At 44.1% G+C, this 64,566-nt stretch overlaps 1 protein-coding gene across 1 annotated transcript; it reads right to left on the bottom strand.

The window, feature by feature from the left end:
* Nucleotides 1–16,917: 16,917 nt before the first annotated feature.
* tars1 (threonyl-tRNA synthetase 1) lies at nt 16,918–60,666 on the bottom strand. Its single transcript, XM_029718116.1, has 18 exons — nt 60,480–60,666; nt 59,116–59,190; nt 58,257–58,447; nt 54,361–54,484; nt 53,819–53,940; nt 49,628–49,745; nt 45,627–45,691; nt 45,460–45,538; nt 44,291–44,437; nt 41,754–41,852; nt 37,179–37,345; nt 36,697–36,859; nt 32,357–32,494; nt 27,078–27,155; nt 26,845–26,945; nt 26,329–26,433; nt 24,089–24,276; nt 16,918–17,627 (listed from the first exon to the last, which is right to left on the bottom strand). Exons 1-18 carry the CDS (start codon nt 60,537–60,539, stop codon nt 17,479–17,481), a joined length of 2,169 nt encoding a protein of 722 aa, XP_029573976.1. The 5' UTR covers nt 60,540–60,666; the 3' UTR covers nt 16,918–17,478.
* Nucleotides 60,667–64,566: the final 3,900 nt, after the last annotated feature.

Genomic DNA, 64,566 nt, shown 5'->3' with positions numbered 1-64,566 from the left:
CACACACCCAGTTCTGTTATAACACACACCCAGTTCTGTTATAACACAAACCCAGTTCTGTTATAACACCCACCCAGTTCTGTTATAACACCCACCCAGTTCTGTTATAACACCCACCCAGTTCTGTTATAACACCCACAGCTTACACCCAGTTCTGTTATAACACACACCCAGTTCTGTTATAACACACGCCCAGTTCCGTTATAACACACGCCCAGTTCCGTTATAACACACACCCAGTTCTGTTATAACACACACCCAGTTCTGTTGTTATAACACACACCCAGTTCTGTTGTTATAACACACACCCAGTTCTGTTGTTATAACACACACCCAGTTCTGTTGTTATAACACACACCCAGTTCTGTTGTTATAACACCCACCCTGTTCTGTTATAACACACCCACCCAGTTCTGTTATAACACACCCACCCAGTTCTGTTATAACACCCACCCAGTTCTGTTATAACACACACCCAGTTCTGTTATAACACACACCCAGTTCTGTTATAACACACACCCAGTTCTGTTATAACACCCACCCAGTTCTGTTATAACACCCACCCAGTTCTGTTATAACACCCACCCAGTTCTGTTATAACACCCACCCAGTTCTGTTATAACACCCACCCAGTTCTGTTATAACACACACCCAGTTCTGTTATAACACACACCCAGTTCTGTTATAACACCCACCCAGTTCTGTTATAACACACACACCCAGTTCTGTTATAACACACACCCAGTTCTGTTATAACACACACCCAGTTCTGTTATAACACACACCCAGTTCTGTTATAACACACACCCAGTTCCGTTATAACACACAACCAGTTCTGTTATAATACACACCCAGTTCTGTTGTTATAACACACACCCAGTTCTGTTATAACACACCCAGTTCTGTTATAATACACACCCAGTTCTGTTATAACACACACCCAGTTCTGTTATAACACACACCCAGTTCTGTTATAACACACACCCAGTTCTGTTATAATACACACCCAGTTCTGTTATAACACACACCCAGTTCTGTTATAACACACACCCAGTTCTGTTATAATACACACCCAGTTCTGTTATAACACCCACCCAGTTCTGTTATAACACACACCCAGTTCTGTTATAACACACACCCAGTTCTGTTATAACACACACCCAGTTCTGTTATAACACACACCCAGTTCTGTTATAACACACACCCAGCTCTGTTATAACACCCACCCAGTTCTGTTATGACACCCACCCAGTTCTGTTGTTATAACACACACCCAGTTCTGTTGTTATAACACACACCCAGTTCTGTTGTTATAACACCAACCCAGTTCTGTTGTTATAACACCCACCCAGTTCTGTTATAACACACCCACCCAGTTCTGTTATAACACACCCACCCAGTTCTGTTATAACACACACCCAGTTCTGTTATAACACACACCCAGTTCTGTTATAACACACACCCAGATCTGTTATAATACACACCCAGTTCTGTTATAACACACACCCAATTCTGTTATAACACACACCCAGTTCTGTTATAACACACACCCAGTTCTGTTATAACACCCACCCAGTTCTGTTATAACACACACCCCAGTTCTGTTATAACACACACCCAGTTCTGTTATAACACACCCAGCTCTGTTATAACACACCCAGCTCTGTTATAACACCCACCCAGTTCTGTTATAACACACACCCAGCTCTGTTATAACACACACCCAGTTCTGTTATAACACACACCCAGTTCTGTTATAACACCCACCCAGTTCTGTTATAACACACCCAGTTCTGTTATAACACACACCCAGTTCTGTTATAACACACACCCAGCTCTGTTATAACACCCACCCAGTTCTGTTATGACACCCACCCAGTTCTGTTATAAGACACACCCAGTTCTGTTATAACACACACCCAGTTCTGTTATAACACACACCCAGTTCTGTTATAACACAAACCCAGTTCTGTTATAACACCCACCCAGTTCTGTTATAACACCCACCCAGTTCTGTTATAACACCCACCCAGTTCTGTTATAACACCCACCCAGTTCTGTTATAACACACACCCAGTTCTGTTATAACACACACCCAGTTCTGTTATAACACACGCCCAGTTCCGTTATAACACACGCCCAGTTCCGTTATAACACACACCCAGTTCTGTTATAACACACACCCAGTTCTGTTGTTATAACACACACCCAGTTCTGTTGTTATAACACACACCCAGTTCTGTTGTTATAACACACACCCAGTTCTGTTGTTATAACACACACCCAGTTCTGTTGTTATAACACCCACCCTGTTCTGTTATAACACACCCACCCAGTTCTGTTATAACACACCCACCCAGTTCTGTTATAACACCCACCCAGTTCTGTTATAACACACACCCAGTTCTGTTATAACACACACCCAGTTCTGTTATAACACACACCCAGTTCTGTTATAACACCCACCCAGTTCTGTTATAACACCCACCCAGTTCTGTTATAACACCCACCCAGTTCTGTTATAACACCCACCCAGTTCTGTTATAACACCCACCCAGTTCTGTTATAACACACACCCAGTTCTGTTATAACACACACCCAGTTCTGTTATAACACCCACCCAGTTCTGTTATAACACACACACCCAGTTCTGTTATAACACCCACCCAGTTCTGTTATAACACCCACCCAGTTCTGTTATAACACCCACCCAGTTCTGTTATAACACCCACCCAGTTCTGTTATAACACCCACCCAGTTCTGTTATAACACACACCCAGTTCTGTTATAACACACACCCAGTTCTGTTATAACACCCACCCAGTTCTGTTATAACACACACACCCAGTTCTGTTATAACACACACCCAGTTCTGTTATAACACACACCCAGTTCTGTTATGACACCCACCCAGTTCTGTTATAACACACACCCAGTTCTGTTATAACACACACCCAGTTCTGTTATAACACACACCCAGTTCTGTTATAACACAAACCCAGTTCTGTTATAACACCCACCCAGTTCTGTTATAACACCCACCCAGTTCTGTTATAACACCCACCCAGTTCTGTTATAACACACACCCAGTTCTGTTATAACACACACCCAGTTCTGTTATAACACACGCCCAGTTCCGTTATAACACACGCCCAGTTCCGTTATAACACACACCCAGTTCTGTTATAACACACACCCAGTTCTGTTGTTATAACACACACCCAGTTCTGTTGTTATAACACACACCCAGTTCTGTTGTTATAACACACACCCAGTTCTGTTGTTATAACACACACCCAGTTCTGTTGTTATAACACCCACCCTGTTCTGTTATAACACACCCACCCAGTTCTGTTATAACACACCCACCCAGTTCTGTTATAACACCCACCCAGTTCTGTTATAACACACACCCAGTTCTGTTATAACACACACCCAGTTCTGTTATAACACACACCCAGTTCTGTTATAACACCCACCCAGTTCTGTTATAACACCCACCCAGTTCTGTTATAACACCCACCCAGTTCTGTTATAACACCCACCCAGTTCTGTTATAACACCCACCCAGTTCTGTTATAACACACACCCAGTTCTGTTATAACACACACCCAGTTCTGTTATAACACCCACCCAGTTCTGTTATAACACACACACCCAGTTCTGTTATAACACACACCCAGTTCTGTTATAACACACACCCAGTTCTGTTATAACACACACCCAGTTCTGTTATAACACACACCCAGTTCCGTTATAACACACAACCAGTTCTGTTATAATACACACCCAGTTCTGTTGTTATAACACACACCCAGTTCTGTTATAACACACCCAGTTCTGTTATAATACACACCCAGTTCTGTTATAACACACACCCAGTTCTGTTATAACACACACCCAGTTCTGTTATAACACACACCCAGTTCTGTTATAATACACACCCAGTTCTGTTATAACACACACCCAGTTCTGTTATAACACACACCCAGTTCTGTTATAATACACACCCAGTTCTGTTATAACACCCACCCAGTTCTGTTATAACACACACCCAGTTCTGTTATAACACACACCCAGTTCTGTTATAACACACACCCAGTTCTGTTATAACACACACCCAGTTCTGTTATAACACACACCCAGCTCTGTTATAACACCCACCCAGTTCTGTTATGACACCCACCCAGTTCTGTTATGACACACACCCAGTTCTGTTATAACACCCACCCAGTTCTGTTATGACACCCACCCAGTTCTGTTATAACACACACCCAGTTCTGTTATAACACACACCCAGTTCTGTTATAACACACACCCAGTTCTGTTATAACACAAACCCAGTTCTGTTATAACACCCACCCAGTTCTGTTATAACACCCACCCAGTTCTGTTATAACACCCACCCAGTTCTGTTATAACACCCACCCAGTTCTGTTATAACACACACCCAGTTCTGTTATAACACACACCCAGTTCTGTTATAACACACGCCCAGTTCCGTTATAACACACGCCCAGTTCCGTTATAACACACACCCAGTTCTGTTATAACACACACCCAGTTCTGTTGTTATAACACACACCCAGTTCTGTTGTTATAACACACACCCAGTTCTGTTGTTATAACACACACCCAGTTCTGTTGTTATAACACACACCCAGTTCTGTTGTTATAACACCCACCCTGTTCTGTTATAACACACCCACCCAGTTCTGTTATAACACACCCACCCAGTTCTGTTATAACACCCACCCAGTTCTGTTATAACACACACCCAGTTCTGTTATAACACACACCCAGTTCTGTTATAACACACACCCAGTTCTGTTATAACACCCACCCAGTTCTGTTATAACACCCACCCAGTTCTGTTATAACACCCACCCAGTTCTGTTATAACACCCACCCAGTTCTGTTATAACACCCACCCAGTTCTGTTATAACACACACCCAGTTCTGTTATAACACACACCCAGTTCTGTTATAACACCCACCCAGTTCTGTTATAACACACACACCCAGTTCTGTTATAACACACACCCAGTTCTGTTATAACACACACCCAGTTCTGTTATAACACACACCCAGTTCTGTTATAACACACACCCAGTTCCGTTATAACACACAACCAGTTCTGTTATAATACACACCCAGTTCTGTTGTTATAACACACACCCAGTTCTGTTATAACACACCCAGTTCTGTTATAATACACACCCAGTTCTGTTATAACACACACCCAGTTCTGTTATAACACACACCCAGTTCTGTTATAACACACACCCAGTTCTGTTATAATACACACCCAGTTCTGTTATAACACACACCCAGTTCTGTTATAACACACACCCAGTTCTGTTATAATACACACCCAGTTCTGTTATAACACCCACCCAGTTCTGTTATAACACACACCCAGTTCTGTTATAACACACACCCAGTTCTGTTATAACACACACCCAGTTCTGTTATAACACACACCCAGTTCTGTTATAACACACACCCAGCTCTGTTATAACACCCACCCAGTTCTGTTATGACACCCACCCAGTTCTGTTATGACACACACCCAGTTCTGTTATAACACACACCCAGTTCTGTTATAACACACACCCAGTTCTGTTATAACACACACCCAGTTCTGTTATAACACCCACCCAGTTCTGTTATAACACCCACCCAGTTCTGTTATAACACCCACCCAGTTCTGTTATAACACCCACCCAGTTCTGTTATAACACACACCCAGTTCTGTTATAACACACACCCAGTTCTGTTATAACACACGCCCAGTTCCGTTATAACACACGCCCAGTTCTGTTATAACACACACCCAGTTCTGTTGTTATAACACACACCCAGTTCTGTTGTTATAACACACACCCAGTTCTGTTGTTATAACACACACCCAGTTCTGTTGTTATAACACACACCCAGTTCTGTTGTTATAACACACACCCAGTTCTGTTGTTATAACACCCACCCTGTTCTGTTATAACACACCCACCCAGTTCTGTTATAACACACACCCAGTTCTGTTATAACACACACCCAGTTCTGTTATAACACACACCCAGTTCTGTTATAACACACACCCAGTTCTGTTATAACACCCACCCAGTTCTGTTATAACACCCACCCAGTTCTGTTATAACACCCACCCAGTTCTGTTATAACACCCACCCAGTTCTGTTATAACACACACCCAGTTCTGTTATAACACCCACCCAGTTCTGTTATAACACACACCCAGTTCTGTTATAACACACACCCAGTTCTGTTATAACACACACCCAGTTCTGTTATAACACACACCCAGTTCCGTTATAACACACAACCAGTTCTGTTATAATACACACCCAGTTCTGTGTTATAACACACACCCAGTTCTGTTATAACACACACCCAGTTCTGTTATAATACACACCCAGTTCTGTTATAACACACACCCAGTTCTGTTATAACACACACCCAGTTCTGTTATAACACACACCCAGTTCTGTTATAATACACACCCAGTTCTGTTATAACACACACCCAGTTCTGTTATAACACACACCCAGTTCTGTTATAACACACACCCAGTTCTGTTTATAATACACCACCCAGTTCTGTTATAACACCCACCCAGTTCTGTTATAACACACACCCAGTTCTGTTATAACACACACCCAGTTCTGTTATAACACACACCCAGTTCTGTTATAACACACACCCAGTTCTGTTATAACACACACCCAGTTCTGTTATAACACACACCCAGTTCTGTTATAACACACACCCAGTTCTGTTATAACACACACCCAGTTCTGTTATAACACACACCCAGTTCTGTTATAACACACACCCAGTTCTGTTATAATACACACCCAGTTCTGTTATAATACACACCCAGTTCTGTCATAACACACACCCAGTTCTGTCATAACACACACCCAGTTCTGTTATAACACACACCCAGTTCTGTTATAACACACCCAGCTCTGTTATAACACACACCCAGTTCTGTTATAACACACACCCAGTTCTGTTATAACACACACCCAGTTCTGTTGTTATAACACACACCCAGTTCTGTTATAACACACACCCAGTTCTGTTATAATACACACCCAGTTCTGTTATAACACACACCCAGTTCTGTTATAACACACACCCAGTTCTGTTATAACACACACCCAGTTCTGTTATAATACACACCCAGTTCTGTTATAACACCCACCCAGTTCTGTTATAATACTTGTTTCCCAGATTAAGGCAAAGGGAGCACATGTAAGATCTAGGTTCTCCATGCTAAAGGAGGATGGATGCTCCCAGCTCCTCTTTCTTTGGTTTGGAAAGACAGAGCGGTAAAGCCAAGGGTATGCATTGTATGTGGCTATCGGATGGGCGGGTGGCCTCTGTGGTGGGGGAGATGCAGGAGCGGACTGTGGAGTTTTATTTTGAGTTGTATAGGGCAGAACTGTGTGATCCTATGTGCGCTCAGGTCTTGTTCGCAGGACTCCCTAAGCTCTCTCTGGCACAGAGGGACGAAATGGACATTCCTCTGTTGTCCCATGAACTGGCAGAGGCCGTAACCCAGATGTCCCCTGGCCGTCCACTGGGGGTCGATGGACTCCCAGTGGAGTTTTATCTGAACTTCTGGGGAATAATTGGACTGGACTAATTTTACGTGTTGCGTGAGCGCGTCGGGGTAGGAGAGTTGCTGATGAGCTGTCGTCGGCAGCTCTGACTCTCCTGCACAATAAAGGGGACTTGTGTTTACTTAAAAACCTCTTGCATCTAGACGTTCCGCTAGCGGAACGCCTCAAAGAGCGTGGCGCGAAATACAAATACCTCAAAAATGCTATAACTTCAATTTCTCAAACATATGACTATTTTACACCATTTTAAAGACAAGACTCTCGTTAATCTAACCACATTGTCCGGTTTCAAAAAGGCTTTACAGTGAAAGCAAAACATTAGATTATGTCAGGAGAGTACCCAGCCAAAAATAATCACACAGCCATTTTCAAAGCAAGCATATATGTCACAAAAACCCAAACCACAGCTAAATGCAGCACTAAACTTTGATGATCTTCATCAGATGACACTCCTAGGACATTATGTTATACAATACATGTATGTTTTGTTCAATCAAGTTCATATTTATATCAAAAACCAGCTTTTTACATTAGCATGTGATGTTCAGAACAAGCATACCCACCGAAAACTTCCGGTGAATTTACTAAATTACTCATGATAAACGTTGACAAAATACATAACAATTATTTTAAGAATTATAGATACAGAACTCCTTTATGCAATCGCTATGTCAGATTTTAAAATAGCTTTACGGCAAAAGCACATTTTGCAATATTCTGAGTACATAGCTCGGCCATCAAGGCTAGCTATTCAGACACCCGCCAACATCGGGGCTCAGTAAACTCAGAATTACTATTAGAAAAATTGGATTACCTTTGCTGTTCTTCATCAGAATGCACTCCCAGGACTTCTACTTCAACAACAAATGTTGTTTTGGTTCCAAATAATGCATAGTTTTATCCAAATACCTCCGTTTTGTTCGTGCGTTCAGGTCACTATCCAAGGGGTAACGCGCGAGTGCATTTCGTGACCAAAAATGTCTAAATATTCCATTACCGTACTTCGAAGCATGTCAAACACTGTTTAAAATCAATTTTTATGCTATTTTTCTCATAAAAAAGCGATAATATTCCAACCGGGCAACGTTGTATTCATTCAAAGAGAGAAAGAAAAACATGGCGAGTTCTCGTGACCGCGCATCTCCAGTGTCACTGTCCCCAGGCTGACCACTTACAAACTCTGCTCCTATACTTTGCCCAGAGACAGCAGACCCCCCATTCCACTTTCTGGCGGCTTTAGAGAGCCAATGGAAGCCTTAGAAAGTGTCACGTTACAGCACAGATGCTGTATTTTCGATAGAGATGCAACAGAAGGACAACAAATTGTCAGACAGGGCACTTCCGGCATGGAATCTTCTCAGGTTTTGGCCTGCCATATGAGTTCTGTTATACTCACAGACACCATTCAAACAGTTTTAGAAACTTTAGAGTGTGTTCTATCCAAATCTACTAATTATATGCATATTCTAGTTTATCGGCAGGAGTAGTAACCAGATTAAATCGGGTACGTTTTTTATCCGGCCGTGAAAATACTGCCCCCTATCCCAAACAGGTTAAGAACTGGAGGCCTGTAGCATCGCTCTGCTGCGGACTACAGGATATTTGCCTCATTAACAGACTGATGTCCCATCTGGACTCTATAGTACACAAGGACCAGACATATTGTTTACCTGGACGATCAATCAAGGACAACTTGTTCTTACTCAGGGACATGTTGGACTTGTCGAGAGGTTCTAATGTGAACTTTGGACTGGTCTCTTTAGACCAAGAGAAGGCATTTGATAGAGTGGACCATGAGTATCTGTTTAATGTGATGTCTGTGTTTGGGTTTGGGGAAAGGGTTGTGGCCTGTCTGAAGATGCTGTATACTGGGATGTCATGTTCGGTCATGGTGAGAGGGGGGCTCAGTAGGCCAGTCTGGGTGAGACGGGCATTAGACAAGGATGCCCTCTATCGGGGCAGTTATATACAGTAGCCATTGAGACTTTTCTGGGCCTTTTACGCAGAAGACTGCAGGGAGTGTGCGGACAGGTATGGGGTGTGTTGACATAGCAGTGTCGGCGTATGCAGATGACGTTTCTGTGATGGTCAGGGATTGGCAGGATATGCAGGCACTAGAGACTAGTCTGAAGGTGTACGAGGGAGCTTCGTCAGCTAAGGTGAACTGGGGCAAGAGCAAAACTCTGTTATGTGGGGCATGGAGGGATAGGGCCCACCCCTCTTCTTCTAGGAGGTTTGCAATGGGGTTGTGAAGGGCTTAACATTTTGGAGGTGTACCTGGGCTCGAAGAGGTGGGTCAGGAAGAACTGGGAGGGGCTTTCTCAGGCAGTGGTGTCAAGACTGGACAGGTGGAGGTGGCTCCTGTCCCAAGTGTCATAATCAACAAACTGGCGGCATCCTCCCTGTGGCATAAACTGGCTGACCTCAACCCCCCGCCGGGCGGCTCGCAGACCTGGGACATCACTGGCTGAGGGCGGCAGAGTTGTATATGTCTGTCCACGAAAGAGGACAGGGCCTGGTGGAATTAGAGAGCAGGGTGGCTGCATTCCGACTAAAGGTGGCAGAAAGACTGCTGTGCCATACTGATGTCGGCAGGAAGGGGCTCAGCAGGAGGGAGCCCAGCAGGAGGGAGCCCAGCAGGAGGGAGCCAGCAGGAGGGAGCCAGCAGGAGGGAACCAGCATGATCGCTGCTGAGGAGAGCTGGTGGATTAGGGTTGGACCGGTGGCTGTTCCTCATGAGGATGGAGAGGCTGAATACAGCAGGTCTCTCAAATCATTACTCTGCGGTGCTGAGGGCATGGCAGCTGCTAAGGCGAGAAGGGGGTGTGGGAGGAGCCTATCTTCCACAATCCAGCCATCCTTTTGAGATCGGTTCAGTCGGCCAGCCTGCAGAGGCGACTGATGACAGTGGGTTTACTAAGGATGGGTGACCTGTGCCTGCTGGGGGAGGAGAGGTGGAAAACCCTGGATGTCCTGGCAAAACAAACAGGACCAGAGAGATTTCTGGGGGAGGTCCAGGAGGCACTGTCTGAGCTGGTAAAGGGGGTGTTTGAGCTGCCAAAGAGGGAGGTGGCACCAATGTTTCTACTACTGCAGGTGATGGCGTGGCTATAATACGGTCAGCGCAACAACCCTAGGTGTGACTGGATTATCTGGTGTGACTGGATTATCTGGTGTGACTGGGTTATCTGGTGTGACTGGATTATCTGGTGTGACTGGATTATCTGGTGTGACTGGGTTGTCTAGTGTGACTGGGTTGTCTGGTGTGACTGGGTTATCTAGTTTGACTGGATTATCTGGTGTGACTGGATTATCTGGTGTGACTGGGTTGTCTGGTGTGACTGGGTTGTCTGGTGTGACTGGGTTGTCTGGTGTGACTGGGTTATCTGGTGTGACTGGATTATCTGGTGTGACTGGGTTGTCTAGTGTGACTGGGTTATCTGGTGTGACTGGATTATCTGGTGTGACTGACCTGTCTGTCTGAGTTCACTATAAACTATCAGTCTGTTTCATAGGCTCAGTAATATACTGGAGCTACTCTCTGTTGTAGAGAAACAGTCAGTAATATACTGGAGCTGTAGAGAAACAGTCAGTAATATACTGGAGCTGTAGAGAAACAGTCAGTAATATACTGGAGCTGCTCTCTGTTGTAGAGAAACAGTCAGTAATATACTGGAGCTACTCTCTGTTGTAGAGAAACAGTCAGTAATATACTGGAGCTGTAGAGAAACAGTCAGTAATATACTGAAGCTGTAGAGAAACAGTCAGTAATATACTGGAGCTGCTCTCTGTTGTAGAGAAACAGTCAGTAACATACTGGAGCTACTCTCTGTTGTAGAGAAACAGTCAGTAATATACTGAAGCTGTAGAGAAACAGTCAGTAATATACTGGAGCTGTAGAGAAACAGTCAGTAATATACTGGAGCTGTAGAGAAACAGTCAGTAATATACTGGAGCTACTCTCTGTTGTAGAGAAACAGTCAGTCATTTCACACCTTGATCTGTTTCACCTGTCTTTGTGATTGTCTCCACCCCCCTCCAGGTGTCGCCCATCTTCCCCATCATCCCCTGTGTATTTATACCCGTGTTCTCTGTTTGTCTGTTGCCAGTTCGTCTTCTTTGTTCAAGTAAACCAACATTTTGTGTCTCAGCTCCTGCTTTTTCCAGTCTCTTTTTTCTCCCCCTCCTGGTTTTGACCCTTGCCTGTCCTGTCTCCGAGCCCGCCTGCCTGACCACTCTGCCTGCCCATGAGCCTGCCTGCCGACCGGTACCGTTGCCCCACCTCTGGTTTATTGACCCCTGCCTGACCTCTCTATTGCCTGCTCCTGTTGGATTATAAAACCATTGTTTTTTCAACATTGTTTGCATTTGGGTCTTACCTTCATAGCTGATAAGTAATTTGAACATCTTGAAGAAACAGTTTCTTCCTAGAAAGTTTTTCCTAGCCACCGTGCTTCTACATCTGCATTGCTTGATGTTTGGGGTTTTAGGTTGGGTTTCTGTATAAGCACTTTGTAACATCTGTAGATCTAAACAGGGCTCAATAAATACATTTGATTGATTGGTTGATTGACTGGAGTAGAGTACTGGAGCTACTCTACTGTAGATAAACAGTAACATACTTTATGGAGAAGATGGCGCCGACAGACATGGAAGCTCTGCTTCTAGCGCATAACCAACTTTACAGCAGTTTTTTGTTTTTGTGTTATTAAATTATTAGCCCAAAACGTTTTTAGGTGTTATTATATGCAAACGGAAGTTTTGGATATCAGAGCAGCGGTAACTCACCAGCGTTCCGACCAGAAATATGACTTTCCCGAATTGGATCCTTTGTTCGTAACCCCCCCAGGACAATTTAACTCATCCTAGAGGCTGCTCCAAGACACCGCCGCTGGAGAAGAGGTACTCGGAGTGGACTTCTAGTCCGACTCAGGAGGCATGCACACCATCCACCGCTTCCCAGTATATTACTCGCTAATGTTCAGTCCCTGGACAATAAAGTAGACAAGCTCAGGGCGAGGATCTCCTTCCAGATAGACATCAGGGATTGTAACATACTCTGTTTCATGGAATCATGGCTCTCTCCGGATATACTGTCCCTGTCCATACAACCAGCTGGGTTCTCAGTACATCATGCAGACAGGAATGAAAGAACTCTCCGGGAAGAAGAAAGGCAGAGATGTGTGTTTCATGATTAACTACTCATGGTGTGATTGTAATAACGTACAGGAACTAAAGTCCTTTTGTTCACCCGACCTAGAACATCTCACAATCAAATGCCGACCGTATTACCTATATTACCTACACTGGACTTTCTGCAAACTGGAAACCACATATCCTGAGGCCGCTTTAAAAGTATATAATGTTACCTTTATTTAACTAGGCAAGTCAGTTAAGAACAAATTCTTATTTACAATGATGGCCTACCCCGGCCAAACCAGTACGATGCTGGGCTAATTATGTGCCGCCCTATGGGACTCCCAATCACGGCCGGATGTGATTCAGCCTGAATTCGAACCAGGGACTGTATTTACGGTAGGTGGGGACTTGAACAAAGGAAATATGAGGAAAATGCTAACGAAGTTCTATCAACACATTACCTGTAGTACTCACGCTTCAAAAACTCACCCGTTGGTACTCCCTTCCGGGATGGCTATGAGGCCCTCTCTCTCCCTCCCTCCCTAACTCTAACCCCCCTCCCTCCCTAACCTCCCTCCCTCCCTCCCTAACTCAAACCCCCCTCCCTCCCCAACCTCCCTCCATCCCTCCCTAACCCCCTAACCTCCCTCCCTCCCTCCCTAACTCTAACTCCACACATGCAGTGATCAGTCGTGGGCCGCAGCTGCTGTTGTCTCTCAACGCAGGCCTCTCCCACTGGCCTCTCCCACTGGCCTCATTGGTAAAGCCAGGACCTCACAGCGGACATTCCTCTAGCTGGCTCACTCAGGACAGATGCATCTTAATAATCTCAACATGTGCTGCATGGACACAGACAGGCTGTGAATGGCAGATAGAGAGGGGGGAAGACAGCAGAGAGGGGGGGAAAGACAGCAGATAGAGAGGGGGGGGGAAAGACAGCCGATAGAGAGGGGGGGGGGAAAGACAGCCGATAGAGAGGGGGGGAAAGACAGCAGATAGAGAGGGGGGAAAAGACAGCCGATAGAGAGGGGGGGAAAGACAGCCATTAGAGAGGGGGGGAAAGACAGCCAATAGAGAGGGGGAAAAGACAGCAGATAGAGAGGGGGAGAAAGACAGCCGATAGAGAGGGGGGGAAAGACAGCAGATAGAGAGGGGGGGAAAAGACGGCCGATAGAGAGGAGGGGAAAAGACAGCCGATAGAGAGGGGGGGAAAGACGGCAGATAGAATAGAAAGGGGGGGAAAAGACAGCAGATAGAGAGAGGGGGGAAGACAGCAGAGAGGGGGGAAAAGACAGCAGATAGAGGGGGGGAAAGACAGCCGATAGAGAGGGGGGAAAGACAGCCGATAGAGAGGGGGGGAAAGACAGCTGATAGAGAGGGGGGAAAGACAGCCGACAGAGAGGGGGGAAAGACAGCCAATAGAGAGGGGGGGAAAGACAGCTGATAGAGAGGGGGGAAAGACAGCCGATAGAGAGGGGGGGAAAGACAGCCGATAGAGAGGGGGGAAAGACAGCCGATAGAGAGGGGGGGGAAGACAGCAGATAGAGAGGGGGGGAAAGACAGCCGATAGAGAGGGGGGGAAGACAGCAGATAGAGAGGGGGGGGAAAGACAGCTGATAGAGAGGGGGGAAAGACAGCCGATAGAGAGGGGGGAAAGACAGCAGATAGAGAGGGGGGGAAAGACAGCCGATAGAGAGGGGGGGAAAGACAGCCGATAGAGAGGGGGGAAAGACAGCAGATAGAGAGGGGGGGAAAAGACGGCCGATAGAGAGGAGGGGAAAAGACAGCCGATAGAGAGGGGGGGAAAGACGGCAGATAGAATAGAAAGGGGGGGAAAAGACAGCAGATAGAGAGGGGGGAAAAGACAATGTTGTTGTTTAGGTTTGTTTAGCACAGACACGTATGACCAGAGGAGTGCTGTTCTGAGAAAACTGCACACTAGGTTCCCACTTCCTTTGTGTGTGTGTGTCGACTTTAGTTTATTCTTTATGGTGGTAACATGTCTTGGTATGCCTCTGTGGTTTACCCATCATACTCTCTGCCTCATGTTGTAACAGGAGAGGGCAGGTGAGTCCCTGAGGGGTATGACCGAACAGACACAGAGCCCCTAGCCCCTGGCAGGCATGCCGAGGTGCATCACATAGTTGGCCTCTGGTTGCGAGGTATCCAGCAGGAATGTGGAAGAGGAAGAACCTCTAGCCCCTAGCTGATATTTCTTAGCGGGAACATTGCTCATGAAGGAAGTTGTGTTGCCCGTTACACACCAGTTTCAAGCCCTGTGACCCGCACATTTAATTTACGTTTTAGGAAGGCCTATTGTTTCTTCTATAGGCTCCTTGTCTGAGAAGATAGCAACATGTCGCTACCTTACCTGACAAGCACATGGAAGTCTATTGGGTTGAGGGAGATGTTGACTCTCCACCAGGAAGGGTGACGCTTCGATCACACCGACGGCGTCATAGCATTTCTGTACACCAGAATTACATTCATTTCCAATGAAACGCTGCGTTTGACCTTGCAGCAGTGCGTTCGGTGTGGTGCAGATGTTGGATTTATCAAATGTATGAGTCAAACTGTATGAGCAGACGGCTTGACAGAACTGGTAGCAGAAGGTGAATGTTGAACTGTTGTTGCAGACATTTCCAGATGACGCTGTCGGTGTGTTGTAAGCATTAGAAGCTCTCACCTTTCTGAATCAGCGTTCCTCTGAGGCTCTGCCAAGCACTGCATGCATCAAATAACTACATTTAAGAAACATTTAATACCAAATTATACTACAGACCTGCTAAATTACTCACAGCATAAAAAACGAACAGGAAAAAAATGGTTTAGAAGATGGTCCAGTTGTTCATGAAGCAAACATTGGATGACTTGGTGAAGGTAGAGACAAGCTGTCTGTTTCCTTCCTCCATCCATGGTGCTTGTTCAACACAGCATTAGGAGAGTCCTGTGGACATCAAGTCATGAACATGGCATTCTGAACACCACCATCTTCCTAATTGAGAACGTTGACATATTGGCACAATATAAAACCTGATGGGTGACAGTCACCCCCGTAACCTCAATAAAGTCTAAAGATGTTTTCATTCAAGCATGTTGCCATGATGTGTAGAAGCTGTTATTGACAAAAGGAATATTAATCATGAATATTTAAAAAACGGTGTTCCATGTACAATAGATTAAGGAATATTCATTAGAAAAGGGGTAGTGGATGGTAGTCATGGATAATGATGGACGGTAGTCATGGATAATGGTGGATGGTAGTCATGGATAATGATGGACGGTAGTCATGGATAATGATGACGGTAGTCATGGATAATGATAGACGGTAGTCATGGATAATGATGGACGGTAGTCATGGATAATGATGGACGGTAGTCATGGATAATGATGGACGGTAGTCATGGATAATGATGGACGGTAGTCATGGATAATGATGGATGGTAGTCATGGATAATGATGGATGGTAGTCATCCTAGTGAATAATTTATATTCAAATATAGTCCACTCCAGACCAGCTAAATGTTCACATTAGCAACATAAGGATATACAACCCCAACACAACACTCACTGTTGTTGTTCCAAATGCATTACTATACTCACGTTAATCAGAACAGTCCTGATCAACAGCAGGGGTCTGTGTACTAGCTAGTTAGATGATGTTCTAGCTAGCTAGATGATGTTCTAGCTAGCTAGTTGATGTTCTAGCTAGCTAGTTGATGTTCTAGCTAGCTAGATGATGCTCTAGCTAGCTAGTTGATGTTCTAGCTAGCTAGTTGATGTTCTAGCTAGCTAGTTGATGCTCTAGCTAGCTAGTTGATGCTCTAGCTAGCTAGATGATGTTCTAGCTAGCTCACCCAAAGCAGGCATTTCTCCTCCTCGCTGCTCTGCAGGACTACATGATCATGATGTTGTTTAATGGACACTAGAACTAGCTAGCTATATCAGATAGACATTTTCAGGAAAAGCAGCTCATTGGCTCGACATTGACATCTAGCCATCAACACAGGGCTTCTATTAATAGGGTTCTGTACAGCTTCCATTTCCTTTATCAATAAACCAACCAAACTTTACAAGAGTGGTGCTATTTTGGACAGGGCCGGTGATAGGACATTGGATAACAAAACCAAACTAATGTAAGAAATATTTAATTTTTTACGTTTTCAAAATTGCATTACATATTTACAATTCTTTGATGTCATGAAAACGGTTGTTCCTACAGTTGACAGCAGTGAACTTCAGTTGTTACAGTAATGTAAAACTTGCTGTCCTTTTCTTGTTTCCCTTTATAATGTAAACCAATGAGGAGAAAGAGGCAAAGTGGTATAAATCAATTGAAAGTAGAGGTCATCCCTTGTAACAGTTCTACAAGCAGATCATCAACAGTATCATGAGATTCACATATTACAAGAGAGGACATTGGAGGTTCCATTGAAAGAATCGTGATTGCTTTATAATGTTTTATCAAAACGTTCAACGAATTAGAATGTGATTTCAAAAAGCAAAAAAACCCCTGTTTATTAAGAAATGCGGACAGATGCGTAGTCAAGTTAAGTAAAAGACAGGCCGAGCGAGTGAGTTGCCTCTAAGGACTCGGGAGTTCTGCACTTCGTGTTTGACTCAAAGTTGAACCAGTGAAAAGTTTAAATCCTCGATGAGATGCGGTTCACTGAAAAGGACCGTCCGAGTGGTATCAGAATTCCTCCTCTGCGTTGCGGCTGCGTGAGGCCTTCAGCTGTTGGAGACGCTTCATACACTCATGGACGCAGCGCTCGCCGTGCACCTTGTTGTCACGCGTGCGCACGTTCACCGTCTCACTGGTCTTCTCCTTCTCTCCCACAACTGGACAGGAAAGAAAGAGAATTTCATTATCATTTAATGTCTTGACTGTTTAGTGATAAACAAAACTGTAAATTGCTTCTCTGTTACGCTTTCAAGTAAGGATCTCTGAGATGAGTAATACAATCAATGATGGCCAGTCGTTTCCAGCTGTCTATTTAACACATCTGTAGTTTTCTGATCATATTGAAACTCCCTGCTGCATGTTGCTCTGGTTGTCGTCGTCTAATAACATGTGAAAATATATTAAATAGACGCTCAAAAACCTATAGAATGAGATTTAATGGTCAGCTTAACATTTTTTCTGTTGTTCAAGGCTCAAACTCCCATGATTCCATTTGGAAAAACCACTCCCACTATCACCGACCGAAGTTGCAGCTCCGGCAGCCATTGTGCACTTTCTAAACAGCCTAAAGTAAACTAAAATCTAAACATGTTCATGTCGAATTACTTGTAAACTTCATACATTTTATTAGTTCCAATAGGCCTCCAGTGTTGTTGGATGGCTGCTTGGACAGTTGAGGCTGTATTTGCCAGTTATCGTTGAACACACTATTTCAGATGCAGCAGGTTTAGCTAGCTAGCATTGCTAACGTCACGTTAGCACCAAAGACAGGCTGAGAGACTACGATTCTGTAATGATTTGCCCTGTAAATTTCATAATAAATGTGTTCTTCTAACAGGCCTACGTGTAGTTAGACGGTTGTTTAAGACAGTCGCTAAGATGTAACTCCGCTGTTATTGTTGCAAACACATTTCAGATCTAGCAGTCGGGCTAGCTAGCTTGTTAACTAGTTAGTTAGCAGCTACATACAAATCATTTGAGTGTATTGCAGTTGATTGGTGACAATGACATGAACATAACTTATGACTTGTTTGGAATGTGGTTTAAAACCTCAAGGAGCCGCCCCTCTTTTTCCTAATTTTGCCTAAAATGTCATACCCAAATCTAACTGCCTGTAACTCAGGCCCTGAAGCAAGGATATGCATAATCTTGATACCATTTGAAAGGAAACATATTTTACCACTGTGGAAATGTGAAAGAAATGTAGGAGAACACAATATATCTGGTAAAAGATAATACAAAGAACCAACCGTTTGGTATTGTTTTTGTACCATCATCTTTCAAATGCAAGAGAAAGGCTATAACGTATTATTCAAGCACAGCTGAAATTTAGATGTTGGCCACTAGATGGCAGCAGTGTACATGCAACGTTTTAGGCTGATCCAATGAACCACTGCATTTCTGTTCAAAATGTATCAAGACTGCCCAAATGTGCCTAATTTGTTTATTAATAACTTTTCAAGTTCATAACTGTGCACTCTCCTCAAAAAATAGCATGGTATTATTTCACAGTAATAGCTACTGTAAATTGTACAGTGCAGTTAGATTAACAAGAATTTAAGCTTTCTGCCCATATCAGATATGTCTATGTCCTGGGAAATGTTCTTGTTACGTACAACCTCATGCTAATCACATTAGCCTACGTTAGCTCACCCGGGACACCGATCCCAAATAAGTTAAGACATTAGCTAAGATGAAACGGTTAGTTGCAAACAGGTAATTTTAGAAACCCGGACTGTCTGCATTGACCCCCGTTTTCACTAAGAGTTTGCAACTAACCGTTTCATCTTAGCGACTGTCTTAACAATTTTCAATGACGGCCTAGGAACAGTGGGTTAACTGCCTTGTTCAGGGGCAGAACGACAGATTTTTTCCTTGTCAGCTCGGGGATTCGATCATGCAACCTTTCAGTTACTAGGCTACCCGCGCCTCCAACCACCCGCGCCTCCAACCACCTAAACCACCCGCGCCTCCAACCACCAGGCTACCCGCGCCTCCAACCACCCGCGCCTCCAACCACCAGGCTACCCGCGCCTCCAACCACCCGCGCCTCCAACCACCAGGCTACCCGCGCCTCCAACCACCCGCGCCTCCAACCACCAGGCTACCCGCGCCTCCAACCACCCGCGCCTCCAACCACCAGGCTACCCGCGCCTCCAACCACCAGGCTACCCGCGCCTCCAACCACCCGCGCCTCCAACCACCAGGCTACCCGCGCCTCCAACCACCAGGCTACCCGCGCCTCCAACCACCCGCGCCTCCAACCACCCGCGCCTCCAACCACCCGCGCCTCCAACCACCCGCGCCTCCAACCACCCGCGCCTCCAACCACCCGCGCCTCCAACCACCAGGCTACCCGCGCCTCCAACCACCAGGCTACCCGCGCCTCCAACCACCAGGCTACCCGCGCCTCCAACCACCAGGCTACCCGCGCCTCCAACCACCAGGCTACCCGCGCCTCCAACCACCAGGCTACCCGCGCCTCCAACCACCAGGCTACCCGCGCCTCCAACCACCAGGCTACCCGCGCCTAAAACCACCAGGCTACCCGCGCCTCCAACCACCAGGCTACCCGCGCCTCCAACCACCAGGCTACCCGCGCCTCCAACCACCAGACTACCTGCCGCCCCAGAAGTAGGTGTCCAAACTTTTGAGCGTTACTGGGTACTGTGTGTGTGTACACACACACACACACACACACACACACACACACACACGTTCAAAAGTTTGGGGTTACCTAGAAATGTCCTAGTTTTTGAAAGAAAAGCACATTTTTTTGTCCATTAAAATAACATAAAATTGATCAGAAATACAGTGTAGACATTGTTAATGTTGTAAATGACTATTGTAGCTGGAAACGGCTGATTTTTAATGGAATATCTACATAGGCGTACAGAGGCTCATTATCAGCAACCATCGCTCCTGTGTTCCAATGGCACGTTGTGTTAGCTAATCCAAGTTTATCATTTTAAAAGTCTAATTGATCATTAGCAAACCCTTTTGCAATTAGGTTAGCACAGCTGAAAACTGTTGTCCTGATTAAAGAAGCAATAAAACTGGCCTTCTATAGACAGGTGTGTGCCTTTCCAAATCATGTCCAATCAATTGAATTTACAACAGGTGGACTCCAATCAAGTTGTAGAAACATCTCAAGGATGATCAGTGTAAACAGGATGCACCTGAGCTCAATTTCGAGTCTCATAGCAAAGGGTCTGAATATTGATGTAAATAAAAAATACCAGTTTTTTAAATGTATTTTTAATACATTTTCAAAAATGTCTAAAAACCTGTTTTCGCTTTGTCATTATGGGGTATTGTGTGTAGATTGATGAGGAAAATGTTTTATTTAATCCATTTTAGAATAAGGCCGTAACAAAATGTGGAGAAAGTCAAGGGCTCTGAATACATTACATTCAGGACAATATATTATTTCTAATGATGTACATTTGGGTTGCATCGTATGCTGTGATCAATTGCTGGTAGTTAAAACCAGGAACTGAGGTCGTCCCATTGTTTCCTATAGGAAAAATGGGGGCATGACTGTCTATTTCACCAAATATCTCACAATGTGTATATTTACATTTTTTTCAAGTTGGTCACCATTTTACAAAATCAGGAGAATCTCCTTTTGTAATTATGTAACTCTGGCCAGCGAGCTCTGCTGTCATCCATCACTAGACCAGAAACTCAGAAGTTAATATTTATTCCTTGCTTCCTCATTACAGTTGCCACCGTCGAGTTGCAGCTGTTCACTTTCTACACAGTTTCAGTTTTGTCCTAAGAACAGATTGTAGTGGTAAAATAAAAGGGATACATTTGTTGGTGCCATTTAGGGGAAATGGAATTGCAAGCATCACTCTGGTCAGAAGAGGCTCAGCGAAGTTTCAATTCATTTGGGTTCACGCTAATGTTCCAGCTTAGCCAACGTTCTTCGGCCGTTTTTCAGCCTTGGGTGAATTTTGAGTCGTTCTATTGTCCAGCCTACTTGTGTTGTGTTATCTTTTTGTTTTTCTAGGGCCCGTAAGTAAGCATTTCTTGTTAGTCTAAAGAGGTTGTTTACGACGCATGTGACAAATACAATTTTATTAATAAATTCAAAATTATTGAGTGTTTTGCAGTTAGTGACAACGACATTAACATACACTGAGTGAACAAAACATTAGGAACACTGTCCTAATATTGAGTTGCACACCTTTTTGCCCTCAGAACAGCCTCAATTCATCAGGGTAACGGACTCTACAAGGTATCTAAAGCATAACACAGGGATGCTGGCCCACATTGACAAACTCTTCCCACAGTTGTATAAAGTTGGCTGGATGTCCTTTGGGAGGTGGACCATTGTTGATACACACGGGAAACTGTTTAACGTGAAAATCCGAGCACAGTCAAACCGGTGGGCCTGGCACCTACTACCATACTCCGTTCAAAGGCACCTAAATATTTTGTCTTGCCCATTCACCCTCCGATTGGCACACACACACACACACACACACACACACACACACACACACACACACACACACACACACGTCTCAATTGCCTCAAGGATTAAAAATCCTTCTATAACCCGTCTCCTCCCCTTCATCAACACTGATTGAAGTGGATTTAACAAGTCACATCAATAAGGGATCATAGCTTTTACCTGGATTCACCTGGTCAGTCTGTCATATTCTGTACACTGTATATTCAGCATCACATTCATGCAAGCATTATAATAGATTTGCAACCCAAAAGTAAAGGGAAATGACCTCAACTTATGACATAGGCAATATATTTAGACTCATCTGGGCTTGAGAGCCAGCTAGCTAATATAAGCGCATACTAACTAGGTGGATCATTGCTTCCTGCGAGATGAAATGCACCCTGGGAATCGTAGTATGCTGTAGATGAGGGCAATACAGAAGCTTCAAAATGACAAAAACGAGGAATCGTCCAGTATGCCTAACAAAAACAAAATATGTATTAAATATTTCAGTAGTGCATATACTGTATACTAACAGCATAATAATTGGTTATAAAAAGGTTTAAACTAAAAGGTTTAAGCTAATTAATAGCCAGAGTCCTTGAGCTACCTAGCTAGCTAGCCATCTGACTATTTACCACTTGTACACTCCTTCCCGAGAGTCAGGGGGGTTTGTCTGGGGATGTCTGTTGACACGGCAGGAGTCGAGGGATGTTAAAATAATTTTCACTGTCAGTGGCGTCTCTGCTACTTGCCACTGCTAACTGGTGTTTTAGTGTGTTTATCCTCCGCTACATCCCTGGTTGGGTCTGGAAAAACACATTCATAAAACATCAATATCCTGCCAGGCAGGATTGAATCTACATTTTTCCGACATTTCAAGTACCAACTTGAGAAAATGTCTGATTTTCAAGGTATTCCAATACTTGAATTTCAGAGTGTCATAGCGTTTTGCCAGTAACCGAAAGGTTGCTGGATTAAATCCTCGAGCTGACAAGGTAAAAACATGTAATTCTGCCCCAGAGCAAGGCAGTTCCCCGGGCACCGAATACGTGGATGTCGAGTAAGGCAGCCCCCCACATCTCTGGTTCAGAGGGGTTGGGTTAAATGTGGAAGACACATTTCGGTTGAAGGCATTTAGTTGTACAACTGACTACCCTAGACCCCACCACCACCACCACTCAGCCCAAAGCCCATACCCTAGACCCCACCACCACTCAGCCCAAAGCCCATACCCTAGACCCCACCACCACTCAGCCCAAAGCCCATACCCTAGACCCCACCACCACTCAGCCCAAAGCCCATACCCTAGACCCCACCACCACCACCACCACTCAGCCCAAAGCCCATACCCTAGACCCCACCACCACCACTCAGCCCAAAGCCCATACCCTAGACCCCACCACCACCACTCAGCCCAAAGCCCATACCCTAGACCCCACCACCACCACCACTCAGCCCAAAGCCCATACCCTAGACCCCACCACCACCACCACTCAGCCCATACCCTAGACCCCACCACCACCACCACTCAGCCCAAAGCCCATACCCTAGACCCCACCACCACTCAGCCCAAAGCCCATACCCTAGACCCCACCACCACTCAGCCCAAAGCCCATACCCTAGACCCCACCACCACTCAGCCCAAAGCCCATACCCTAGACCCCACCACCACTCAGCCCAAAGCCCATACCCTAGACCCCACCACCACTCAGCCCAAAGCCCATACCCTAGACCCCACCACCACCACCACTCAGCCCAAAGCCCATACCCCACCACTCAGCCCAAAGCCCATACCCCACCACTCAGCCCAAAGCCCATACCCCACCACTCAGCCCAAAGCCCATACCCCACCACTCAGCCCAAAGCCCATACCCCACCACTCAGCCCAAAGCCCATACCCCACCACTCAGCCCAAAGCCCATACCCCACCACTCAGCCCAAAGCCCATACCCCACCACTCAGCCCAAAGCCCATACCCCACCACTCAGCCCAAAGCCCATACCCCACCACTCAGCCCAAAGCCCATACCCCACCACTCAGCCCAAAGTCCATACCCCACCACTCAGCCCAAAGCCCATACCCCACCACTCAGCCCAAAGCCCATACCCCACCACTCAGCCCAAAGCCCATACCCTAGACCCCGCCACCACTCACCCAGGATGAAGTTGTACTGTGCTAGCTGTGCGTTGCGTATCTTCTTGTTCAGGGTGCAGCTGGCATCACAGTCTACGTCAGTCATCAGACCTCCACGGTGGAAGTCATCACGGATCTTCTGAGCATAGTCATCCAGGGTGGGTCCTACAGGTACCACCATCACCTGACGAGGAGACAGCCACAGCGGCCTGGGGAGAGGAGGGTATTCACGCCTTATTACCATGTTTTTAAGCTGTTAAAACTCTTAGCAGCTGCTTTGGACCCGGTACCAGGTCCTGCGATTTGTTTGGGGTGAACCCATGCATTTTCTTTTCAAGTGACAATTAAATTTGAAAGCTATAGCCGTCGTCGTTTTGGAAATCAAACTCAGATCTTACTGATGGAAATGTCATAAGAATGTCAGCTTTCTCCTGTAAAGTTCTGCATACAGCAGAACTCGGCTAAACAAACAGATGTACTCGCATACTCCCGAAAGGTCTTCTCTTGAAAAACAATACTACGGCTGTTTGTCCCTCTCAGAACCAGTATTACCAGCTACAGTAGTCAGTATTACCAGCTACAGTAGTCAGTATTACCAGCTACAGTAGCCAGTATTACCTGCTACAGTAGTCAGTATTACCAGCTACAGTAGATTATATATTAGTAGAGTCAGTATTCCCAGCTACAGTAGAGTCAGTATTCCCAGCTACAGTAGTCAGTATTACCAGCTACAGTAGATTATATATTAGTAGAGTCAGTATTACCAGCTACAGTAGATTATATATTAGTAGAGTCAGTATTACCAGCTACAGTAGAGTCAGTATTACCAGCTACAGTAGAGTCAGTATTACCAGCTACAGTAGAGTCAGTATTACCAGCTACAGTAGAGTCAGTATTACCAGCTACAGTAGAGTCAGTATTACCAGCTACAGTAGAGTCAGTATTACCAGCTACAGTAGATTATATATTAGTAGAGTCAGTATTACCAGCTACAGTAGAGTCAGTATTACCAGCTACAGTAGAGTCAGTATTACCAGCGACAGTAGAGTCAGTATTACCAGCGACAGTAGATATTAGTAGTCAGTATTACCAGCTACATTAGATATTAGTAGTCAGTATTACCAGCTACATTAGATATTAGTAGTGTCAGTATTAATATGGCCCCTCACCATTTCCCTCCATAGTTCTCAGTGAGGATAGTAGTGTCAGTATTAATACAGCCCCTCACCATTTCCCTCCATAGTTCTCAGTGAGGATAGTAGTATCAGTATTAATATGGCCCCTTCACCATTTCCCTCCATAGTTCTCAGTGAGGATAGTAGTGTCAGTATTAATATGGCCCCTCACCATTTCCCTCCATAGTTCTCAGTGAGGATAGTAGTATCAGTATTAATATGGCCCCTCACCATTTCCCTCCATATTTCTCAGTGAGGATAGTAGTATTAATACAGCCCCTCACCATTTCCCTCCATAGTTCTCAGTGAGGATAGTAGTATCAGTATTAATATGGCCCCTCACCATTTCCCTCCATAGTTCTCAGTGAGGATAGTAGTATCAGTATTAATATGGCCCCTCACCATTTCCCTCCATAGTTCTCAGTGAGGATAGTAGTATCAGTATTAATATGGCCCCTCACCATTTCCCTCCATAGTTCTCAGTGAGGATAGTAGTATCAGTATTAATATGGCCCCTCACCATTTCCCTCCATAGTTCTCAGTGAGGATAGTAGTATCAGTATTAATATGGCCCCTCACCATTTCCCTCCATATTTCTCAGTGAGGATAGTAGTATTAATACAGCCCCTCACCATTTCCCTCCATAGTTCTCAGTGAGGATAGTAGTGTCAGTATTAATATGGCCCCTCACCATTTCCCTCCATAGTTCTCAGTGAGGATAGTAGTATTAATATGGCCCCTCACCATTTCCCTCCATAGTTCTCAGTGAGGATAGTAGTGTCAGTATTAATATGGCCCCTCACCATTTCCCTCCATAGTTCTCAGTGAGGATAGTAGTATTAATATGGCCCCTCACCATTTCCCTCCATAGTTCTCAGTGAGGATAGTAGTGTCAGTATTAATATGGCCCCTCACCATTTCCCTCCATAGTTCTCAGTGAGGATAGTAGTATTAATATGGCCCCTCACCATTTCCCTCCATAGTTCTCAGTGAGGATAGTAGTATCAGTATTAATATCGCCCCTCACCATTTCCCTCCATAGTTCTCAGTGAGGATAGTAGTGTCAGTATTAATATGGCCCCTCACCATTTCCCTCCATAGTTCTCAGTGAGGATAGCGATCATCCTCTCTACTGATCCCAGGATGGCTCTGTGGATGATGACTGGCCTCTGCTTATCGTCTCCGTCATGGCTACACACACACACACACACAAAAAATAATTTACATTTTAGTCATTTAGCAGACGCTCTTATCCAGAGCAACTTACAGTAGTGAATGCATACATTTCATGCATATTTGTAAAAAAAATTGTACTGGGCCCCCGTGGGAATCGAACCCACAACCCTGGCGTTGCAAACACCATGCTGTACCAACTGAGCCACAGGGAAGCTGCACCTAGCACACATCTAGCATAAAAAGAAAGTCCTCAAAATGATATTCAGTTCCACACAGTGACCCTGTTCTCCCTATTTCTAGCCAGTTGACCAACCAACCACAGAAGACCTTTAGAAATAATGTGACCAATCACGATGCTGCTCTGTCAAACTCCTGTCGAGCAACCAATCGCAAACTGTGTTACAGAGATGTCAGAGGAAGTGTTACCTGACAAAGGTGAGGTTGAAGCGGATTGGTAGCTGGAAGTCCAGCTGGATGGTGGCACACTGGTGGTATCGACCAATAGCATCCTTGATCTGGATGTCAATCTACAACCGGGAAATAACACACAGCACGGGGTCACGACAGCCCGGGGTATAAGTAATGTTAGTTTGACAGAGTTGAGACACCATATTCCCCTTTGTTCCTTTATCCAACATGATAACATTGGTAGGTCTTACCTTCGGCCCGTAGAAGGCCCCGTCCCCAGGGTTGAGGACCCACTTCTCGCCAAACTCATTCAGACTGTTCTCCAGTTGCTGCAATCACACAGGAGAGAACAGAGTTATGGTTGGAGCAGGTCTGCTAAATGACGAAACGTACATTTTGGTAATTTAGCAGACACTCGTATCCATAACAACGAATGTAAAACAACCACATATCTCCAGTGCATGCATGCATGCATATATATATATATATATGCATGCATATATATATATATATATGCATGCATATATATATATATATATATGCATGCATATATATATATATATATGCATGCATAAAGTTATATATATATATATATGCTTAACTTTACAAACACTTCATCTTTGCATTAACCCTTCATAAACAACACAGGATATCACTGGGGCTGAGCTCTCTGCCACCCAGCCCTCTTTATCAGATGGGTAGTGAGGACAACCCAGGATATCACTGGGGGCTATCTGCCACCCAGCCCTCTTTATCAGATGGGTAGTGAGGACAACCCAGGATATCACTGGGGGCTATCTGCCATCCAGCCCTCTTTATCAGATGGGTAGTGAGGACAACCCAGGATATCACTAGTGTCCTAAGTTTTCATAACTGTGACCTTAATTGCCTTCCGTCTATAAGCTGTTAGTGTCTTAACGACCGTTCCACAGGTGCATGTTTATTAATTGTTTATTGTTCATTGAACAAGCATGGAAATAGTGTAAATAGAGTTTAATATGGTATTACCTGACCCTGTATATAGTATGGTATTAACTGTATATAGTATGGTATTAACTGACCCTGTATATAGTATGGTATTAACTGACCCTGTATATAGTATGGTATTAACTGACCCTGTATATAGTATGGTATTACCTGACCCTGTATATAGTATGGTATTAACTGACCCTGTATATAGTATGGTATTAACTGTATATAGTATGGTATTAACTGACCCTGTATATAGTATGGTATTACCTGTATATAGTATGGTATTACCTGACCCTGTATATAGTATGGTATTAACTGACCCTGTATATAGTATGGTATTAACTGTATATAGTATGGTATTACCTGACCCTGTATATAGTATGGTATTAACTGACCCTGTATATAGTATGGTATTAACTGTATATAGTATGGTATTACCTGACCCTGTATATAGTATGGGATTAACTGTATATAGTATGGTATTAACTGTATATAGTATGGTATTAACTGACCCTGTATATAGTATGGTATTAACTGTATATAGTATGGTATTAACTGACCCTGTATATAGTATGATATTACCTGACCCTGTATATAGTATGGTATTAACTGACCCTGTATATAGTATGGTATTAACTGTATATAGTATGGTATTACCTGACCCTGTATATAGTATGGGATTAACTGTATATAGTATGGTATTAACTGTATATAGTATGGTATTAACTGTATATAGTATGGTATTAACTGTATATAGTATGGTATTACCTGACCCTGTATATAGTATGGGATTAACTGTATATAGTATGGTATTACCTGTATATAGTATGGTATTACCTGTATATAGTATGGTATTACCTGACCCTGTATATAGTATGGTATTAACTGTATATAGTATGGTATTAACTGTATATAGTATGGTTTTACCTGTATATAGTATGGTATTACCTGACCCTGTATATAGTATGGTATTAACTGTATATAGTATGGTATTAACTGACCCTGTATATAGTATGGTATTACCTGTATATAGTATGGTATTACCTGTATATAGTATGGTATTACCTGACCTTGTATATAGTATGGTATTAACTGTATATAGTATGGTATTAACTGTATATAGTATGGTATTACCTGACCCTGTATATAGTATGGTATTAACTGTATATAGTAAGGTATTACCTGACCCTGTATATAGTATGGTATTACCTGTATATAGTATGGTATTACCTGTATATAGTATGGTATTACCTGTATATAGTATGGTATTACCTGTATATAGTATGGTATTACCTGTATATAGTATGGTATTACCTTTATATAGTATGGTATTACCTGTATATAGTATGGTATTACCTGACCCTGTATATAGTATGGTATTACCTGACCCTGTATATAGTATGGTATTAACTGTATATAGTAAGGTATTACCTGACCCTGTATATATTATGGTATTACCTGTATATAGTATGGTATTACCTGTATATAGTATGGTATTACCTGTATATAGTATGGTATTAACTGTATATAGTATGGTATTACCTGTATATAGTATGGTATTACCTGACCCTGTATATAGTATGGTATTACCTGTATATAGTATGGTATTAACTGACCCTGTATATAGTATGGTATTAACTGTATATAGTATGGTATTAACTGTATATAGTATGGTATTACCTGTATATAGTATGGTATTACCTGTATATAGTATGGTATTAACTGTATATAGTATGGTATTACCTGTATATAGTATGGTATTACCTTTATATAGTATGGTATTAACTGTATATAGTATGGTATTACCTGACCCTGTATATAGTATGGTATTAACTGACCCTGTATATAGTATGGTATTAACTGACCCTGTATATAGTATGGTATTAACTGTATATAGTATGGTATTAACTGACCCTGTATATAGTATGGTATTAACTGACCCTGTATATAGTATGGTATTAACTGTATATAGTATGGTATTAACTGACCCTGTATATAGTATGGTATTAACTGATCCTGTATATAATATGGTATTAACTGACCCTGTATATAGTATGGTATTAACTGTATATAGTATGGTATTAACTGACCCTGTATATAGTATGGTATTAACTGACCCTGTATATAGTATGGTATTACCTGTATATAGTATGGTATTAACTGACCCTGTATATAGTATGGTATTAACTGTATATAGTATGGTATTAACTGACCCTGTATATAGTATGGTATTAACTGACCCTGTATATAGTATGGTATTAACTGTATATAGTATGGTATTACCTGACCCTGTATATAGTATGGTATTAACTGATCCTGTATATAGTATGGTATTAACTGTATATAGTATGGTATTAACTGTATATAGTATGGTATTAACTGATCCTGTATATAGTATGGTATTAACTGATCCTGTATATAGTATGGTATTAACTGTATATAGTATGGTATTAACTGACCCTGTATATAGTATGGTATTAACTGTATATAGTATGGTATTAACTGACCCTGTATATAGTATGGTATTAACTGACCCTGTATATAGTATGGTATTAACTGACCCTGTATATAGTATGGTATTAACTGACCCTGTATATAGTATGGTATTACCTGTATATAGTATGGTATTACCTGTATATAGTATGGTATTACCTGACCTTGTATATAGTATGGTATTAACTGTATATAGTATGGTATTAACTGTATATAGTATGGTATTAACTGTATATAGTATGGTATTACCTGACCCTGTATATAGTATGGTATTAACTGTATATAGTAAGGTATTACCTGACCCTGTATATAGTATGGTATTACCTGTATATAGTATGGTATTACCTGTATATAGTATGGTATTACCTGTATATAGTATGGTATTACCTGTATATAGTATGGTATTACCTTTATATAGTATGGTATTACCTGTATATAGTATGGTATTACCTGACCCTGTATATAGTATGGTATTACCTGACCCTGTATATAGTATGGTATTAACTGTATATAGTAAGGTATTACCTGACCCTGTATATATTATGGTATTACCTGTATATAGTATGGTATTACCTGTATATAGTATGGTATTACCTGTATATAGTATGGTATTACCTGTATATAGTATGGTATTACCTGACCCTGTATATAGTATGGTATTACCTGTATATAGTATGGTATTAACTGACCCTGTATATAGTATGGTATTAACTGTATATAGTATGGTATTACCTGTATATAGTATGGTATTAACTGTATATAGTATGGTATTAACTGTATATAGTATGGTATTAACTGTATATAGTATGGTATTACCTGTATATAGTATGGTATTACCTGTATATAGTATGGTATTAACTGTATATAGTATGGTATTACCTGTATATAGTATGGTATTACCTTTATATAGTATGGTATTAACTGTATATAGTATGGTATTACCTGACCCTGTATATAGTATGGTATTAACTGACCCTGTATATAGTATGGTATTAACTGACCCTGTATATAGTATGGTATTAACTGTATATAGTATGGTATTAACTGACCCTGTATATAGTATGGTATTAACTGACCCTGTATATAGTATGGTATTAACTGTATATAGTATGGTATTAACTGACCCTGTATATAGTATGGTATTAACTGATCCTGTATATAATATGGTATTAACTGACCCTGTATATAGTATGGTATTAACTGTATATAGTATGGTATTAACTGACCCTGTATATAGTATGGTATTAACTGACCCTGTATATAGTATGGTATTACCTGTATATAGTATGGTATTAACTGACCCTGTATATAGTATGGTATTAACTGTATATAGTATGGTATTAACTGACCCTGTATATAGTATGGTATTAACTGACCCTGTATATAGTATGGTATTAACTGTATATAGTATGGTATTAACTGTATATAGTATGGTATTACCTGACCCTGTATATAGTATGGTATTAACTGATCCTGTATATAGTATGGTATTAACTGTATATAGTATGGTATTAACTGTATATAGTATGGTATTAACTGATCCTGTATATAGTATGGTATTAACTGATCCTGTATATAGTATGGTATTAACTGTATATAGTATGGTATTAACTGACCCTGTATATAGTATGGTATTAACTGTATATAGTATGGTATTAACTGACCCTGTATATAGTATGGTATTAACTGACCCTGTATATAGTATGGTATTAACTGACCCTGTATATAGTATGGTATTAACTGTATATAGTATGGTATTAACTGACCCTGTATATAGTATGGTATTAACTGATCCTGTATATAATATGGTATTAACTGACCCTGTATATAGTATGGTATTAACTGTATATAGTATGGTATTAGCTGTATATAGTATGGTATTAACTTCTATCCTTGTTTACTTTGTGTTTTTATATCTTGTGTGTTTTTGTTCTCCCTTGTTAATTATAGTATTAGATTGTTATTGATTACGGCCTTGTTTGGTTAGAGCTGCAAGAGAGGCATTTCACTGTACTTGGGCCTGTGACAGTGAAACTTAATAAAGCCTTTATAAAGTCTAAGTTACCTTCTCAGCCTGATCCCAGACCGCAGGCTCTCCCAGGAACTTCTCAGGCCGGGTGGACAGGTTGAGTTTGAAGGAGAAACCAAAACAGTCATAGACTGTACGCAGGAAGTCCAGACAACCCTTAATCTCCTCCTCAATCTGGAGGTTGAGGAAAAGACAAAAACACCAAATGTTCCTACAGCTTTAGTCAAGGCTTCATGGTGTCTTATATAGTGTGACAGCTGAAACGGTTCACTGGAAGAGTCTTGGCGATTATCCCAGGAGGTCAACTCGCTAACTGACCCCTGCCGTGTGGCGCTACATGGAGAAGAGGAGTGACCCGCAGGAGGGTTAAGGTCTGACCCGCAGGAGGGTTAAGGGTTAAGGTCTGACCCGCAGGAGGGTTAAGGGTTAAGGTCTGACCCGCAGGAGGGTTAAGGTCTGACCCGCAGGAGGGTTAAGGTCTGACCCGCAGGAGGGTTAAGGTCTGACCCGCAGGAGGGTTAAGGTCTGACCCGCAGGAGGGTTAAGGTCTGACCCGCAGGAGGGTTAAGGTCTGACCTGCAGGGTTAAGGTCTGACCTGCAGGAGGGTTAAGGGTTAAGGTCTGACCTGCAGGAGGGTTAAGGGTTAAGGTCTGACCTGCAGGAGGGTTAAGGGTTAAGGTCTGACTGCTCCACTAGTGATTGGGGGGGATGTTTTACGATGTATCAAACTGTATTCGTTTTGACAACATCGCAAAATTATTTTCGCGCTAGTTGGCTCTACCTGCACAACAACTTCTTCCCTTCACGACTAATTCGGCATCTTTTTAAATAGGGAGCCAAATTGGTTTTCAGCACATTTCCCCGACTGATCAACAAAAACTAGTTATCATTGTCCTCCTGTCCCTCTGCAGCAGACTTATGGTGAGCAATATGTTTGAAACATTGAACTGCAATATTGAATCGTAATACACAAAATCATGAGAAATCGTATTGGCAACTAAGTATTGTCATGACTGTCCTGATCAGGTCAGGGTACAGGAGACCACCACCCTACAGATTATCTCCCAAACCCCCAACAGAGGAGGAGAGATCTAGGGGTCTGAAGATGTGGGGGTTTTATGACACCTCATGCCCATAATACAGAGAAATTCCTTTGTCCTAACAATGGAGAACTGGCCTCAGAACATTAAACATGCAATAAAGGGACTTTGGAACAATGGTTTCCGTCAGCCACAATGGTGGTTATGACGAAAAGTGGAATATTAAAATGTATGTAACTTTTGTATTTGTTTTTAAAGGTTAAGAGATGACGTTATTATGAAAACATTGTACCTTTAAGAGTTTTCCCAGTATATGCCTGATGTTTATACATTGTACGCTGTTTGGAAAATATCCAAATCAAACAGAATGTTTTGATAAAGATGAAATGTGAAGTTAGTGTCTAAAATCGGATTTTTAGCCAAATCTAAGCCTTGCCCCCTTTACTTGGTCCGCCCAGAGAATTGCCCTAAAGGCTGTTACACCCACTTCTGACCCGAGGGTATAAGACAGGAGAGTGAAGAATTAACATAGAAGACTATTGACCCCAAGCTGCAGCTAAGGTCTAACAAAGTCGACGAACCCCAAAACGAAACACAAGGTTGAAGACAAAGAAATATTTTTCTACACGAGCTACGGACGAGTAGCTGTGTCTAAGCGGGTGAATTCAAGCCGAACCACCCAGCCTCCACTCTCCATTGAATCGTGGTATCGACACCATTCGAGCCGAAGCTGTGAGCTCTGAGCTACAGAGCTGTCTGTCCTCAGAAGACCCCTTTCCGATCAAGGGTGAGGATCAGACCACTTAGCCAAGAAGGACACTGACATCGTGAGGACAACCAGAGAGTTGCGCCGGAGAACTGCGTCATTTAGAAGCCTAAACGACCCACGCGGAGCTTCCCACCTGAGAACTCCAACACGTAATTACATCATTATATTCTGACCCATAAGAGCGGCAGTTCGGGGCAAGGCTAGTTAAATAAGCATGGCTGACAAATGAACCCAAATGTATATTTATCTCGTGTACTTCCTTTCTCTCTCTCTCTTTAAAATCCCCATTTTGGGTAACAAGGGCCATAGTGTGTTGGCCCGTTATACTAAGTCCTAATCAATAGCTAGACTGTGTTTTGTGTATGTGTAATTTTATCATCATTTTAGCTTGCTAGTAAATAAATAATCAACTAAGATTGGTGTGGTAAATTCAGTGGTAAAGCCCGGGTCCGTGCAGATTCCCGGATTATACGACTTTCAGATTATGAGACTGTAGAGGAAATTGATTAATTTAGCGACTGTTGTAATCGATATTCTGATATCCTTTGAGTTAATTTGGGAAATAGAAACTCAATCAAAACAATGTTCCCATGGTGCCCCAGGTTAATGAGTTAATAATTGCTTGATTCATTGCTGAATTCATTTAATCACGTAATTATAAACCGTTAATCATTCGATGAGCAACAGTCGTCACATTAACTAATACAACGTCACGACAGTATTATATCAGAGAGTCCCTGGTAATTCACAGCCACACACACACACACACACACACACACACACACACACACACACACACACATTCTTAAAATATTCAGACCCCTTGACTTTTTCCACATTTTGTTACATTACAGTCTTATTCTAAAATTGATTAAATAATTGTATTCCCTCAATCTACACACAATACCCCATAATGACAAAGTGAAAACCGAAATACCTTTACATAAGTATTCAGACCCTTTGCTATGAGACTCAAAATTGAGCTCAAGTGCATCCTGTTTCCATTGATCATCCTTGAGATGTTTCCTTGGTCAGGGAGGTGACCAAAAACCTGATGGTCACTGACAGAGATCCAGAGTTCCTCTGTGGAGATGGGAGAACCTTCCAGAAGGACAACCATCTCTGCAACACTCCACCAATCAGGCCTTTATGGTAGAGTGGCCAGACAGAAGCCACTCCTCAGTAAAAGGCACATGACAGCTGTCTTGGAGTTAACCAAAAGGCACCTAATGGATTCTCAGACCATGAGAAACAAGATTCTCTGGTCTGATGAAACCAAGATTGAACTCTTAGCCTGACTGCCAAACGTCACGTCTGGAGGAAACCCAGGAACATCCCTATGGTGAAGCATGGTGGTGGCAGCATCATGCTGTGGGGATGTTTTTCAGTGGCAGGGACTGGGAGACTAGTCAGGATCGAGGCAAAGATGAACGGAGCAACGTATAGAGATCCTTGATGTAAACCTTCTCCAGAGCGCTCAGGACCTCAGACTGGAGTAAAGGTTCACCTTCCAACAGGACAACGACCCTAAGCACACAGCCAAGACAACGAAGGACTGGCTTCGCGAGAAGTCTGAATGTCCTTAAGTGGCCTAGCCAGAGCCCGGACTTGAAACCGATCGAACATCTCTGTGCAGCGACGCTCCCCATCCAACCTGACAGAGCTTGAAAGGATCTGCAGAAAGTGGGAGAAACTCCCCAAATACAGATGTGTCAAGCTTGTAGCGTCATACCCAAGAAGACTCCAGGCTGTAATCGCTACCAAAGGGGGCTTCAACAAAGTACTGAGTAAAGGGTCTAAATACTTACAATGTGATATTTCAGTTATTTATTTTTAATACATTTGCCAACATTTCTCAAACTGTTTATGCTTTGTCAATATGGGGTATTGTGTCTACATTAATTAAATGTTTTTTTCTCCATCCACTTTAGAATAAGACTGTAACGTAACAAAATATGGATAAAGGGGTCTGAAAATTTCCGAATGCTACCCTGGTCCGGTCCCCATAATGCTAGCCTGGTCCGGTCCCCATAATGCTACCCTGGTCCGGTCCCCATAATGCTACCCTGGTCCGGTCCCCATAATGCTACCCTGGTCCAGTCCCCATAATGCTAGCCTGGTCCGGTCCCCATAATGCTAGCCTGGTCCGGTCCCCATAATGCTACCCTGGTCCGGTCCCCATAATGCTACCCTGGTCCAGTCCCCATAATGCTACCCTGGTCCAGTCCCCATAATGCTACCCTGGTCCAGTCCCCATAATGCTACCCTGGTCCAGTCCCCATAATGCTACCCTGGTCCAGTCCCCATAATGCTACCCTGGTCCAGTCCCCATAATGCTACCCTGGTCCAGTCCCCATAATGCTACCCTGGTCCAGTCCCCATAATGCTACCCTGGTCCAGTCCCCATAATGCTACCCTGGTCCAGTCCCCATAATGCTACCCTGGTCCAGTCCCCATAATGCTACCCTGGTCCAGTCCCCATAATGCTACCCTGGTCCAGTCCCCATAATGCTAACCTGGTCCAGTCCTCATAATGCTAACCTGGTCCAGTCCTCATAATGCTAACCTGGTCCATGGTGCAGAAGATGTGGGCGTCGTCCTGCTGGAAGCGTCGTACACGGGTCAGACCAGTCAGAGCACCAGACAGCTCGTTACGATGCAGCACGCCGAAGTCAGCCATTCGCAGAGGCAGCTCCCTCCAGGACCGCGGCCGGTGGTCAAACATCAGACTAGAGATGGGGGAGGGGGGGAAAGAGAGTCACCGTGAGAGAAAGAGGCAGACAGGGCGAGCGGCAGACAGGGCGAGATTGGTTCAGGTGACGCAAAAAACTGTGCTGGCGCTGACATCTTCTTCTAGGTAGATTGGTAACCAGGGTAATTATGGGTAACCTGGCCAGCTCAGTACAGCATAGCTCACCAGTAGCATGAAAAGCCCCAAGCTGTACTCACCAGTAGCATGAAAAGCCCCCAAGCTGTACTCACCAGTAGCATGAAAAGCCCCCAAGCTGTACTCACCAGTAGCATGAAAAGCCCCCAAGCTGTACTCACCAGTGTCCCGGGCAGTTCATAGGTTTGAGGGCGAACACCTCCTTCTCCACTTCGAAGGAGAACATGTTGTCGCTGTAGTGCTGCCAGTGGCCTGACGTCTGCCACAGCTTGCTGTTATAGATGTTAGGAGTTACCACCTCCTGGAAGCCTCGCTTACGGTACTCACTCTGGAGAGACAGAGACATATAGATTACACAATGTATATACACACTACATACACTACATGACTAAAAGTATGTGGACACCTGCTAGTCGAACATCTCATTCCAAAATCCTGGTCATTAATATGGAGTTGGTCCCCCCTTTGCTGCTATAAGAGCCTCCACTCTTCTGGGAAGTCATTAATATGGAGTTGGTCCCCCCTTTGCTGCTATAACAGCCTCCACTCCTCTGGGAAGGCTTTCCACTAGATGTTGGAACATTGCTGTGGGGACTTGCTTCCACAAGAGCATTAGTGAGGACGGGCACTGATGTTGGGCGATTAGGCCTGGCTCACAGTCGGTGATCCAATTCATCCCAAAGGGTCAGGGCTCTGTGCAGGCCAGTCAAGATCTGCCACCCCGCTCAACCAACCACTTCTGTATGGACTTCGCTTTGTCCACGAGGGCATTGTCATTCTGAAACAGGAAAGGGTCTTCGCCAAACTTTTGCTACATAGTTGGAAGCACAGAATCATCTAGAATGTCATAGTATGCTGTAGTGTTAATATTTCCCTTTACTGGAACTAAGGGGCCCGAAAAACAGCCCCAGACCATTATTCCTCCTCCACCAAACTTTACAGTTGGCACTATGAATTCGGGAAGGTAGTGTTCTCCTGGAATTTGCCAAATCCAGATTCGTCCGTCTGATTGCCAGTGTGTGAAGCGTGATTCATCACGCCAGAGAACGCGTTTCCACTGCTCCTGACTAACGGTAGCGAGCTTTACACCACTCCAGCCTACGCTTGGCATTGAGCATGGTGATCTTAAGGCTTGTGTACGGCTGCTCGGCCATGGAAACCCATTTCATGAAGCTCCCAACGAACAGTTCTTGTGCTGACGTTGCTACTTCACAATAACACTTACAGTTGACCGGGGCAGTTCTGGCAGGGCAGAACTATGACAAAGTGATTTGTTGGAAAGGTGGCATCCTATGACGGTGCCACGTTTAAAGTCACTGAGCTCCTCAGTAAGGCCATTCTACTGCCAATGTTCGTCTGTGGAGATTGCATGGCTGTGTGCTCGATTTTATACAACTATCAGCAATGGGTGTGGCTGAGACAGCCGAATCCACGAATTTGAATGAGGTGTCCACAAATAGTGTATACAGTGCCTTCAGAAAGTATTCAGACCCCTTGACTTGTACCACATTGTTACAATACAGCCGTATCCTAAAATGTACTCAATTACGCCCCCCCCCCCCCAATCTACACACAATACCCCATAACGACAAAGTGAAAACAGGCTCAGAAATGTTTGCAAATACATAAAAAAAACACAGAAATACCTTATTTACATAAGTATTCAGACCCTTTGCTATGAGACTCGAAATTGAGCTCAGGTGCATCCTGTTTCCATTGATCATCCTTGAGATGTTTCTACAAATTGATTGGAGTTCACCTGTGGTAAATTAAATTGATTGGACATGATTTGGAAAGGCACACACCTGTTTATATAAGGTCCCACAGTTGACAGTGCATGTCAGAGCAAAAACCAAGCCATGAGGTCGAAGGAATTATCCGTAGAGCTCTGAGACACAATTGTATTGAGGCACAAATCTGGGGAAGGGTACCAACAAATGTCTGCAGCATTGAAGGTCCCCAAGAACACAGTAGCCTCCATTCTTAAATGGAAGAAGTTTAGAACCACCAAGACTCTTCCTAGAGCTGGCCGCCTGGCCAAACTGAGCAATCGGGGGGGGGGGCCTTGGTCAGGGAGGTGACCAAGAAATCGATGCTCATTCTGACAAAAGCGCCAGAGTTACTCTGTGGAGATGGGAGAACCTACCAGAAGGACAACCATTTCTGTAGCTCTCCACCAATCAGGCCTTTATGAGTGGCCAGAAGGAAGCCACTCCTCAGTAAAAGGCACATGACAGCCCGCTTGGAGTTTGCCAAAAGGCACCTAAAGGACTCCCAGACCATGAGAAACAAGATTCTCTGGTCTGATGAAACCAAGATTTAACTCTTTGACCTGAATGCCAAGCGTCACGTCTGGAGGAAACCCGGGAACATCCCTATGGTGAAGCATGGTGGTGGTAGCATTATGCTGTGGGGATGTTTTTCAGCGTCAGGGACTGGGAGAATATTCAGGATCGAGGGAAAGATGAACGGAGCAAAGTACTGAGATCCTTGATGTAAACCTGCTCCAGAGTGTTCAGGACCTCAGACTGGGGTGAAGGTTCACCTTCCAGCTGGACAACGACCCTAAGCACACAGCCACAACAATGCGGGAGTGGCTTCGGGACATGTCTCTGAAGGTCCTTAAGTGGCCCAGCCAGAGCCCGGACTTGAAACCGACCAAACATCTCTGGAGACCTGAAAATATCTGTGCAGCAACGCTCCCCATCCAACCTGACAGAACTTCAGAGGATCTGCTGAGAAGAAACTCCCCAAATACAGGTGAGCCAAGCGCCATACCCAATGAGACTTGAGGCTGTAATCGCTGCCAAAGGTTCTTTAACAAAGTACTGAGTAAATGGTCTGAATATTTATGTAAATGTGATATTTCTAAAAACTCGTTTTTGCTTAGTCATTGGGGGTATTGAAGGGTCAACACTGCAAATATTGACTCTTTGCATCAACTTCATGTAATAGGCAATAAAAGCCTTTGACACTTATGAAATGCTCATAAGTGTCAAAGGCTTTTATTGACAATTACATGAAGTTGATGCAGAGAGTCAATATTTGCAGTTTTGACCCTCCTTTTTCAAGACCTCTGCAATCCACCCTGGCATGCTATCAATTAACTTCTGGGCCACATCCTGACTGATGGCAGGCCATTCTTGCATAATCAATGCTTGGAGTTTGTCAGAATTTGTGGGTTTTTGTTTGTCCACCCGCCTCTTGAGGATTGACCAGAAGTTCTCAATGGGATTAAGGTCTGGGGAGTTTCCTGGCCATGGTCCCAAAATATCGATGTTTTGTTCCCCGAGCCATTTAGTTATCACTTTTGCCTTATGGCAAGGTGCTCCATCATGCTGGAAAAGGCATTGTTCGTCACCAAACTGTTCCTGGATGGTTGGGAGAAGTTGCTCTCGGAGGATGTGTTGGTATCGTTATTTATTCATGGCTGTGTTCTTAGGCAAAATTGTGAGTGAGCCCACTCCCTTGGCTGAGAAGCAACCCCACACATGAATGGTCTCAGGATGCTTTACTGTTGGCATGACACAGGACTGATGGTAGCGCTCACCTTGTCTTCTCCGGACAAGCTTTTTTCCAGATGCCCCAAACAATCGGAAAGGGGATTCAGAGAAAATGACTTTACCCCAGTCCTCAGCAATCCAATCCCTGTACCTTTTGCAGAATATCAGTCTGTCCCTGATGTTTTTCCTGGAGAGAAGTGGCTTCTTTGCTGCCCTTCTTGACACCAGGCCATCCTCCAAAAGTCTTCACCTCACTGTGCGTGCAGATGCACTCACACCTGTCTGCTGCCATTCCTGAGCAAGCGCTGTACTGGTGGTGCCCCGATCCCGCAGCTGAATCAAATTTAGGAGACGGTCCTGGCGCTTGCTGGACTGTCTTGGGCGCCCTGAAGCCTTCTTCACAACAATTGAACCGCTCTCCTTGAAGTTCTTGATGATCCGATAAATGGTTGATTTAGGTGCAATCTGACTGGCAGCAATATCCTTGCCTCTGTGAAGCCCTTTTTGTGCAAAGCAATGATGACGGCACATGTTTCCTTGCAGGTAACCATGGTTGACAGAGGAAGAACAATGATTCCAAGCACCGCCCTCCTTTTGAAGCTTCCAGTCTGTTATTCGAACTCAATCAGCATGACAGAGTGATCTCCAGCCTTGTCCTCGTCAACACTCACACCTGTGTTAACAAGAGGATCACTGACATGCTGTCAGCTGGTCCTTTTGTGGCAGGGCTGAAATGCAGTGACATTTTTTGGGGGGGATTCATAACAAAGAGGGACTTTGCAATTAATTGCAATTCATCTGATCACTCTTCATAACATTCTGGAGTATATGCAAATTGCCATCATACAAACTGAGGCAGCAGACTTTGTGAAAATGAATATTTCTGTCATTCTCAAAACATTTGGCCACGACTGTAGACAACCGCCATAGTGCTTGTCATTTTGGCACTGAACAGAGGATTTTTATTCATGTTCAGAAAGGGCCAGTCTAAATTAATAAGCGGCCGTATCTGGCCCGCGGGCCGCCAGTTAAATAGCCTTGGTCCAAATGTACTGTTACCACCACCTGAAAGCCACACAGTTCTCTATAGGGTGTAGGGATATACTGTACCTAACCTATAAGGATATAATTACAGTGCTCACTCTACAGGGAGACAGGGCAGGCTATCAGACATAGAACAGACAGTGTTTACATTCTATAGGGGCTGTCTCTCTTATGACAATGACTACTCACCCTGATAAAGTCCACCAGACTGTTGTAGATGTAGGATCCTTTAGGCAGGAAGAAACAACTGCCTGGAGACAGATCATGGAAGAAGAACAGATCCTGTTCCTGTAGGAGGGAGAGAGAGGAGAGGAGAGAGAGAGAGGAGTTGTATGATCAGTGTTATCCTACAGCAGATGTTAACCAGGAGGACATCTGCACCACATCACTGATCAGTCCCCCCTACCCCTCTAAAGACAGAGGACCCAGTAATGTCCTGCTGTTCCCAGACCATACTTCCACAATGTTGTTTGTAAAAACCTCTGTATAAATAACATTTGATTGATCGACTGTAGTGGAGCGGGTCGAGAGCTTCAAGTTCCTCAGTGTCCACATCACCGAGGACCTTCAAAAACCCTCAACGCAGTCGTGAAGAGGCCAGGGTAGGAAGTCATTGTAAATAAGAATTTGAATATAACTGACTTGCCTAGTTTAATAAAAGGTTAAATAAATGAATACAAGGCAGTTTCAGAGTTAGAAAATTGTCAAATGGTCAAAGGCTCCAGTCACCCAGACTGTTCTCTCTGCTACCACATGGCAAGCAGTACCGATGTAGCAAGTCTGGAACAAACAGGACCCTCAACAGCTTCTATCACCAAGCCTGCTAAATGGTTTGTTACGTAATGAACCAAATAGCTACCCGGACAAGGTGCATTGACCCCCCTTTTCACCAGCCCTTCACCATACACTGTTGATACTGTTTATCATCCATCCTGTAGTCTAGTCCACCTCCACCCATATCGTACCCGTCAAACGTTTAGACACCGACTCATTCAAAGCTTTTTCTTTATTGTAGAATAATGGTAATGGAGGTAGATGCTGTATGTACACACAGTACCAGTCAGCACCTACTAATTCAAGGGTTATTTGGGAAATAACCCTTGAATTATTAACCTCCATTACTATTTTCTACATTGTAGAATAATAGTGAAGACATCACAACTGTGAAACACGTGGAATCATGTACGAACCCCCCAAAAAAAGTGTTAAATCAAAATACGTAAGTAGCCACCTTTTGCCAAATAACCCTTGAATTAGTAGGTGCTGACTGGTACTGTGTGTACATACAGCATCTACCACCATTACCTGGTACCTCTGCACATAGCCGTGTTATTACCCAGGGTACATAGCCGTGTACATAGCCGTGTACATAGCCGTGTTATTACCCGGGGTACATAGCCGTGTACATAGCCGTGTTATTACCCAGGGTACATAGCCGTGTACATAGCCGTGTTACTACCCGGTAACCCAGGGTACATAGCCGTGTTATTACCCAGGGTACATAGCCGTGTACATAGCCGTGTTATTACCCAGGGTACATAGCCGTGTACATAGCCGTGTTACTACCCGGTAACCCGGGGTACATAGCCGTGTTACTACCCGGTAACCCGGGGTACATAGCCGTGTTATTACCCAGGGTACATAGCCGTGTTACTACCCGGTAACCCGGGGTACATAGCCGTGTACATAGCCGTGTTATTACCCAGGGTACATAGCCGTGTACATAGCCGTGTTACTACCCGGTAACCCGGGGTACATAGCCGTGTTACTACCCGGTAACCCGGGGTACATAGCCGTGTTACTACCCGGTAACCCGGGGTACATAGCCGTGTTACTACCCGGTAACCCGGGGTACATAGCCGTGTTACTACCCGGTAACCCGGGGTACATAGCCGTGTTACTACCCGGTAACCCGGGGTACATAGCCGTGTTACTACCCGGTAACCCGGGGTACATAGCCGTGTTACTACCCGGTAACCCGGGGTACATAGCCGTGTTACTACCCGGTAACCCGGGGTACATAGCCGTGTTACTACCCGGTAACCCGGGGTACATAGCCGTGTTACTACCCGGTAACCCAGGGTACATAGCCGTGTTACTACCCGGTAACCCAGGGTATATAGCCGTGTTACTACCCGGTAACCCAGGGTACATAGCCGTGTTACTACCCGGTAACCCAGGGTATATAGCCATGTTATTACCCGGTAACCCAGGGTATAAAGCCATGTTACTACCTGGTAACCCAGGGTATATAGCCATGTTACTACCTGGTAACCCAGGGTATATAGCCATGTTACTACCTGGTAACCCAGGGTATATAGCCATGTTACTACCTGGTAACCCAGGGTATAAAGCCATGTTACTACCTGGTAACCCAGGGTATATAGCCATGTTACTACCTGGTAACCCAGGGTATAAAGCCATGTTATTGTTCCTCATTGTGTATTTATTCCTTGTGTTATCATCTTTATATTACATTCTTCTCTCTACATTGTTGGGAAGGGTCTGTAAGTCAGCATTTCACTGTTAGTCCACACCTGTTGTTCATGAAGCATTTCACTGTTAGTCCACACCTGTTGTTCATGAAGCATTTCACTGTTAGTCTACACCTGTTGTTCATGAAGCATTTCACTGTTAGTCCACACCTGTCGTTAAAGAAGCATTTCACTGTTAGTCTCCACCTGTTGTTCATGAAGCATGTGAGTGATTGAATAACAGTCCCGTACCCGTCCCAGTTTACGGTGGTCCCTGTTCTTGGCCTCCTCCTGGAAGCGTTCCCACTCCTTGAGCATCTTGGGATCAGGGAAGGAAATCCCGTAGATCCTCTGAAGAGTCTCCATGTCAGCCTTTCCTTCCCAGTAGGTAGAGGAGTTCTGGAGATTAGAAACAGGAGGAGAGAGGAGCATACTGGAGGTTAGAAACAGGAGGAGAGAGGAGCATACTGGAGGTTAGAAACAGGAGGAGCATACTGGGAGAGGTTAAACACACTCCATGTCAACCTTGTCCTCCCAGTACGTAGAGATTATATGTGCCCAATTTCCAAATGACTGGAACTTAAAAGCAGTAAAAACAATCTAACATCTTTCTGATAGTATTTCAGTTAATCTTGGATGAATATTTTGAAAGTGAAATACTAACCACGTTTCTATCCACAGTTTTTATGCAAGTCATATCGAATAAATAAAAATAAATTGACAGCTGTGATGGAAACAGGATATTTGTTTGTTTAACATTAAGGGATCTTTCAGTGTCTAAAATGGATTCTGGGACAAATGGCGGCGGAAACGCAGTAAACTTGAGGGCATGGTGTTCCCCTCCCACGACGATTAGGGAAACCATGCCGTTTAAATCTGGCTGAAGGAAACCTGAACTTCAAAAAGGTGATACAAAACTGACCCTGGGAGACCACAACAAACAGGAAATGGGATAAGACACGTCAAGGTATCTAATCTAAGATCAGCATATCCCAGGAATCTCCTTCAGCTCTCTCATAACTGGGAAAGGAGCTGGTTCGGGTTTTTTGTAAAACGGGATATGATGTTTTTACGAGACAACTTCATGATAGAATACTTGAATCCCGAATAACATCGGGATGTTGGAGTGTAAAAGTGGTCAAGGAAACCTTAGAGTGGAAGGACATTTAAAACTGGGACGACTTCAGAGACCCATCAAGAGAATTAAAATAAAGATCCTTCAGAAGAAACTATAAGTACCAAAACATAGCGGAGACAAAAATCCCCAGAAAACACAGCGGAGACAAAACCCCGAGAAAACACAGCGGAGACAAAACCCCTAGAAAACACAGCAGAGACAAAACCCCCAGAAAACACAGCGGAGACAAAACCCCCAGAAAACACAGCGGAGACAAAACCCAGAAGTGTGAGTGAGGCTTTACCTTGTGGATCTTCAGGGCCTTGATCTTTCCAGTGTGTCGGACATGGGGTCCTCGGCACAGGTCAATCAGCGGACCACACCTAGTCAGCACAGACAGGATAAATACACAGGGAACCTGGATCGGCCCAAACACCCATTCCATAACGACCGGGTCGGGATGCAACTCACCTGTACACAGTAGTGGTTGGAGTGGTCACCTTCTCATTCAAGATCCGGCACTTAAATTTGTTGTACTGCAGAGAGAGAGAGATGTTCAGATCAGTAGTGGAACAGCAGAAATAAATCACACTACGTATGACAGAGAACAGAGAGACACCAGACAGGAAGAGAGAGAGAACAAAGACAGAGACCAGACGGGAAGAGAGAGAAGAGAGAACAAAGACAGAGACCAGACGGGAAGAGAGAGAAGAGAGAACAAAGACAGAGACCAGACGGGAAGAGAGAGAAGAGAGAACAAAGACAGAGACCAGACGGGAAGAGAGAGAAGAGAGAACAGAGAGACCAGACGGGAAGAGAGAGAAGAGAGAACAGAGAGACCAGACGGGAAGAGAGAGAAGAGAGAACAGAGAGACCAGACGGGAAGAGAGAGAAGAGAGAACAGAGAGACCAGACGGGAAGAGAGAGAAGAGAGAACAGAGAGACCAGACGGGAAGAGAGAGAAGAGAGAACAGAGAGAACCAGACGGGAAGAGAGAGAAGAGAGAACAGAGAGACCAGACGGGAAGAGAGAGAAGAGAGAACAGAGAGACCAGACGGGAAGAGAGAGAAGAGAGAACAGAGAGACCAGACAGGAAGAGAGAGAAGAGAGAACAGAGAGACCAGACAGGAAGAGAGAGAAGAGAGAACAGAGAGACCAGACAGGAAGAGAGAGAAGAGAGAACAGAGAGACCAGACAGGAAGAGAGAGAAGAGAGAACAGAGAGACCAGACAGGAAGAGAGAGAAGAGAGAACAGAGAGACCAGACAGGAAGAGAGAGAAGAGAGAACAGGAACAGAGAGACCAGACAGGAAGAGAGAGAAGAGAGAACAGAGAGACCAGACAGGAAGAGAGAGAAGAGAGAACAGAGAGACCAGACAGGAAGAGAGAGAAGAGAGAACAGAGAGACCAGACAGGAAGAGAGAGAAGAGAGAACAGAGAGACCAGACAGGAAGAGAGAGAGAGAACAGAGAGACCAGACAGGAAGAGAGAGAGAGAACAGAGAGACCAGACAGGAAGAGAGAGAAACTACCATTTTATATTATGATACTTCATTTTATTACAATGTATATTATATAAATTGTTGCTTTGGCAATATTGATAGAATGTTTTTCATGCCAATAAAGCAGCTTGCATTTCAATTTGAGAAAGAAAGATTCTCAAATCACATTTACACTGGATTCTCCAATTACATTGAATTAACTACAGGACAAAATATAAACCCTTCAACCCAAAAAGGCCTGTGGTGTTGATGGTATCCTATATGAAATGATAAAATATACAGACCACAAATTCCAATTGGCTATACTAAAACTCTTTAACCTCACTAGGGTAGGGGGGCACTATTTTCACCTCAGGATGAAAAGCGTGCCCAAAGTAAACTGCCTGCTACTCAGGCCCAGAAGCTAGGATATGCATATAATTGGTAGATTTGGATAGAAAACACTAAAGTTTCCAAAACCGTTAAAATAATGTCTGTGAGTATAACAGAACTGATATGGCAGGCGAAAACCTGATGAAAATCCATCCAGGAAGTGGGATTTTTTTTTATTTTTGTAGTTTTCTATTGAATGCCATTACAGTGTCCATTGACTTAGGACTCAAATTGCACTTCCTATGGCTTCCACTAGATGTCAACAGTCTTTAGAAATTATTTCAGGCTTGTATTCTGTAAAATGAGGGAGTAAGACCACTCTGAATGAGTGGACCCTGCAGTGTCCCAGAGGTTTTTCATGCGTGCGACCAAGAGCACACCTTTCTTGTTTTCTTTTTATATTGATGAAGCTTTTGTCCGGTTGAAATGTTATTGATTATTATGACTAAAAACAACCTGAGGATTGATTATAAACATCGTTTGACATGTTTCTACGAACTTTACTGATGCTTTTTGGATTTTCGGTCCGTCTGTTGTGACTGCCTTTGAGCCTGTGGATTACTGAACAAAACGCGAACAAAAGGGAGGTTTTTGGATTTAAAGAGGGACTTTATCGAACAAAACAAACATTTATTGAGTAAATGGGAGTCTTGTGAGTGCAACCATATGAAGTTCATCAAAGGTAAGTGATTCATTTTATCACTATTTCTGACTTGTGTAACTCCTCTACTTGGCTGCTAACTGTTTGTAATGATTTGTCTGCTGGGTCCTGTTCTCAGATAATCGCATGGTTTGATTTCACCGTAAAGTCTTTTTGAAATCTGACACCGTGGTTGGATTAACAAGAAGTTTATGTATAACACTTGTACATTTTATGAATTTTTATAAAGAGTATTTCTGTTTTTGAATTTGGCGCTCTGCAATTTCACTGGATGTTGGCCAGGTGGGACGGTGGCGTTCCACACCCCCTAGAGAGGTTAACATCATCCTCAGCTCTGACATCTTCCCCAATATTTGGAACCAAGGACTGATCACCCCAATCCACAGAAGTAGAGACAAATTTGACCCCAATAACTACCGTGGGATATGAGTCAACAGCAACCTTGGGAAAATCCTCTGCATTATCATTATCAGTGAAAACAATGTGCTGAGCAAATATCAAATTGGCTTTTTACCAAATTACCGTACGACAGACCACATATTCACCCTGCACACCCTAATTGACAAACAAACTAAAACAAAAAGGCAAGTCTTCTCATGCGTTGTTGATTTCAAAAAAAGCTTTTGACTCAATTTGGCCTGAGGGTCTGCTATACAAAGTGGTGTTGTGGGGAAAACCTATGACATAAAATCAATTTACACAAACAACAAGTGCACGGTTAACATTGACAACAACAAAAAATGTATTCCCACAGGGCCGTGGGGTGAGACAGGGATGCAGCTTAAGCCCCACCCTCTTCAACATTCATACATACGAATTCGCAAGAACAGTCTGCAGCGTCTGGCTAAAAATACTTGAATCAGTTATAGAACCCATTGCCCTTTATGGTTGTGAGGTCTGGGGTCCACTCACCAACCAAGAATTTACTAAATGGGACAAACACCAAATTGAGACTCTGCATGCAGAATTCTGCAAAAATATCCTCCGTGTACAATGTAAAACACCAAATAATGCATGCAGAGCCGAATTAGGCCGATACCGCTAATTATCAAAATCCAGAAAAGAGCCGTTATATTCTACAACCACCTAAAAGGAAGCAATTCCCAAACCTTCCATAACAAAGCCATCACCTACAGAGAGATGAACCTGGAGAAGAGTCCCCGAAGCAAGCTGGTCCTGGGGCTCTGTTCACAAACACACCCCACAGAGCCCCAGGACAGCAACACAATTAGACCCAACCAAATCATGAGAATATAAAAAGATAATTATTTCGCACATTGGACAGAACAAACAAAAAAACAGAGCGAACTAGAATGCTATTTGGCCCTAAACAGAGAGTACACAGTGGCAGAATACCTGACCACGGTGACTGACCTTAAGTTAAGGAAAGCTTTGACTATGTATAGACTCAGTGAGCATAGCCTTGCTATTGAGAAAGGTCGAAGGCAGACCTGGGTCTCAAGAGAAGACATGCTATGTGCAACACTGCCCACAAAATGAGGTGGAAACTGAGCTGCACTTCCTAACCTCCTGCCAAATGTATGACCATATTAGAGACACATATTTCCCTCAGATTACACAGACCTACAAAGAATTCGAAAACAAATCCAATTTTGATAAACTCCCATATCTACTGGGTGAAATACCACAGTGTGCCATTTACAGCAGCAAGATTTGTGACCTGTTACCACAAGAAAAGGTCAACCAGTGAAGAACAAACACCATTGTAAATACAACCCATATTTATGTTTATTTATTTTCCCTTTTGTACTTTAACTATCTGCACATTATGACATTTGAAATGTCTTCATTCTTTGTAACTTTTGTTAGTGTAATGTTTACTTTTAAAATTGAATTGTTTATTTTCTAGTTCACTGGCTTGGGCAATGTAAACATGTTTCCCAATAATGCCCCTTGAGAGAGAGAGAGAGAGATCTACCTTGAACATCTCCAGGAGAGTCTCCTTCTTGATCTCCAGCCTCTCGAAGGGCTGCTTCTCCTTGATGATCTTCTTACACAAGTTCTCCAAGCAGGGGAAGTCATTACTGGACACTCCCCTGGAAAGGGGGAAGAAGAGGAGGCAGAGGAAGAGACTGAGTGAGTACTGGGATTGAAGAAATGGAGTGCTGGCTGGCAGAGAGAACTAGTGGTAGACTTGGGGACTTTTGTCCCCCAAACCTCCAGGTGCCCTAACTTGTCTTGTAAAACGGAGTTCGTTAACCTCTTCGCTATAGGGGGCAATATTTTCACGGCCGGATGAAAAACGTACCCAAATTAAACGGCCTACTTCTCTGGCCCAGAAACTAGAATATGCATATTATTAGTAGATTTGGATAGAAAACACTCTGAAGTTTCTAAAACTGTTTGAATGGTGTCTGAGTATAACAGAACTCATATGGCAGGCAAAAACCTGAGAAAATTCCAAGCAGGAAGTGGCCTGTGAGAATTTGTAGTTCTTTTGATTCTCTATTGAAACTACAGTATCTGTGGGGTTACGTAGCACTTTCAAAGGCTTCTAAAGCCTTCAGAAAGTGGATTGAGGCGTCTCCTGTCTCTGGGCAGAGTATAGTAGCTCAGTTTGTCAGTGGTCTGCCTAGTGACAAAGAGATTGGAGATGCACGTTCACGCGACCACGCTGTTTATTCTTTTCCTCTTTGAATGAATACACTATTGTCCGGTTGGAATATTATCGCTATTTTACGAAAAAAATACAATAAAAATTGATTTTAAACAGAGTTTGACATGCTTCTAAGTACGGTAATAGAACATTTAGAATTTTTTTGTCTCGAATTGCGCTCGCACGTTACCCTTTGGATAGTGACCTGAACGCACGAACAAAACGGAGGTATTTGGACATAACTATGGATTATTTGGAACAAAAACAACATTTCTTGTGGAAGTAGCAGTCCTGGGAGTGCATTCTGACGAAGATCAGCAAAGGTAATACAATTTTTCTAATACTAATTCTGAGTTTAGTGTGCCCCGAACATGGCGGGTGTCAAAATAGCTCACCGTGATGGCTGAGCTATGTACTCAGAATATTGCAAAATGTGCTTTCACCGAAAAGGTATTTTAAAATCTGACATAGCGATTGCATAAAGGAGTTCTGTATCTATAATTCTTAAAAGAACTTATGTATTTTGTCAACATTTATGATGAGTAATTTAGTAAATTCACCGGAAGTTTTCGGTGGGAATACATTTTCCGGTATAGCGTCAATGTGGAGGAGATATATATATATATATATATATACACACACATATACATACAGGGGGTACCGGTACAGAGTCATTGTGGAGGCTATATACAGGGGGTACCGGTACAGTCATTGTGGAGGCTATATACAGGGGGGTACCGGTACAGAGTCAATGTGTGGGGGGCACCGTTGTCGAGGTAATTACGTACATGTAGGTAGAGTTAAAGCAACTATGCATAGATAAGACAGTAGCAGCAGCATTCCAGAGGGGAGGGCAATGCAAAAAGTATGGGTAGCCTTTTGACTATATGTTCAGGAGTCTCATGGCTTGGTGGTAGAAGCTGTTTAGAAGCCTCTTGGACCTAGATTTGGCATTGCCGTGTGGTAGCAGAGAAAACAGTCTATGACTATGGTGGATGGAGTCTGAAAATCTTTAGGGCCTTCCTGACACCGCCTGGTAAAGAGGTCCTGGATGGCAGGAAGCTTGGTCCCAGTGATGTACTGGGCCATACGCACTACCCTCTGTAGTGCCTTGCGGTCAGAGGCCGAGCAGTTGCCATACCAGGCAGTGATGCAACCGGTCAGGATGCTCTCAATGGTACAGCTGTAGAACCTTTTGAGGATCTGAGTCTCCTGAGGGGGATTAGGTTTTGTCGTGCCCTCTTCACAACTGTCTTGATCTGCTTGGACCATGTTACTTTGTTGACGTAGACACCAAGGAACTTGAAGCTTTCAACCTGCTCCACTATAGCCCTGTCGATAAAACGGTCCTCCTTTTCCAGTAGTCCACAAACACCTCCTTTGTCTTGATCACATTGAGGAAAAGGTTGTTGTCCTGGCACCTCACGGCCAGGTCTCTGACCTCCTCCCTATAGGCTGTCTCGTCGTTGTTGGTGATCAGGTCTACCACTGTTGTGTCGTCGGTAAACTTAATGGTGGTGTTGGAGTCGTGCCTGGCCATGCAGTCATGCGTGAATGGAGTACAGGAGGGGACTGAACACGCACCCCTGAGGGGCCCGTGTTGATGATCAGCGTGGCGGACGTGTTGCTGCCTACCCTCATCACGTGGGGGCGGCCCGTCAGGAAGTCCAGGATCCAGTTGCAGAGGGAGGTGTTTAGTCCCAGGCTCCTTGGCTTAGTGATGAGCTTTGAAGTTACTATGGTGTTGAACGCTGAGCTGTAGTCAATGAATAACATTCTCACATAGGTGTTCCTTTTGTCCAGGTGGGAAAGGGCAGTGTGGAGCGCAATAGAGATTGCATCATCTGTGGATCTCTTGGTGTGGTATACAAATTGGAGTGGGTCTAGGGTTTCTGGGATGATGATGTTGATGTGAGCCATGACCAGCCTTTCAAATCACTTCATGACTACAGATGTGAGTGTTACGGGTCGGTAGTCATTTAGGCAGGTTATCTTACTGTTCTTGGGCACAGGGACTAAGGTGGTCTGCTTGAAACATGTTGGTATTACAGACTTGGTCAGGGAGAGGTTGAAAATGTCAGTGAAGCCAGTGGGTCAACGCACAACACGTCCTGGTAATCCGTCTGGCCCCGCAGCCTTGTGAATGTTGACCTGTGTCTTACTCACGTCGGCTACTGAGAGCGTGATCACACAGTCGTCCCGGAACAGTGCATGTTTCAGTGTTGCTTTCCTCAAAGTGAGTATAGAAGTTATTTAGCTCGTCTGGTAGGCTCGTGTCTCTGGGCAGCTCTCGACTGTGCTTCCCTTTGTAGTCTGTAATAGTTTGCAAGCCCTGCCACATCCGACGAGCGTCAGAGCCGGTGTAGTACGATTCGATCTTAGTCCTGTATTGCCGCTTTGCCTGTTTGATGGTTCGTCGGAGGGCATAGCGGGATTTCTTGTAAGCTTCCGGATTGAAGTCCCACTCCTTGAAAGCAGCACCTCTACCCTTTAGCTCAGTGCGAATGTTGCCTGTAATCCATGGCTTCTGGTTGGGGTATGTACGTACAGTCACTGTGGGGACGACGTCCTCGATGCACTTATTGATAAAGCCAGTGACTGATGTGGTGTAATCCTCAATGCCATCGGAAAAATCCCGGAACATGTTCCAGTCTGTGATAGCAAAACAGTCCTGTAGTTTAGCATCTGCTTCATCTGACCACTTTTTTTTACAGACCGAGGTTCCACAGAAACCTGGGTCTATTTTTTTTGTTTATTTAAAATTGTATTTTTACGCCCCTCGTTACAGTCTTGTCCCATCACTGCTACTTCCGTACGGACTGGGGAGAGGCGAACGTCGAGAGCCATGCCGAAACACGACCACGCCAAGCCACACTGCTTCTTGACACTAATGTATCGGAGGAAACACCATACAGCTGGCGCCCGTGTCAGCGTGCGTGCAACTGTGTCAGCGTCCGTGCGACCGCCCTGCCACAAGGAATCGCTAGAGCGCGATGGGACAAGGACCTCCCGGGCCGGCCAAACCCAGACGACGCTGGGCCAATTGTGCATCGCCGTCACGGTCTCCCGGTTGCGGCCGGCAGCGACACAGCCGGGATCGAACCCGGATCTGTAGTGACGCCTCAAGCACTGCAGTGCCTTACGCCGCTGCGCCACTCGGGGTCTACATTACAACATCTTCCAATAATACGTGCCTGCTTGCCAAGCCAACTGGCATCAACATCACCAGAGTGAAGAGTCAGTTCTGTCAATTCAGGAAGTTACATTTAAATTGGATTTCTAGGAATTGGTTTTCTATTAAATTTTATTTCAATGAATATCCTGAATTGACCCCAACACTGTGTCAATTTAGATGTTGAAAGTACATTGGTGTTGGATGAACATATCATCTAAACACCGGAACATTCTTCCTGGTCCGCTCACGCTTACTACTCATTCCCTGTCAGCCAGCTAGACCAATAAAACAAGTCTTTACCCGGCTGAAACTGGCCAATGAGACGAGGCGTTACTCACTCTTGGTCCAGGAACATGTCGTAGTAGAAGCCGTTCTCGATGGGCGGACCGTAACACAAACAGCCTCCGTAGACCCGCTCCATCGCCTCACCCATTACGTGGGCACTGGAGTGCCAGTACACCTGACGAGGAGGAGGAAAGGATGGCGAGGGAAGAGAGCGGGGAGGATGGCGAGGGAAGAGAGCGGGGAGGATGGCGAGGGAAGAGAGCGGGGAGGATGGCGAGGGAAGAGAGCGGGGAGGATGGCGAGGGAAGAGAGCGGGGAGGATGGCGAGGGAAGATATATTGGTTTCAAAGTTCCACTGTAACTTAAAAACATAGTTCATTGGCAAATAATGACATTAATTAACTACTTTTTATAATCTAACAGTTAAAAATCACTAGCTAGGTTTGGTTAAGAACCAAAAGTTAGCGTCTTTATCTCGAAGGTTTAATCCAAATAGCATTACTTTAAAATACTTAAGGCCAGTTTCCCAGACATGGATTAAACCCAGGAGAAACTGTCCCTGAAAGTCTTTAAAAGATCTGGAGTTTGTACTTACAGCTTTAGCCTCGTCGTCATCAAACTTCAGTAGCTGCAGACTACAGTTATCCTCTAGAGGTCGGTCCAGGTCCCACACAGAGCTGTTCACCTTGGCTATCACTGTGGCGTCAGCTAGACCCTGACTATATACATTTTAAAAGAAAGAGACAGAGACACACACACACACACACACACACACACACACATAACTATTAAAATGTATCTGTTATAATAGAGGCCTGTCCAGGTTGTCTGCGAGAGCCTAAATACAGGGACAGTTTAGTGTTATTACAGTCATCATTAGAATACAGGGACAGTTTAGTGGTTCTTCAGGATCGGTGGGTCCCCCACGGGATGGTTGCGCTAACGTAGGCTAATGTGATTAGCATGAGGTTGTTAGTAACAAGAACATTTCCCAGGACATAGACTTAAATTCTTGTTATTTTAACTGCACTGTCCAATTTACAGTAGCTATTACAGTGAAAGAATACCATGCTATTGTTTGAGGAGAGTGCACAGTTATGAACTTGAAAAGTTATTAAACAAATTAGGCACATTTGGGCTGTCTGGATACAACATTTTGAACAGAAATGCAGTGGTTCATTGGATCAGTCTAAAACGTTGCATGTACACTGCTGCCATCTAGTGGCCAAAATCTAAATTGCACATGGGCTGGAATAACACATTATGGCCTTTCAATTGCATTTCAAAGATGTCATTATGGGGTGTGGTGTGTAGACTGATGAGGAAAAATATAATCTAATCCGTTTTAAATTAAGGCTGTACCGTAACAAAATATGTAATAAGGGGTCTGAATACTTTCCGAATGCACTGTATACCCAAGAAAGATTTCAATATTGGCATGTTGGCGAAATAAAGCTAATAAGAAACGTTTTGGATGTTACATGAAATGATCAGCTTTTTAGGGAGACTGAACACATTAGGAAAAGTATGTCAAAGTCTGTCAAAACATGGATAGCCATTTGAAAGGAAACGATTGGCTGAACACAATCATTTCTATTATTGCTTTAGACCGCTCCGGACGCCACGCCCTCCACAGAGGCCGCGCCGGACGCCACGCCCTCCACAGAGGCCGCTCCGGACGCCACGCCCTCCACAGATATTCAAATCTTTAAGATTTCATGATCACAATATTTCATAACATGTAATTAGGAATGTCTTAAAGGTCAACACCAGGTGAACAGTAGTGGTCAGTATACCGTATATAGGGTATTTGAAAAAAGCCACGGCATGGTTTTTCGATACCGTCAAAACTACTTCGTTGAAGTTTCTCCCCCAATACATTTGAATATTTTACCTACTTTTTAAGTTAATACCTGTAGTCAACTCGTGCAATCCATTAGGAGATAATACGTTAGGAGATTGTGTTAATTTCATCTGTTACATTATGAAGCTCACCATAGTTCCCCAGAACAGTTGAGCCAGTCACGTATTTGTAAATAGCACAACAGGAGACAGCTGGAGCTGGTGAGACCATAACGTTCCACATCTATCAGCAAGGCTCTGTTGTAAGGTGCAATTGAGGTGATGAACTTACACTTGTATGTAATTCACGACTAAGATGTTTACCATCAGATATCTGCCAGAAGTAACATCTGTGGATGAGTTCTGTAGAGCTGCCATTTTTTCCCCTGAGCTTCCTGCTAGCTTTTATTTCCCCCCTCTGCTCGGTTCTTCTCCCATCTGTTCCATGTACACATGCTGCTCTTCCTTCAGAAAAGCATCCATCACAACTTTGTTCATTTGCACAATTTCTCTTGTTCACTTTCGCTTGTATAAATGTCCACACTCACCGAAAATGACATTCGGTAGCTACTAGCTAATGCTCTATAACTTTAAAAAAGCTGGATTTGCCTCTTCGCAATTAATTGTTTTGGATCGTTAGCATTTCGCTAAGAGCGTGTGATTTCTCTATTAATTTGTGCTAATTTTGTTAGCATTCTTGTAATAGAGGCCCAACAGGCTTTTTTGCACTCCTTGTGCGCCATGCCGGTAAAACCATAAATCCCAGGACGAGAAGGACGGTACGCTTGGGTACCGCCAAGCCTACTGAATAGCATACCAGGCCAGTCACCACACCCTATATATTTTTCACAATATATCAAAATGAACTTTTACCAGTTGAATGTAGACAAAGATAATATTTTTCTATTATAAACAACTTTGCTGATTTTTGGGGTTTAAACAAAATATTAAAATGAGTCATGTTGCATAATAAAGTATGTTGGGTAATGTCGCTCAACTGATTACAGATAGAAGTAGGCCTGGGCTACCTGACTACCTGGCCTGGGCTACCTGGGCTGGGCTACCTGACTACCTGGCTACCTGGCCTGGGCTACCTGACTACCTGGCCTGGGCTACCTGACTACCTGGCCTGGGCTACCTGACTACCTGGCCTGGGCTACCTGACTACCGGGCTACCTGACTACCGGGCTACCTGGCCTGGGCTGGGCTACCTGGCCTGGGCGCAAATGTAGAAATGTGTCTATTTGGGATGTCTGATAGTTAAGAGAATCAAATACTCACCACCACTAATGAACTGTGGAGCTTCTCAAAGTATGTTTTTCCTTCACCTCAAATCAAGAAAACAAAAGTCTCTTTTTACATCCAATGAGAATGACAATAGTTACTCAATGACTTTGAAAAATTGTTCAGGCTTTCTCCCTTTTGATAACCACCGAGGGTCATAAAATACCCGATTAATTTTTTATCCCTTGGGAAAATACAGCTGTTTCTGTCCAGAGCTCACTGATGCCTGACGGGCAAGAACAGTTGGTACAAGGCTGCAAGTTTGTTGGCAAGTTTAATTTGTTGGCTATATGTGGGCTATTTTTTACCTAGTTGGCAATAGAACAAAAAAGCATGTTATAATTTAAATGGAAATCATAACTGGCATGGAGATCAGTAGAAATGGTAAGACATTGTAAATTGGCACTCCACATTTAAAAGGTTGCAGACCCTGGGTGTAGCCTATTACCGGCAACTTCAGGAGATTCATAACAGAATCGGCGACGGCCAGCAGGTGAAAGATTATTCCATCAAACAGTGTGCTTAAAGCATTAGACAGGCTCAGTGCGTATAGCGGATTTTATTAAAACACATTCATTCATTAAAAATGTTTTATCAGGATGTTCCAAATACCTGTATTGCAAGAATCAAGTTGAATTTTTTTGGTCTCGTCACCTTTGCTCTTCCTGCCACTCACAGACAGACCCCAAGCCCCTCCTCCTGCCACTCACAGACAGACCCCAAGCCGCCCCTCCTCCTGCCACTCACAGACAGACCCCAAGCCCCTCCTCCTGCCACTCACAGACAGACCCCAAGCCCCTCCTCCTGCCACTCACAGAGACTAAATATCACGTCTTCCTCTCTGACAGGAAGCCGTTTCAACTCTGGATCTGGCTACATTTGAATCAGAAAAGAGCATTTTGATATACAGACTTGAAAACCAGATCAGTGACCGCAAAAATACAGGTCAACATTTTTGATAAAATAATAACATTATTTATGGGTCTTATGGTTGTGGAAGGTTAATATTTATACTGGGTATGAATACAAGCGCTCAATTCATTGGATTATTTGTAAAGCAGTGTATTGATCTTTAGCAAGAAAAGCCCATAGGTTTGAAGAAATGGAGATGTAATTTTTAGGCCATATAGCCCTGCCCTATGGTAGGGTTAAGGTAGGTAAGGGGACTAGCCCTGCCCTATGGTAGGGTTAAGGTAGGTAAGAGGACTAGCCCTATGGTAGGGTTAAGGTAGGTAAGGGGACTAGCCCTGCCCTATGGTAGGGTTAAGGTAGGTAAGAGGACTAGCCCTATGGTAGGGTTAAGGTAGGTAAGGGGACTAGCCCTGCCCTATGGTAGGGTTAAGGTAGGTAAGAGGACTGTCTCACCTGATGCCAGCAGCCACCTGGTAGGGTGTGGTCTTCCAGGACTCAGCCTCCACCACCTTCCCATCTGGCAGAGTCACCTTGATGGGTTTACTGTCCTTCTCTGCCCTCTCTGCCATCAGAGCGTCATGCTCCTCCTTCAGTTTGGTGTACAGGGACAGGCGCTCCTCCATGTACCCAGGAGGAGGGGACAGCTAGAGGGGGAAGAACGGAGAGAGTGAATCCTTTAGTCTGGTGAATAGAGAGAGAGAATGGACAGGGGGGTTGGAGAGAAGTGAGAGAGAGTAAGTGAGCCGACGGGCGTGGGGGAGAGAGAGTGAGTGAGCCGACGGGCGTGGGGGAGAGAGAGTGAGTGAGCCGACGGGCGTGGGGGAGAGAGAGTGAGTGAGCCGACGGGCGTGGGGGAGAGAGAGTGAGTGAGCCGACGGGCGTGGGGGAGAGAGAGTGAGTGAGCCGACGGGCGTGGGGAGAGAGAGTGAGTGAGCCGACGGGCGTGGGGGAGAGAGAGTGAGTGAGCCGACGGGCGTGGGGGAGAGAGAGTGAGTGAGCCGACGGGCGTGGGGGAGAGAGAGTGAGTGAGCCGACGGGCGTGGGGGAGAGAGAGTGAGTGAACAGACGGGCGTGGGGGAGAGAGAGTAAGTGAGCCGACAGGCGTGGGGGAGAGAGAGTAAGGGAACGGACGGGCGTGGGGGAGAGAGAGTAAGTGAGTGAACAGACAGCTAGACGGGAAAGGAGAGAAGTCTTGAGCTGTGTGTACCAAGACAGCCCCTCAATCTACAGTGGAGGGGACTGCTAGAGGAAGGAGGAGAGAGGGACAGAAGGAGAGATTGCGACAATGACTGCCATCTACTCTGCCACTTACCTCTGTCTTCCCACCAGCATCTCCCGCTGCAGCCTTCTTCTTCTTCTTCTCTCCATCTTTACCTCCTCCTCCTCCCTGAACAAAAGTCAGATAATGGGTGTGGTTAGCTCCTTAACATCGACTATAACTGCATTAGTCATAACTAACTATTTATATGTATTTTATTATTTCACCTTTATTTAACCAGGTAAGCTAGTTGAGAACAAGTTCTCATTTACAACTGCGACCTGGCCAAGATAAAGCAAAGCAGTGCGACACAAACAACACAGAGTTACAGTGCATTTAACTACATTATCTAGGCCACACAGAGCAGTCAAACCTGCTGTGCAAACATGGTTGAGACTGTTGTTGACATAACTAGTTAGTTTGGCGAGTATTATAGAACATAACGTCCAAACTAGGCGTCATTCTAACAAAGGTACGTTCATTATGAACCTGGCCAAAGGCATGGAATCTAGCTCCGACTACAAAGATAAGTCAAAGGGCTATCCTTCAAAACATTTACATTATCAAGCCCACGTTGCTCCTGTGTTTGTCCTTTGTAGTTGCGTATCTTTCTTAGCTGAAATGTCTAGTTTTTCAATAAACGTTAATCAAATACAACCACAGACCGTTTGCTCATTGCTGTTGCTGTAAAAACGGAAACTCAGCGCATGTGCTCATTTCATTCAACAAGGAAACTCGGTAGTGGTATTTCATCAACGTTTACTGAATAACTATGTTTCAGCAAACAGATAAAAAGGCACGCAACTAGAGGACAAACATAGGTACAAGGTGGGCATTTCGTAATTGATATATTTAAAGTATTGATGTAGTAGGAGCTAGACAATGCCTGGTCTCGGCTCATTAGAAGTTCATTACAAACGTATTTCACCAAGACGCCTTCGTCCAACAACTTAGCTGTGTAATGGAAATGAGTCACGATCAAGGGCTGAATAGAGCATATATAGAACAAATGGGATATAGGGCATCAAAACTGAATACGATACAATAATAGTAGGAAAATAAAATTCACACGGGAGACATTAGACAGTACCATAGCTAGCTACTGTTACTAACGCTACAATCAATAGCCTAACAAAGTACAGCTAGCTAATTCGAAGAGAGTATTAAATAGCTAACGGGAATGTTTAAGATAAGGAATAATTATTTGAAAAACCGTGATTATATATATATATATATATATATATATATATATATATATATATATATATATATATATTGAGGAGTAAAGCCCATGCTAACGATAGCTAGCTGTCATATGTATCAGCTTGGCTAACAGTTAGCTAGTTAGCTTAGCTTCAGGTCAACAATGACTACATATGTGATGGAACGCAAAGACACTTAGTCAATAGCCACGCTACCTGTTTCCCTTCGTCAACTTTCAACTCCTTCATTTGCTCCACCATGCTCTTTTCCGCCATTATACGATGACTATCCCGGTAAATATATATATTTCTATATGGTGTTAACTGAACCGGTTCACCGGATAGATCGCGTACCGGATATTGCGCGGTAGTTTCGTCACTAACTGATGCAATCGTTGCAGATTTGATTGACAGCAGCGTTGAGCCAATGATGGCTCGCGTCGTCAGTAGTTCAGCACAGCCACAAAGTCATACACCCCGCCTATTTTTTTATTTTTTATTTTTTTATTCCACCTTTATTTAACCAGGTAGGCAAGTTGAGAACAAGTTCTCATTTACAATTGCGACCTGGCCAAGATAAAGCAAAGCAGTTCGACAACATACAACAACACAGAGTTACACATGGAGTAAAACAACATACAATCAATGATGCAGTAGAAAAAAATAAGACTATATACAATGTGAGCAAATGATGTGAGATAAGGGAGGTAAAGGCAAAAAAAAATGCCATGGTGGCAAAGTAAATAAAGTATAGCAAGAAAAACACTGGAATGGTAGATTTGTAGTTTGAAGAAAGTTCAAAGTTAAAATATAAATAATATGGTGCAAAGGAGCAAAATAAATAAAATAAATAAATACAGTAGGGGAAGAGGTAGTAGTTTGGGCTAAATTATAGATGGGCTATGTACAGGTGCAGTGATCTGTGAGCTGCTCTGACAGCTGGTGCTTAAAGCTAGTGAGGGAGATAAGTGTTTCCAGTTTCAGAGATTTTTGTAGTTCGTTCCAGTCATTGGCAGCAGAGAACTGGGAGGAGAGACGACCAAAGGAGGAGTTGGCTTTAGGGGTGACCAGAGAGATATACCTGCTGGAGCGCGTGCTACAGGTGGGTGCTGCTATGGTGACCAGTGAGCGGAGATAAGGGGGGACTTTACCTAGCAGGGTCTTGTAGATGACCTGGAGCCAATGTGTTTGGCGACGATTATGAAGCGAAGGCCAGCCAACGAGAGCGTACAGGTCGCAGTGGTGGGTAGTATATGGGGCTTTGGTGACAAAACGGATGGCACTGTGATAGACTGCATCCAGCTTGTTGAGTAGGGTATTGGAGGCTATTTTGTAAATGACATCGCCGAAGTCGAGGATTGGTAGGATGGTCAGTTTTACGAGGGTATGTTTGGCAGCATGAGTGAAAGATGCTTTGTTGCAAAATAGGAAGCCAATTCTAGATTTAACTTTGGACTGGAGATGTTTGATGTGAGGCTGGAAGGAGAGTTTACAGTCTAACCAGACACCTAGGTATTTGTAGTTGTCCACATATTCTAAGTCAGAACCGTCCAGAGAAGTTATGCTGGACGGGCGGGCAGGTGCAGGCAGCGATCGGTTGAAGAGCATGCATTTAGTTTTACTTGTATTTAAGAGCAGTTGGAGGCCACAGAAGGAGAGTTGTATTACATTGAAGCTCGTCTGGAGGGTAGTTAACACAGTGTCCAAAGAAGGGCCAGAAGTATACAGAATGGTGTCGTCTGCGTAGAGGTGGATCAGAGACTCACCAGCAGCAAGAGCGACATCATTGATGTATACAGAGAAAAGAGTCGGCCCAAGAATTGAACCCTGTGGCACCCCCGTAGAGACTGCCAGAGGTCCGGACAACAGGCCCTCCGATTTGACACACTGAACTCGATCAGAGAAGTAGTTGGTGAACCAGGCGAGGCAGTCATTTGAGAAACCAAGGCTGTTGAGTCTGCCGATGAGGATGTGGTGATTGACAGAGTCGAAAGCCTTGGCTAGGTCAATGAATACGGCGGTTTCTTATCGATGGCGGTTAAGATATCGTTTAGGACCTTGAGTGTGGCTGAGGTGCACCCATGACAAGCTCTGAAACCAGATTGCATAGCGGAGAAGGTGCGGTGGGATTCGAAATGGTCGGTAATCTGTTTGTTGACTTGGCTTTCGAAGACTTTAAAGAGGCAGGGTAGGATAGATATAGGTCTGTAGCAGTTTGGGTCAAGAGTGTCCCCCCCTTTGAAGAGTGGGGTGACTGCAGCTGCTTTCCAATCTTTGGGAATCTCAGACGACACGAAAGAGAGGTTGAATAGGGGTTGCAACAATTTCGGCAGATAATTTTAGGAAGGGTCCAGATTGTCTAGCCCGGCTGATTTGTAGGGGTCCAGATTTTGCAGCTCTTTCAGAACATCAGCTGACTGGATTTGGGAGAAGGAGAAATGGGGAAGGTTTGGGCGAGTTGCTGTGGGGGGTGCAGTGCTGTTGACCGGGGTAGTGGTAGCCAGGTGGAAGGCATGGCCAGCCATTGAGAAATGCTTATTGAAATTTTCGATTATCATGGATTTATTGGTGGTGACCTTGTTACCTAGCCTCAGTGCAGTGGGCAGCTGGGAGGAGGTGCTCTTGTATGACTCCCAACACCCAGAAAAGGCTACTCTCCTTGATGTTATCCTCACAAATAATCCTGATAGGTGTCAGTCTGGTGTTTTCTGTAATGACCTTAGTGATCACTGTTTCATAGCCTGTGTTTGTAATGGCTGCTCAGTGACACGACCTGACCTGACTTGTCTTAGACGCTTGTTAAAAAACTTTACGCTTGGACCTTCTGTTGTGGAAATTCTGACACGGGACACTTTTTTTCAGTGGTATTGTTAATGAACACGCCCCCATAAGGAAAATAAGAATTAAAAACAGGTTCAGCCCCTGGTTCGACCATGATCTGGCTGTTACTCCACCTCAAGAATTCCATTTGGCGAAAGGCTCGGCACATGCATACTCAGGCTGACTGGCTCTCGTTCAGGCAAATCAAAAATAAGTGCACTCGGGTTATCCGGAAGGCCAAAGTTTAAGGAGCAGTTCTCTGTGGGTCGAACCCCAACAAGTTCTGGAAAACGGTTAAAGACCTGGAGAATAAACCCTCCTCCTCACAGCTGCCCATGTCCCTTAATGTTGATGATGTGGTTGTTACTGACAAGGAGCACATGGCTGAGCTCTTTATTCACCACTTCATTAAGTCAGGATTCCTATTTGACTCCGCCATGCCTCCTTGCCTGTTGAACATTTCCTCATCTCCCCACCCCTTCTAATGCGACTATCCCAGATGCTTCTCCCTCTTTTTCCCCTGCCCCGCTACAAAGTTTCTCCCTGCAGGCAGTCACTGAGTCCGAAGTACTAAAGGAGCTCCTTAAAATTGACCCCCCCCAAAAAACCTTTACTGTCATGATAAGAGAATTATATAATAAAGGTAAATGAATAAAGAATCTGACCCTGTCACGTAACCAATTAGTAATTTGTAGTTATGTAGCATGTGTAATGAATAATTAAAGTACTGAACGTAAGTCCCATAAGGTCTAAGGAGAGAAATGTGTGTGTGTGTGTTAGTGGGCCTAAGGGAACTGTAGACGTGTGTGTGTGACCTGACCTGAAGAGGCTTGGAAGAAACAGGGAGTAACCTTCAAGGTTCCTCTAATCTCGGGGGAAAGGAACAGACAGCGCTGGGTAGTGATTAACAGTGGTGAGAAGTCTGGGGAGGGATACAACTCACCTACTATTCGTGTGTATGGATGTGCATAAGATATCTACTGTTCGTGTGGAGGTATGTGCGTAAGCGGGGAGTGAGCATAAAATTAACTTCTTTGTGTAATGTACTTCAGAACGTTCTCTGAATAAACTGTACAGACCTTTTGCAGAAAGCTGAGTCCTTGCCTAATTATTATTAACCCAGTGTCTTACAAACCTTGGGGATTAGTCAAGGCTTATTGATTGTTAATTCCCATGACAGCTTGGTCCTTCGATAGCCGGAACTCAATACCTGCTCCTGTCGTTCCATGGAGACACCGAAACCGTGCACGGGCGGATGAAATATCCGTAGATTAAAGACCTGGCCCCTTGCTGAGGGTTCTTTACAGGCCGGTGGCGAACTGGTATACGACAGAAGCGGTGACGAGATCCTACCAACATTGAAACCTCAGCTGCAAATAACAAGGTCAGTGCTCTTTATTCACAGATTTGGGGGATAGCACCTGTATGATTGCATTAAATGTTGAATTGAGTGACGTGAGAGTGAAAGGCGGGAGTGTTTATA

The sequence above is a fragment of the Salmo trutta genome, chromosome 27 (assembly GCF_901001165.1).
Source record: "Salmo trutta chromosome 27, fSalTru1.1, whole genome shotgun sequence".
Taxonomy (NCBI): domain Eukaryota; kingdom Metazoa; phylum Chordata; class Actinopteri; order Salmoniformes; family Salmonidae; genus Salmo; species Salmo trutta.
The sequence above is the reverse complement of the archived record's forward strand: the minus strand, read 5'-3'. Positions and strand labels throughout refer to the sequence as shown.

What these genes read in the sequence shown, in the direction of transcription:
- tars1 (XM_029718116.1), bottom strand. Translation starts at nt 60,539, where the DNA reads ATGGCGGAAAAGAGCATGGTGGAGCAAATGAAGGAGTTGAAAGTTGAC. An exon ending in ATGAACTGCCCGGGACACTG is followed by an intron (nt 36,860 to 37,178) that starts GTGAGTACAGCT and finishes CCCCATCTCTAG; the next exon opens with TCTGATGTTTGACCACCGGC. An exon ending in TCTTCTGCACCATGGACCAG is followed by an intron (nt 32,495 to 36,696) that starts GTTAGCATTATG and finishes CTCAACCTCCAG; the next exon opens with ATTGAGGAGGAGATTAAGGG.